The 72,089-nt window shown below is 41.8% G+C and overlaps 3 long non-coding RNA genes across 3 annotated transcripts; all 3 read left to right on the plus strand.

The window, feature by feature from the left end:
* Window positions 1–5,510: 5,510 nt before the first annotated feature.
* Window positions 5,511–26,459, plus strand: LOC117502590. The gene is made up of 4 exons (XR_004558363.1): window positions 5,511–5,740; window positions 6,109–6,113; window positions 18,946–18,953; window positions 26,448–26,459. It is a non-coding gene; the product is annotated as an uncharacterized LOC117502590 (long non-coding RNA).
* Window positions 26,460–29,456: 2,997 nt separating this feature from the next.
* Window positions 29,457–31,121, plus strand: LOC117502593. The gene is made up of 2 exons (XR_004558364.1): window positions 29,457–29,669; window positions 31,005–31,121. It is a non-coding gene; the product is annotated as an uncharacterized LOC117502593 (long non-coding RNA).
* Window positions 31,122–33,754: 2,633 nt separating this feature from the next.
* LOC117502600 lies at window positions 33,755–57,013 on the plus strand. The gene is made up of 4 exons (XR_004558367.1): window positions 33,755–33,767; window positions 46,097–46,100; window positions 54,209–54,215; window positions 56,877–57,013. It is a non-coding gene; the product is annotated as an uncharacterized LOC117502600 (long non-coding RNA).
* The last annotated feature ends 15,076 nt before the right edge of the window (window positions 57,014–72,089 follow it).

Here is a 72,089-nt window from a genome sequence, read left to right on the forward strand (position 1 = left end):
TGTTGTTATATATTGTTATTGTATTTTATTTTTTTCTTAAACGGACTGCTCAAATGAAATTGCCCCTTGTGGGATTAATAAAGTTGTTGCTTGATTGATGATGAGGATCCAAAGGCGAGGATGCAAAGGAGGGAGGGTAGGGGGCACTAGTGATCCCAGGGATTCATCTTGCAGCAACTCCTCAGCTGCAGAATAAGTGACAGCAAGCTACAATTTACAGGTAGCAAGTTAAGAGCTGCAGTCCATTTAGTTTACTTTCAGAATGGAGGATTACCTATCCAAACTGAAACAATTTTCTAAACTGGACGTTCAATTGAAGCAGGAGGTAGTAATTAAAGGAAGACCAATGCTGGAGCTAAAAGGCAGGGGTCACCAACCCTGTTCCTGGAGAGCACCTGCCTTGCATGTTTTCTGACTCTCCCTGTTTCACTCCCAGGCAACTAACTCTATCAGGTGTGCTCAGCCAATCAAGAGCTGAAAACTTTTAAAAAATCAGGTGTGACTTGAGTAGATAGATTTGGAAAACATGCAGGATAGGTGCCCTCCAGGAACAGGGTTGGTGACACCTGCTAAAAGGTTTGCTTCAGACTACATGACAGAAGACCCCCTCTCTTTTCAAATGGAGCGGGACACAGGAAAAAATGGGATATAGTGACCTGAAGAATTTTCTCATCAAACACGAGCGGTCGACCACTCACATTCAAAGCCAGGAAAGGCTCCAAACATACAATCAGAACACGACTGATGAAGGATGACTTTCTTCCCTGGCAGTGATCTCCACTGACACAGAGAGACCTATAAAACTGAAGGAAGATAAGGAAGATTTCTACAAACAAGTCATCGATGCTTTTGTTCAGAATTAGCAGCACATGGACTTCATTTCTAAGTAAAGGTAAGACAGAGAGACCTATAAAACTGAAGGAAGATAAGGAAGATTGCATGGAGCACCAGACCAAGGAAGATTGACAGTCATCTTGTGTTTCTTTCATTTTCTAATAATACACCAACAGTTGTTGCCTTCTCACCAAGCTGCTTGCCAATTATCCTGTTTCTCATCCCAGCCTTATGCAGGTCTACAGTTTTGTCCCTGGTGTCCTTAGACAGCTCTATGGTCTTGGCCATGGTGGATAGGTTGGAGTGTGATTGACTGAGTGTGTGGACAGGTGTCTTTTACACAGGTAGCGAGTTTAAACAGGCACATTTAGTACAGGTAAAGAGTGCAGAATAGGAGCGCTTCTTAAAGAAAAACTAACAGGTCTGTGAGCCCGAATTCTTGCTGGTTGGTAGGTGATAAAATACTTATTTCATGCAATAAAATGCAGATTAATTATTTAAAAAACATACAATGTGTTTGGGTTTTTTTTTAGATCCTGTCTCTCACAGTTGCAGTGTACCACTGCTAAAACTTACAGACCTCTCCATTCTTTGTAGGTGGAAAACCTTGCAAAATGGCTCAAATGCTTAAATGCCTCACTGTAAGATGCAAACTGGACACAGTTACTGAGACCTGTTTGAAAAATTAAAATTAGTTTCTCAAGCAAAATAAATAAATCTAACTTGTGCTTAATTGCCATTATTTACATGACGTGAATTAATCAATGAATAATGGCTCTACTGCATACAAAAGGGTTTGTCCTGCTGACCTGGAGAAATTACGACCACAAATCTCAAGCAGTCCACACACATATTGCATGAGAGCCACTGACATTCCATGTAGTACACACACAAAAGTAGAGCAGCACTGGTGTGACCTTTGCAGGTGGAAGGATTTACATGTGCAAATGCCACGTGGCACGATCGCGGATGTTGCGCATCACTGCCGTGGCTGAAATGACTACATGTTTGTGCACACAGGGCTCAGGATGGATATGGACTCTTACACTCTTATTATGTGAAAGAGGCTGTGAAAATCCCCCCGACTTTAGGCAGAAAAAGCACTGTAAATAATAAAATAAATATTAAATTAAAATAATAATTTATAATAATTTAAGGAAGAAAAGTGTGGACATCCACTCATGGACTTGCAGAATGATGTCCAGGAGCTGCGTCTCTCAACTTCCATTGAAATTCTAACAATGAAACAAAAAAATAAAAATCTGAATCATTTCATTCACATTATCCACACAGGTGTAGCCTGCTGTCCCTGTGTGCATGGGGGGTCATCGCACACCTGGCAGCATGAGACATTTCCACTGCGTACCTCAGAAAAATAAATAAAGAGAGAAAAACACAATAAATATCCGTTTTTTGCAACTCCTTCATGGCCAGACAGGACATATTCAGCAGGCCGGCGCGTGTTACATGTGGGTGCTGCACTTCAACTCAAGTGAGGGGATGGCAAACAACTGTGAACATTGCACAAAATTGCACAGATTCCCTTGTGGATGCCGTTTGCAAGCTGTCACAGCCCACTGAGATACTACCCAAAGCAGATTCTTGGGGAATGCAGTGCATCTGTTTATTTATAGATGATACAATGAAGCCCAGCTAGAAAATAACACAAAAGTTACAGTAAAATATGGCACATTTAGTTGTGCTCAAATGTTCACATTCCCTGGCAGAATTTTTATTTTTTTGGCCATGAATGATAACACAAAAACTTTTTTTTCACTGATGGTTAGTGGTAGGGTGAAGCCATTTATTGTCAAACAACTGTGTTTACTCTTTTTAAATCATAATGACAACAGAAACTACCCAATGACCAAGCTGACCAAATGTAAAACTAAAACTAAAACTAAGGAGTGCCTCACACAGCATTAATAGGATTTGTGGTGAAAGGACTACATGTCGTTTAAGTTTTCAAATCACTGTCATTAAGGAAGGCAAGGTAAAACAAAAAGTTTGTCAAAAATGTTTGACAGAGTAGCTGTACAGTAACAGTTACTGCTGTAGAATAATTATTTGCAGGGAGATGAACAACTGGTTGGTGGAAAAGAATTGGGACAATAGAAGAGATGAAGAAAGTAGACAGGAGTACAAGGAGATGTGGCGTAAGGTGAAAAGAGAAGTGGCAAAAGCTACGGAAAAAGCATATGGCGAGCTGTACATGAACTTGAACAGGACAGAAGGAGAAAGTGACTTGTACCAATTAGCCAGACAAAAGGATATAGTTGGAAAGGACCTACAGCAGGTTAGGGTGATAAAGGATACAGATGGTAAAGTGCTGACAAGTGACGAGAGTGTGTTGAGAAGGTGGAGGGAACATTTTGAGGAGCTGATGAATGAAGAAAATGAATGAAAATAAAGGCTGCATGATGTGGAGAGAGTAAATCAGGAAGTGCAAGAGATTAGTAAGGATGAACTAAGGGCAGCTATGAAGAGGATGAAGAATGGAAAGGCAGGTGGTCCAGATGACATTCAGTGTAAGCATGGAAATGTCTAAGAGAGATGGCAGTGGAGTTTCTAACCAGATTGTTAATAAAATCTTGGAAAGTCAGAGGATGCCTGAGGAATGGAGACGAAGTGTGCTGGTTCCTATTTTTAAGAATAAATAAATAAATCTAACTTGTTCTTAATTGTCATTATTCATATGACCTGAATTAACCAATGAATAATGGCTTTACTGCATACAAAAGGGTTCGTCCTGCTGACCTGGGGAAAATACGGCCATAGATCTCGAGCAGTCCACACACATATTGCATGAGAGCCACTGACATGCCATGCAGCACACACGCAAAAGTAGAACAGCACTGGTGCGACCTTTGCAGGTGCAAGGATTTAAATGTGCAAATACCACGTGGCATGATAACGGATGTTGCGCATCACTGCCGTAGCTGAAATTACTACATGTTTCTGCACACAGTGCTCAGGATGGATGTGGACTATTACACTCTTATTATGTGAAAGAGGCTGTGAAAATTCCCCCGGGATTCAGTGTAAGCATGGAAATGTCTAAGAGAGATGGCAGTGGAGTTTCTAACCAGATTGTTAATAAAATCTTGAAAAGTCAGAGAATGCCTAAGGAATGGAGACGAAGTGTGCTGGTTCAGAGGCATAAAGTTGATCAGCGGCACCCAAGAAACCCATCAAAAAAGTCATATACGACGAATTATTTCCTTGCTTAAAACACACCCATTTTGTTTTACATAACCGCCAAGTTTATATTACAACTAAATTTCTTGAATCAAATAACAGTGAAATTCCACTACATTATTATTGCATCACCATTATATAAGAATAATCATAATAACATATCATGTTATACCGGTCTGAGAAATCTCAGGTACATTTCTCACAAGTATCCCCAATCAAGAATGCATTCGAGACACTGCGCACCTTATCCACTTATTACCCTTTATCCAAGCATGCCAGGCATTCTTTCTACGGTACCTGGGGTGCAGAATCATCTGAGGAACATCTCACCGATCATCGTGTCACCTATGGATGACGAGGGCAGTCGCATCTCTTCCACTCTCCCTTATCTCTCTGCTTTTAACCTTCACGTCCCTACTTCACCAGGCTGTGAATTGTTCAAAAACTATATTGGATTCTGGATCTATTGGACTACTGTTGGATTAACCGTGGAATTGATCAGTTGGTCTCTGAACACTATTGACACCATTTTTTCTACAAGAAGGTCAGGACCGGGGGATCCTGCCTGCCCAGATGTAACGTATCCTGCGGGCTATGTCCTTGACTCCTGGAGTTCCTGGCGTGTGGCATGTTTGGCGCCTTTCTCCGTTGAGGATGTCGAGGATTTATTCATTTTTGGTCTCATGGCAGCAGGGCTGGTACTTTTTGGCTTATGTGCTGCCCTGATCTACTGGAAAATTGGCAAGACGGCGGCATCAAGGACCACAGGCCCTTGCTTGTCCATCATGATTAACGAGGTTGGCAAGGCAGTGCATTCTCAGACTGCGTTGACTCTTGAACTCAGACGCAAATTGGATGACACCTTGGAGCTGATGCGTGCCTTGCAGTTGAAGCTGAATGTTTCGGAGGCCGGTGAATATTCTTAATTCATAATTAGGATTTGGCTGTTCAAGTGGAACTGTTAAAAAGTGTTTTTCACTGCTTAGCTGCAACACTACAGGCTATCTAGCCTCAAGGTCAATTGCCCACTGTTGACCTCCAGAGGAATTTATTCAGTCCTTGGTGTGATTATTCGGCTCCATTGTTATCTCAACCTACAAAGACAATAACTGACTTACACATGGACTGAAGCATGCTCCAGCTTCTGCTTTTACCTCCTTCCTGCCCACCCGCGGCAGGCCCCCGTCCTTCCCAAGCTGTCAGGCGGCGCGACTTGACAGTTGCAGCGGCTACAAACACACATCGCCTCAACTGGAAAACAGACTGTTTCAAGTTTAGTGCACATGAACAATGCCAAATGTATATGTCTTGTCCTAATTCTGATGTGTGCCATTATTATGGTAAACAAGTAATAATTGTAGATTAATTGCTGTTTGTATGTGGAATGTGAGTGCAGAAATCTCATTGTTGTAATGACAATGACAATAAAAGCTGTCTATCTATCTATCTACGAAGTTATGGGAAAGAGTAGTAGAAGCTAGGCTTAGAAAACAGGTGAAGATCTGTGAGCATATGGTTTCATGCAGAGAAAGAGCACAACAGAAGCAATGTTTGCTCTGAGAGAACTGATGGAGATGTATAGAGAAGGCCAAAAGGAGTTACATTGTGTGTTTGTGCATTTAGAGAAAGCTTATGACAGCGTGCCAAGAGAAGAACTGTGTTATTGTATGAAGAAGTCTGAAGTGACAGAGAAGTATGTGAGGGTAGTGTGACAGCGGTGAGATGTGCAGTAGGAATGACAGATTCATTCAAGGTGAAGGTGGGATTACACCAAGGATCAGCTCTGAGTCCTTTCTTGTTTGCAATGGTGATGGACAGGTTGACGGATGAGATCAGACAAGAATCTGCATGGACTATGATGTTTGCAGATGACACTGTGATCTGTAGTGAGAGTAGAGAACAGATTGAGTCTAGCCTGGAAAGGTGGAGATGTGCTCTGGAAAGCAGGGGCATGAAAGTCAATAGGAGCAAGCGCGGTTACAAGAAGCAGACATGAAAGGAGATGAGTTTAAATACCTGAGGTCAACTCTCTAAAGTAATGGAGAGTGTGGTAGAGGGGTAAAGAAGAGAATGCAGGCAGGGTGGAGAAAGGTGGCAGGAGTGAGTTCTGACCGAAGAATATCTGCAAGAGTGAAAGGGAAAGTCTAGGAGACAGTCCTGAGACCAGCTATGTTGTACGACTTAGAGATGGTGGCACTAACAAAAAGGCAGAGCTGGAGGTGTCAGAGCTGAAGATGTTGTGATTCTCTTTGTAAGTGATGAGAATGGACAGGTTTAGGAATGACCATATCAGAGGGACAGCTGAAGTGGGACAGTTCAAAGACAAAGTCAGAGAGGAGGGATTGAAATGGTTTGGACATGTGCAGAGGAGGGATCCAGGGTACAACCCCTGGCAAAAATTATGGAATCACCGGCCTCGGAGGATGTTCATTCACTTGTTTAATTTTGTAGAAAAAAAGCAGATCACAGACATGACACAAAACTAAAGTCATTTCAAATGGCAACTTTCTGGCTTTAAGAAACACTATAAGAAATCAGGAAAAAAAAATTGTGGCAGTCAGTAACGGTTACTTTTTTAGACCAAGCAGAGGGAAAAAAATATGGACTCACTCAATTCTGAGGAAAAAATTATGGAATCACCCTGTAAATTTTCATCCCCAAAACTAACACCTGCATCAAATCAGATCTGCTCGTTAGTCTAGATCTAAAAAGGAGTGATCACACCTTGGAGAGCTGTTGCACCAAGTGGACTGACATGAATCATGGCTCCAACACGAGAGATGTCAATTGAAACAAAGGAGAGGATTATCAAACTCTTAAAAGAGGGTAAATCATCATCCAATGTTGCAAAAGATGTTGGTTGTTCACAGTCAGCTGTGTCTAAACTCTGGACCAAATACAAACAACATGGGAAGGTTGTTAAAGGCAAACATACTGGTAGACCAAGGAAGACATCAAAGCATCAAGACATTAAACTTAAAGCAGTATGTCTCAAAAATCGAAAATGCACAACAAAACAAATGAGGAAAGAATGGGAGCAAACTGGAGTCAACATCTGTGACTGAACTGTAAGAAACCGCCTAAAGGAAATGGGATTGACATCTCTTGTGTTGGAGCCATGATTCATGTCAGTCCACTTGGTGCAACAGCTCTCCAAGGTGTGATCACTCCTTTTTAGATGCAGACTAACGAGCAGATCTGATTTGATGCAGGTGTTAGTTTTGGGGATGAAAATTTACAGGGTGATTCCATAATTTTTTCCTCAGAATTGAGTGAGTCCATATTTTTTTCCCTCTGCTTGGTCTAAAAAAGTAACCGTTACTGACTGCCACAATTTTTTTCCTTATTTCTTATAGTGTTTCTTAAAGTCAGAAAGTTGCCATTTGAAATGACTTTAGTTTTGTGTCATGTCTGTGATCTGCTTTTTTTCTACAAAATTAAACAAGTGAATGAACATCCTCCGAGGCCGGTGATTCCATAATTTTTGCCAGGGGTTGTATATAGGGAAAAGGATGCTGAGTATGAAGCCACCAGGCAGGAGGAGAAGAGGGAGGCCAAACAGAAGGTTTATGGATGTGCTGAGGTGGTTGGTGTGACAGAGGAAGTTACAGAGAACAGGGTGAGATGGAAATGATTGATCTGCTGTGGTGACCCCTAACGGAAGCACCTGAAAGAAAAAGATTCTGACTTACTTGAAATTCAGGAGTGTAAATCATTTTGACCAGGACAATATAAATTTAGCTGTTTTCATAACATTTTCATGCATCATTCTATGTCATGACAGGGTTCTCAGCAGGATTTTTTCTCAGCGTAATGGGATGGAAAAATCACGTTAAGAAGCCGGGGGTTTGAGGACTGCTTAGGCTTTGACCCTGCTGAAGCTTTTGCTTTATGGGCTTATAAAGGGCCTTCTTTGGTGTTTTTTTAAACTTCAAAATGTAGAGTAATCAGAAACTAATCTTGAAGTAACAAAAAAAAAAAACATTTGTAAGGATTTTCTATAGTAAACTGCGGTGTATAAATTAGCTCCTGTGCAGTGACACACATTTCTATGTACACTCTTCCATGTTTTGGTGTGATGCCTCTTTCTTTTGGCTTAAAGTAGTGGTGTCCAAACTATTCCAGAAAGGGCCGAGAGGGTGCAAGTTTTCTTTGCAGCCACTGACTCCACCAGGTGATTTCACTGATGAACTCATCCCACCTGCTCAAAGGGATGTTAATCAGTGAAATCACCTGCTGAAGTCAGTGGCTGCAAAGAAAACTTGCACCCTCTCTGCCCTTTCTGGAATAGTTTGGACACCACTGCCATAGAGAATACTGTTGCACTAGTCTAACCTGGATGTAATACTGGCTTAAAGTAAGGCTGTAACAAAGATAAAAACAAAAACAATGACTTTACTTAACATTTGGCCCTCAAAATACAGGCAACAGCGTTTCAGAGGGATATAAATGTAAAATGTTACTTTGGTCCCTGCCTCCCTATAGTACTTGCACCTGGAGAGCTGCAGCGTGGCTGTGGTCAGACTGGAGTGCTGAGACTCACTGGGATTAGTTCTCACCGGTTGAACAGAGGACGTCTCATTTGGAGGAAAAACAGCTTTTTTCAGATGAGGTTGTAGTTTGTCTGTTTTAGAACATTTGGAAAGAGGTGTCATTTGATTTAAAATGGTGATTCACTTTGACGTTATTTATTGCGGAATAATCCGCCTTTCCACCTTAGCAGCAAACTGCAAGGTGTCTGCTGCAACACACAGACACGGAGCAGAGGATATTATCATTATTATTATTATTGTTTTCATGAGGGACACTAACGTTAGTTTACGAACCAGAGAAACGTGAGATATTAATGTTCCAGTCCACGGCAGAGAACCACATCGTTAGCTGTGCCACAAAAAAAGGCATGTTAATGAAAAATGAATAAAAACTGTCTGTGTGAAGCAGTGGATGACTCTCGCAGAAAAAGAGTCCCGTTTAGAGACTTTAATCAGCAGAAATAGCTTTGATGCAGGTTGATGAATAAATTGTGGACGTGCTGCTTCTACATCAGAACCAGCGGCTCCACAATCAACATAGAGAAATGATTATTTTCCCGTTACACACCCTCAAAAATAACGTAACGGCCCAACTCCAGTGTAATTTTTTTATTATAACAACGTAACGGACCGTTATGCTGTTATAATGCTGGTGAGAACCCTGCCTAATGGAAGATTGTTTTCCTGTAATTTCACTTTTGACCTCAGACATAGTACATCACTTTATTTCCTCAGCGGATACAACAGCAACATTAAATTCTGCACTGTTCCAGTATCACTGGATAATATACGAGGGCTGTCCGTAAAGTATAGGTCCTTTTTATTTTTTTCAAAAACTATATGGATTTCATTCATATGTTTTTACGTCAGACATGCTTGAACCCTCGTGCGCATGCGTGAGTTTTTCCACGCCTGTCGGTGACGTCATTCGCCTGTGAGCACTCCTTGTGGGAGGAGTCGTCCAGCCCCTCGTCGGAATTCCTTTGTCTGAGAAGTTGCTGAGAGACTGGCGCTTTGTTTGATCAAAATTTTTTCTAAACCTGTGAGACACATCGAAGTGGACATGGTTCGAAAAATTAAGCTGGTTTTCAGTGAAAATTTTAACAGCTGATGAGAGATTTTGAGGTGATTCTGTCGCTTTAAGGACTTTTCACGGTGCGAGACGTCGCGCAGCGCTCTCAGGCGGCGTCATCAGCCTGTTTCAAGCTTAAAACCTCCACATTTCAGGCTCTATTGATCCAGGACGTCGTGAGAGAACAGAGACGTTTCAGAAGAAGTCAGTTTCAGCATTTTATCCGGATATTCCACTGTTAAAGGAGATTTTTTGAATGAAAGACGTGTGGACGGGTCCGCGCGTCGGGACGCAGCCGACGCGGCGCGGCGGCACAGGAAAAACACCTCCGTGTTGATAACCATTTGTTAAAATCCAGGTGGCTTTTGATGGCTTTCAGTGGAGTGAGTATATGAGAAATTGTTTATCAGCTGGAGATGTTCCAACTTGTCCTCAAGTCTTCCAACAGAGGTGTTTTTCCTGTGGCGGAGCGTCGCAGCGGCTGCGAGCCGACGCTGCAATCCGCCCGCACGTCTTTCATTAAAAAAATCTCCTTTAACAGTGGAATATCCGGATAAAATGCTGAAACCGACTTCTTCTGAAACTTCTCTGTTCTCTCACGACGTCCTGGATCAATAGAGCCTGAAATGTGGAGGTTTTAAGCTTGAAACAGGCTGATGACGCTGCCTGAGAGCGCTGAGCGACGTCTCGCACCGTGAAAAGTCCTTAAAGCGACAGAATCACCTCAAAATCTCTCATCAGCTGTTAAAATTTTCACTGAAAACCAGCTTAATTTTTCGAACCATGTCCACTTCGATGTGTCTCACAGGTTTAGAAAAAATTTTGATCAAACAAAGCGCCAGTCTCTCAGCAACTTCTCAGACAAAGGAATTCCGACGAGGGGCTGGACGACTCCTCCCACAAGGAGTGCTCACAGGCGAATGACGTCACCGACAGGCGTGGAAAAACTCACGCATGCGCACGAGGGTTCAAGCATGTCTGACGTAAAAACATATGAATGAAATCCATATAGTTTTTGAAAAAAATAAAAAGGACCTATACTTTACGGACAGACCTCGTATTCTGTGAGGACAGTAGGTTTCACAGAAGATTTTCACAGAGGGCACATAAGCTCACTTAAATGAATTGTGGTGCAGCCTTTGTGGCAAAGAATGCATAAAGTTGCAAGGTCCATGTAAACAAGTGTATCGGCCTGAATAAGAATTAGTGCTTCAAACTTATTACCTCCACCAAGGAGGTTATGTTTTCAGTCACATTTGTTTGTTTGTCTGTTTGTCATCAGGATAACTCAAAAAGTTTTGAACGGATTTTGATGAAATTTTGTGGAGTGGTTGGAAATGACAAGAGGAACAAGTGATTAAATTTTAGCGGTGATCCCAATCTGGATCCCGATGCTAACACGTTAGCATGTCTATGGCATTTTCAATGTTAAAAGTTAGCATTAAGCAGTTGCAGCTGTCATCATGTTCGGGTGCATTTGTTTTCAAATTGTAATATTTCTTAAATTTATTTTTGATGAAATTTTGTGGAGTGGTTGGAAATGACAAGAGGAACAAGTGATTAAATTTTAGTGGTGATCCGGATCACGATCCGAATCCCGATGCTAACGCGTTAGCATGTCTATGGCATTGTCAATGTTAAAAGACAAATAGGATTGGTGACAGGGCGCAGCCCTGACGGAGACCAAGCCCCACCGGAAAACAAGTCCGACTTATTGCTGAGCACCTGAACACAGCTCTCACTTTGTGAGTACAGAGATTGGATGGCCCTGAGCAGGGACCCCCTCACTCCATACTCCCGCAGCACCTCCCACAGCATCTTCCGGGGTACCCAATCATATGCCTTCTCCAGGTCCACAAAACACATGTGGACTGGATGGGCATACTCCCAGGCACCCTCCAGGATCCTTGTGAGAGTGAAGAGGTTGTTCCACGACCAGGACGAAACATGCATTGTTCCTCTTCAATCAAAGGTTCAACTATCAGCCAACCCCTTCTTTCCAGCACCCTGGAGTAGACTTTACCAGGGAGGCTGAGTAGCATGATGCCCCTGTAATTGTCACACACTCTCTGGTCACCCTTTTTAAATAGGGGGACCACCACCCCAGTTTGCCACTCCTTAGCCACTGTCCCAGACCTCAATGCAATATTGAAGAGACGTCTCATCCAAGACAGTCCCTCCACACCCAAAGCCTTTAGCATTTCTGGACGGATCCCACTGTAAAGTTGTTTGACTACTTCAGAGACTTCCACCAGGGAAATTGATGATAATCCTCCATCAGCTTCCAGCTCTGCCCCTACTATAGAGGACACTCCGGTTTGCTGTAGGGGAGAAAAGCAGCGGGTGTGGGAAGAATTTGGAGCAACCACAGAGAAGGACGTACTACTAGGGATGCAACGGTATCACTTCTTTCCAGACTGAGTACAAGTAGGAGTACATACATTTGAGTACTCATCGATACAGAGTACCGATACAAATACTTAATGATACTATTACAGTTTTATGATGACTTTTAAAACATGTTTTTGTTCATCAGCTGTTCCTTACTTTTTGAGAGTAACTGCTACCAATATCATTAGCTTTGTTTTTATTTACAAACATTTCACTTAAATCATATAATTTCACTTTTTGACTACAACAAATTGTCCTTTAACATTAACTGTGTGTTTCTTAATCACATGACACTGCCAAACATCTCACTGAAATGTGACCTGTGGACTTCAGCAGTACAAAATATACAACACCAGGAACAGAATTGAAACTGTCCATCACTAACTTTACTTATGTCTGTGAGCACTAAACCTTTTTTTTTTTTGCAAATGTGAGGGCAGATTCTTTTTGATGAATAGAAGCTTCTCTGCGTTATCAACTGTGAGACTGTTTTGGTTTTATCTACAATGTGTAATGTGTGACACTGAGCTAAACAGCCTTTCACTCTCCACATTATTTTCTTTTAACTTTTAATTAAATACATGCAGGTAACATACACAAATACAAACTGTAAATGTTTTTTCCCCCCAAAGGTGGAACATGTAATATTGGAGGAGCACGGCATGCGCGCACACGCACACATGGTGTCGCGCGACATCTCTGCAATACACAGAGGCAAAACAGAGTAATTTTAGCATTTTTTATTTTATTTAACATTTTCTTTGTGGCTCATGGGATAATTTCCTCATGTTCAGACAGAATAACCCGATGTCTGTAGTAAATGAGCCATTAACAAGGTGCAGTGATTCAACTTGTGGCGCAAATTGCGGCCCATGGAGGAAGAGCGGAGGGTCCGAATGCAGCGCCACAGACATTCCGCAAATGGATTACACCTGTAGCAGACCGAGCAGGTCTCCCATCGGCCTGAACACCCACGTCAAGGGCTGAAACTCACCAACCTCATGGACAATCTCCACTGCTGAAACCGTGATCTAAGTTCTGATGGAGGAATTGGTGCAAAGTGCGGTGTCACAGGAACGTTTTTCAGCCATGCCAAGGAATTAAAGTATTTTCAGATGTTGTTTTACAACTCAGGAGGCTTTATGTGGATTATTTTTCTTCAGGATCGTGTGATGATGAATTCCACTGAAACAGGTAAGACTTGATTATTTACTCTGTGTGTGAATTTACTCCACATGATGAAATGCAGCTTCCAGCCAATCAATGGATAGCATTGATGGATGTATTTCGACTTATGAGTAAATTACATGAAAGCCTGTAAAAATCCATAAATTAGCCGCATCATTGTTTAAGCCGCAGAGTTTAAAATGTATGAAAAAAGAAGCGCTTTATAGGCTGGAAATTATGGAGCGTGTGAGTGAAAGTCCCCCATTGAGAGGTTGACATCACGCTGCTGTGAAGGGGTATCGGGTGGCGTATCGGAGACATTTTATGTTTACAAGTACGAGTAAATGAATACAGGATCGGGCCGATACTCGATACTAGTATCGGGATCGATACATCTCTACTTACAGCAATACTGGATTCAGGAAAACAAAGCAATCTTAATATTTAGCAGGACTTGCACATTTGGTGCCATGATTGTAAAGACCGTTATCACTAGAGGACAAAACCCAGGAGTTGCAGAACATCACTCACCAGAAATGCTGTCATTTAGCAATTGTGTTTTGTTGACAGTCTGAAAATATCATTATATTTTGTTCAAATTTGTAATGGAAAGCCATCCATTGTCACCTTTTGATATGTATTCCACAGCTGCCTGGAAATTAGTGGGGTTTTGTTTGTGCTTAGGATGGGGTGGTCTATGAAGCTGACAATGTAAGTCTAACATTGCAGATTTGAATCCTGATTCTCTCGCTGGCTTCCTATCTCTGTAAGGTCAGATTTTAAGGTTCTGCTATTAACATAAAAATGTATTTATGGACTAGTGCCGCCCTACTTATCTGACCTAATCAAACCCTACGTACTGGCCCAGGTTCTGCGTTCTTAGGGCACAGGACTACTTTGTGTCCCTAGGGTGAATAAAAAGTCTGTGGGCCTATGGAGATAACAGATTCTGTAGAGACATTCAAGTCTAGACTTAAGACGCATTTATTCTCCTTTTCATATGGCTAGCATACTGGCATAGCATGGAACTATGCTTCCTGTCCTTTTAAATTCTGTTTGCTATTAATGGAACAGGTCTCTGCCTCAACTTTTATCTAAATTTGGGGTCTGTTAGCAAAGCTTAGGGCTAGCGGCTGGCAATCATCTTAGTACTTTCTCTGCTTTCCTGTTGATTTAATGTTAATGAATTATACCTTAGGTGTGGTTTTTTTCCAGCGGACTGATTCTGGAGGGAAGTACATGAGTGTGGCATCTGTGGACAGCGGGATGCTGGACTGATGCCTGGATCCCATGCCTGAAATTGTTGCAGCTGATGTTTTGTTTTTTGAAACTTTCTAAAACTTTGTTAAACTTTGTAAAAACAGTGTAACAATGAATGGCGAAGCACTGGGTCACCCCTCTGAGTCTGGTCTGCTTGAGGTTTCTTCCTCAGTATCATCAGAGGGAGTTTTTCCTTACCACTGTCACCTGTGTTCTTCCCCTAGGGGTTGGTAAGGTTAGACTTTACTTGTGTGAAGCACCTTGAGGCAGCTTTGTTGTCATTTGGTGTTACATAAATGTAGTAAATATAAATGATTTGCTCTTTGTTAGACGTCATTTGTTAGATGTCAATATCTCTGCGTTTCCCATGTCTCTACTTTAATAAAGGCCAAGTAAAAGGTTGTATGAAAACAAAGTTCCTGCAGAAATCCAGGTCATGTTTCCTCTTGCCAAATTAGCAGCACACTGTGTTCCATACATTCCAGATTAATATCTTAGAAAATAAATGAGTGATTGTTCCTTGCAATGGCAAAGAACATTCCAGCTCTTATCTGTTTGTTGTTTTCTAGAGTCCCTTTTACAGAGAATTATGGCATGACGTGAAAAAATATGGTCACGTGACCCAGGGAGCAATTTTGCGGCCAAATTCTTCTTTTGACTGTTGGGAGGAGCAGAGATAGTCCTACTGTTTTCAGTCATACTAATCATATATAAAGTGACAGATCTTTGTCAACTCATAATTATTAGCAATTGACACTGAAAACATTATATATAGCCCGCTGTGAAAATGCAACTATTGAAATTATTAGTAGTTTAAGTGCACAATGCAGATGGAAATAGTAATTCTGAGATCACGATTATTTTCTGTATTCTCGTGCAAAAAGTTTATTAACATTTTTATTTTCTCATTATTTATTTATTTTTTGTATCTCAAAATACTTTAACAACATGTTGGCTCAACCTATGGAGTTCATTACAATAAAACACTACTGGTTGTTGTGCTGCCTTGGTGTTGGTTCAGACAGTGGACTCATCTCTGTGCTTGTTCTGTTAGACCTCAGTGCTGCTTTTGATACTGTTGACCATAAAATTTTATTACAGAGATTAGAGCATGCCATAGGTATTAAAGGCACTGCGCTGTGGTGGTTTGAATCATATTTATCTAATAGATTACAATTTGTTCATGTAAATGGGGAATCTTCTTCACAGACTAAGGTTAATTATGGAGTTCCACAAGGTTCTGTGCTAGGACCAGTTTTATTCACTTTATACATGCTTCCCTTAGGCAGTATTATTAGACAGCATTGCTTAAATTTTCATTGTTACGCAGATGATACCCAGGTTTATCTATCCATGAAGCCAGAGGACACACACCAATTGGCTAGACTGCAGGATTGTCTTACAGACATAAAGACATGGATGACCTCTAATTTCCTGCTTTTAAACTCAGATAAAACTGAAGTTACTGTACTTGGCCCCACAAATCTTAGAAACATGGTGTCTAACCAGATGGCATTACCCTGACCTCTAGTAATACTGTGAGAAATCTTGGAGTAATTTTTGATCAGGATATGTCATTCAATGCGCATATTAAACAAATATGTAGGACTGCTTTTTTGCATTTGCGCAATACCTCTAAAATTAGAAAGGTCTTGTCTCAGAGTGATGCTGAAAAACTAATTCATGCATTTATTTCCTCTAGGCTGGACTATGTAATTCATTATTATCAGGTTGTCCTAAAAGTTCCCTGAAAAGCCTTCAGTTAATTGAAAATGCTGCAGCTAGAATACTGACAGGGACTAGAAGGAGAGAGCATATCTCACCCATATTGGCCTCTCTTCATTGGCTTCCTGTTAATTCTAGAATAGAATTTAAAATTATTCTTCTTACTTATAAGGTTTTGAATAATCAGGTCCCATCTTATCTTAGGGACCTCATAGTACCATATCACCCCAATAGAGTGCTTCGCTCTCAGACTGCAGGCTTACTTGTAGTTCCTAGGGTTTGTAAGAGTAGAATGGGAGGCAGAGCCTTCAGCTTTCAGACTCCTCTCCTCTGGAACCAGCTCCCAATTCGGATCAGAGAGACAGACACCCTCTCTACTTTTAAGATTAGGCTTAAAACTTTTGTTTTTGCTAAAGCTTATAGTTAGGGCTGGATCAGGTGACCCTGAACCATCCCTTAGTTATGCTGCTATAGACTTAGACTGCTGGGGGGTTCCCATGATGCACTGAGTGTTTCTTTCTCTTTTTGCTCTGTATGCACCACTCTGCATTTAATCATTAGTGATTGATCTCTGCTCCCCTCCACAGCATGTCTTTTTCCTGGTTCTCTCCCTCAGCCCCAACCAGTCCCAGCAGAAGACTGCCCCTCCCTGAGCCTGGTTCTGCTGGAGGTTTCTTCCTGTTAAAAGGGAGTTTTTCCTTCCCACTGTCGCCAAGTGCTTGCTCACAGGGGGTCGTTTTGACCGTTGGGGTTTTTCCTTAATTATTGTATGGCTTTGCCTTACAATATAAAGCGCCTTGGGGCAACTGTTTGTTGTGATTTGGCGCTATATAAATAAAATTGATTTGATTTTGTTCCCTCTCTGCTCTCTCTCTCTCTCTCTCTCTCTCTCTCTTTCTCTCTTTTCACCAGGTTCTGTGCAACAGTTCTGATTACCTGCACCTGCCACTAATCATTCCTATGGACCTGGTGCCCTGTGCCCTTAATAAAGTCTTAAATGAATAAATGAATTAATTTATTTTCTCTTCTAGAGCCACTTGATGAGTTTTAAAAACTTTCTTTTTGTTATCTCACCATTTTTAAATCTCCTGAGATTCAAACATGTGAATCAGGTCATTTTTGGCCATAAAATGTTCTTAAAATGTTGTATTATTTTTTAGAAACTACAGCGCTATATCCCAAGGACCACCACTGGCGCCGTACCCTGCACATGCGCTTGTGCTGCGAATAACTCCCTCTCGAATGCGTCCCATATCGCTTTTGTGATGTCATCAAAAGAGAATGATACACCTAACCGCATGCAACAGTTAATGTAGTATTGCTTTGTGTTTTAAAGACATTTCTACTCAATTATTGTACACTTACTGGTATTCACCTGCTCTGAGAGTGTACTTGTACTGTGAAAAAATAAGAAGAATGAAGGGGGGGGGGGGGGGGGGGCGACAGACAGAGATGAAAATCAGCAAGTCAGCAAAGATTAAAATTTGAAATATCTAACATTTCTATTTCAACAAAAATCAAAATGTGAAACTGTGCTTTCCCTGTCATTAAATCAACTAATTATTTATTAAGGTATTTTCAGACTGACAGCAAATGAGACTCCCCCGGTAAATGACAACACAAATGCGGCTGCCAGTGATCACCCAGTAAATCTTCCATGCCCTAATATCTATCTGTGGTGCAAAGTTGGTAAGAATTTGGTGAGAAATAGTTTTGACGTAATCCTTCAAAGCTTACATAAAGTGAAATCTTGATCCAGAATCTGAATCCGGATCACCTCCATAATTTAATGGAGTCTTCCATGGCCTAATATCTATCTGTGGTGATAATTTTGTCAAAATCTGTCCAGTAGTTTTGATGTAATCCTGCTGACAGACAGACAAATAAATAAACGCAGATGATTTTATTATATTCTTGGTGGACGTAATTATAGCACCACACTTGTAGAGCGCAAAACTCCGATAACAGTAGTTTCTAATTCCACAAATTTTTACCTTGAAAAAAATTTATTTCAAGATCAAAGTCCTGTTAGAAGTGACTTTTCATAGGCTAAAAAAATTGATGTGATCAATTGTCAGGATTATGTATTTAGTTCAGGCACTTGAATCAAAGATTTTTGTGGTGTCAGGTTTTGTTTTTTGTTTGGGTTTTTTTTTTTTTTACTTTTTCAGTTTCTGAATTCTTTTTCAGATAATTTTCACAGAAGCTTGTTTGAACATGTTATCGGACTGAAAGTTATCGGAAATAAATTTATCAGAAGATAATTGGTCCGATGATGGTTTTAAAACTTATCTGAAAGGCTAATCTGCTATCAAAAACATTAGCTTCGATAATTATATAATTATCTGCTATTGGATTAGCTGAACTGTGCCCACCACTGGAAATAACCTGCTAACCTCTATGCCAACTCTGCTTGTTTCTACCTTCAGAAATGGATGCTCTCCAAGAAACCCATCCTGAGGTGTACAGTAAGTTCAAGGAGGGCTTCCATGTTGTCCAATGCAGTGAGCACTAAAAGTCAATGTAGACTGGACCAATTGGTGAAACCATTAACTCCATGGTAAGAAAAAATGCTGGTGACTTCTCATTCAAAAGAAAGCACCAGGCAGTGACACTGGTGTCAAGGACTGCCATCATGGCAGTGATGAAATAATACAAACCTATCCGCTGTTGTTCCAGAGGCTTTGTATACTAGCCAACAATGAATCACCACAAGACCAGGAGACCCTTACCCATCTAGAAACTGGGTCATGTTGCATTTCATAGACATGTAGGTGAAAAATGTCTATAAAATATTTATTCTTATGGGATTCAAATCCAAAGGTTTTTAACAGCAAACATTGGTGCTAAATTGTAAAGAAAAGAGCTTTTATCTAGTCAAAGAATGGAAACGTATGAAAATGATCATTCTCAGATATATTATGTTTCAGTTCAAACATTATATCCTTGAATTAAAAAAATAAAACTTGGTTTCATTGTAATTACTGGCTAACTTATGGTATAAAGGGAGTGTATTTACAAGCTTTGCTTCTGCCTTCAACCTTTTGGCCACATGGGTTCATTGTATGCAGTGGCGGTCCTAGAGTGATTTACTCCCCGGGCAAAACCCCCTGCGTGCGCCCCCCCACAATCCCACAAATTAACTCACAACAGCTATTTTCAAGAACAAATTTCCAGTTTTAATGACTACTGCAATAACAAACACAAAGAAATTGGCACAGTCTAATGTGTCATTATCCATGGACTTTTCTGCAATGATCATCTCAAAAGTTTGCAGGAGGGCATCATAATTGTTTGCCACAGTGCTCACAATCCGTGATGTGAAATTCCATCGAGTAGGAGCATTTCTGGGCAACCTTGAGCAGCCTGCAGACTCAAGAAAAGACATCCTCTTTGTGGATTTTGAGAAAAATGTGACAAACCCAGAGAGTGATGCAAAAAATATTCTGCACTCAGATAAGCATTTAGCCCCCTGAGACAGAACCAGATTCAGTCTGTGTGCATAGCAGTGCACAAACATTGCACTTGAGGCTATTGCTTTAACTTTGGCCTGCAAACCATTGAGAGCTGAAGCCATGACAGCAGCCATGGCTTCTTCGTTAAGGAAGACTATCAAATGGCTTCGCCAAAATCCGGTCCACAACATTCAAATTGTCTGCCATTATGTGCAGCTTGCTACCTAGCTAGCTCGCTAGCTGGGACTGGCGCGAGGCTAGTGTGAAGTTTGTCCACCTGTGAGTGCTTTGTGACGTTGGAGGAGCTCAGCAGCACCCGCTGCTCGGTAGGGACAGAAACTGCGATAGAAGTCAGAAAGAGTGATAGAAGTCAGTCTCCAAACACAAGCAGCTACAAAAAAAAAACACCAGAAATAGAAGCTCGATTTGTTGCTAGTTGTTTTTAACAAAGAAAATGTCGCTAAGAGGATTAGGAAAATCTCCGGTTCAACTCACAAAAAAATTAAAATGCTCCCGCGGATGTTTACACCAAAAGATCGCTGATTCGCTCATTTCACTTTCAATCAAAAAGGGATTCAGCCTCAGACAGATCATCCAATCATCATGCAGAAGCTCAGCGTCCGGGCCAGCCGAGGCCAGCCCACTGCCCCATAGACCCCCAGACACGCTGAGTGTCCGATGGGCGGGACAAAGCCCAGCATTTATCCAATGACTCGTCTCGTTTCGCTGCAGTCTTTGCTTCGCTACTGTTTATAGCACTGAAGCTGCGGGAATGAGTGAGAGGAAAGCCGCCATGGGACGGGAAGGTGGGGGCGCCGCTCTGCCGTAACGTAACGTGACCATGAACCCCCCCGTCAGGACACCCCCCCCCACCCCGTTTTTTTTTTTACCTTTTTTTTTTTTCCGCACGGTCGTGCCGCCCCCCCCCCCCCCCCCCGCGGCATTACAAAGAGATTTGAGTTGGACTCAAATCTCTTTGTAATGCAAATTACAATGACAATAAAGGCGATTCTGATTCTGAAGTGAAAAAAATTCAGTTGCAATTTTTCCCTATGTGAAACCCTAGATTGACTGACCCAAACACAATGGGCGTAGTTTTAAAGCAAAAACATTTAATCTGCGGTTATACATGCGACAGAGTACACTGAATCCTCAGATCATATCTGACCAGTGGCATTACAGCAATGTTGTCTGTCACACAGTGTAGCAATCTTGTGGCTTTACCATAGAAGCTTCTGAAACGATGGCACTTGAGATATTGTGAGGTTTTCTAAAGGTGAGACACAGTTGACCTCTATTCAGACAACAGAGCATTTCATTTTTAAATTACCTTTTTGTCCTCTAACATTCTCTTGGCTGTGGCATCCTGTCAGGCCTGCCCTTCCATTACAACTATGAAAACTCAACATGACAAACTTCTCAAAGCACTTCAAAAGGTATCTTATTTAAAGTAACTTAAAATTAGCAAATACTTTATTGTATTTTTAGAGCAGGTAGCTCAGTGCCATATCAATATACAGACCTGGGTTTGATTCAAGCTCACACTACCTGTATATGTCTTTGGACAAGACTCTGCAATGTCCGAGTCCACTGTGTAAATTGCTTATATATTTTACTTAACTCAGGAAGGATGTACATTGTAAATTGTAATTGTCATTGTAAATATAATCAATATAAACATTCATTTATTCCATTGTCAGTGAAGCTCATAAATCAGCAGATAGCTCAGGGAAGATAGCATAAGGTTATGTATTGCAGAATTTGCACTAAGATGTTAATAATGTTTTTTGTTTTTTTATTAATTGTGTATTTATGTTTCAACTTTGATCTACTATGTTGTTGTTTTTGATGTATGGGTGGTATGTATCAGACATGTTGTGGTGTAGCAGACCCCTCTGTCCAAGGCAAATTTCTCCTTAGGGAGACAAATAAAGACTCTTTGACTTTGATGGAGACATTACCAGGTCCTCAGGTGTTTAGCTGGTAAACTTGAGTGTAATAGAAAGTGTTCACAGTACTTCACATTTTCCACATTTTGTTATGTTACAGCCTTATTTCAAAATGGAGCAAATTCATTTGTTCTTTTAAAATTCTATCACAACACGCCATAATGACAACATGGAAAAAGTTTTTTTTTTTTGAAATTTTAGCAAATTTATTAAAAATAAAAACATAAGAAATCACATGTACATAAGTATTCACATCATTTGCTCAATAGTTTATTGATGCACTTTTGGCAGCAATTACAGCCAATTCCTCTTTCCTGCACCTCTCAAGCTCCATCAGGTTGGATGGGGAGCGTCGATGCACAGCCATTTTCAGATCTCTCCAGACATGTTCACTCCGATTCAGGTCTGGGCTCTAGCTGGGCCACTCAAGGACATTCACAGAATTGTCCTGAGGCCACCCTGTTGATATAATAGCTGTGTGCTTAAGGTCATTGTCCTCATGAAAGATGAACCGTTGCTCCAGTCTGAGGTCAAGAGTGCTTTGGAGCAGGTTTTCATCCAGGATGTCTCTGTACATTGATGCATTCATCTTCCCCTCAATCCTGACTAGTCTCCCAGTTCCTGCTGCTAAAAAACATGCCCACAGCATGATGTTGCCACCATCATGCTTCACTGTAGTGATCGTGCCTGGTTTCCTCCAAACATGACACCTGGCATTCACACCAAGAGTTCAAGCTTTATAATAATAATAATAATAATACATTTTATTTGTATAGCACTTTTAACAATGCTCAAAATCACTTTACAGGTTAAAAACATAGCACTCAACACAAAAACACAAAATAAGAAAAATCACACTTTAAAAGCAGTTCTAAAAAGGTGGGTTTTGACTTGAGCCTTAAAAATTGACAGGTTGGTACAATCACAGATCTGTTTAGGGAGAGAGTTCCAGAGGGAGGGAGCAGCTATGAAGAAGGCTCTATCACCCTAGGTCCGGTGCTTGGTTCTGACTGGCACTGACAGGAGGTTGGCATTAGAGGTGTGGAGGTGGGGGAGGAGTGTGATGTGGAGCATGTCAGTGAGGTAGGAGGGGGAATGATTGTGAAGGGTTTTGTGGGAGAGAAGAAGGATTTTGAAGTGGATCTGCTGTGAGAATGGAAACCAATGGAGGCTCTTGAAGAACAGGGGTGATGTGGTCGCGGGAGCGTGTGTGGGTGAGCAGACAAGCAGTAGAGTTCTGAATGTTCTGGAGTTTATTAAGAATGTTTGAATATGTACCATAGAGCAGTGGTGTCCAAACTATTCCAGAAAGGGCCGAGAGGGTGCAAGTTTTCTTTGCAGCCACTGACTCCAGCAGGTGATTTCACTTATGAACTCATCCCCATCTGCTCAAAGGGATGTTAATCAGTGAAATCACCTGCTGAAGTCACAGTGGCTGCAAAGAAAACTTGCACCCTCTCGGCCCTTTCTGGAATAGTTTGGACACCACTGCCATAGAGAATACTGTTGCACTAGTCTAACCTGGATGTAATAAAGGTGTGGATCAGGGTTTCTACAGCAGGAAAGGAGAGTGACAGATGAAGACGAGCAATGTTCTTGAGGTAAAAAAAAAAAGTGTTTTTTGTAATGTGATTAGCGTGGTGTTCAAAAGACAGGTTGGTATCAAAAATGACTCCTTTGTTTCCACGAGGGATTAGCTGAAGGAGCTCTGACGCAGTAGCCCTAATGGAGAAAGACATGATATCCTTAAAAAATTGCAGAGGAAATACCATGGCTGTAGAGCCGGGAAGAGATGGTGGCAAAGGAAGAGGAAATAGTGGCTGTATCTTTGTTCTATTGTGATGGGGAACATAAAACTGTTGGCCAACAAAATTGATGAATTATCATCACATGTGAGGAGTGACAGTGTGTTTTGTGAGGGCTCAGTCTTGTGCTTCATGGAGATATGGCTGCACAACAACATACCAGACTCTATAGGTAGTTTACTGTCAGTTGGTGCGAAGGGACCGGAGCTGCACGGACAGTGGCAAAAAGAAAGGTGGGGGAGTCCCCGTCAACATGAAGTGGTGTAATCCAGAGCACATTACGGTGAAGGAGTGTGCATATAAACCAGACATTGAACTGTTGCCAGTGAGTCCTCCTCATTATTTGCAGAGGGAGTTCTCCCACGCCATTATCCTTATTGTTTACATCCCACTGGTGGCAAACGCATTGCAGGCCAGTGCCGTCATGACCTCCGTGATGGCGGGGCTGCAGACACTGCACCCAAGTGCCTTCATTGCCATCTCTGGGAATTTTAACCATGTTACCCATTCAACTTCCCTTCTGACTTTCAAGACCTTCAAGGGGTGCATATATGTAAGAGGTCTGCCAGATACATGGGAGCCAAGCCACTCAAAACTTTAAAAGTAAACAATAAAATTTTAAATAAATTCTAAAATACGAGACAGGCAACCAGTGTAGAGAGGCAAGAATAGGGGTAATGTGCTCACATCTACGTGTTTCTGTCAGGAGACGAGCAGCAGCGTTCTGGACCATTTGTAAATGGGATAGTGAAGCCTGATCAATACCAACATAAAGGGCATTACAATAATCCAGGCGAGTGGTTAGAAATGCATACAAGACTCTTTCTAAATCTTGACAAGATTAAAAAAAAGCTTAACTTTAGAGAGTTGCCTCAGCTGAAAAAAGCCATTTCTCACCACTGTATTTATCTGCTTGTCCATTTTAAGAGCTGAATCAATTTTTACTCCAAGGTTGGTTACAACTGGTTTGACACAGGATTTGAGGGGCCCCAGGTTGAATGGTAAACTACCTGGCCCACTTGGCCCAAATATAATGACCTCTGTTTTATTTTCATTAAAATCCAAGAAATTCAGGGCCAGTCATGCGCTGATGTCCTTAAGACATTCTCTAACAGAGGTCTAAAGGAGTTCAGGTTATTACGTTTAAGTGGTAAGTAAATCTGACAGTCATCTGCATAAAAATGAAATGACACATTGTACTTTTCGATAATAGAGCAGAGGGGAAGTAAATAAATACTAAAAAGAAGAAGTGCAAGAATGGATCCTTGATGTACACCACATGGGAGAAAGGCAAATGATGAACAAAAATTACCAACAGCAACAGAAAAACTTCTGTCAGTCAAATATGACTTGAACCACTCCAAGGCAATATCTCTAATGCCAACATTCTGTTCTAAACAAGATATTAAAATATTATGAGCCACTGTGTTAAAAGCTGCTGTTAAAGCCAAAAGTATAAGTAAGACAGAATCCCCAGAGTCAGCAGTTATTAAAATATTGTTAAAAACTCTCAAAAGTGCAGACTCTGTGCTATGAAATGCTTTAAACCCTGACTGAAAAACTTCAAAAATGTTGCGAGTGTTTAGAAAAGATTGTATCTGTGAGGCCACTACTTTTTACAAACAATAGGAATCTTTGAAATCGGTCTAAAATTAGGCAACAAAGAAGCATCCAGGTCAGGGCGTTTCAGTAAAGGCTGCACCACTGTCCGTTTCAAAGATACAGGTACTTCACAGAAAATAAGACTGCTGTTTATAAGCCTTTGGACAAAAGGTCTAATAGTGTCCCAAACTTCATTAACAAACCGAGGGGGTAGAATATCATTAGGAGAGCCTGATGTAATCTGTGTGACAATTTTCCCCAAATAATATAGAGACACGGGTTCAAAATGGCTAAAAACTGCAGGTGGAATAGTAACAATAGAAGGATCATGAGGAGGAGGTGAAATATGTGCTCTGATGGTTAAAATCTTGTCAACAAAGAAGTTTAAAAAGGCGTCACATATCTCAGCAGATGCTTCTACCTGGTTGGATTGATGAGGGCTAAGAACAGAATTTAAAATACTAATAAATAAAACATGAGGCTTGCCACTGTTGTTATCAATTACACTTGCAAGATACGCAAATTTCGGGATCCTAACAGTTTTCTGATATTTACGCCAACTATGCTTGAAAGTGTCATAAGACACTTGAAGCTTGTCTTTTTTCCATTTACGTTCTGCTTTTCTGCATTCTCTTCGAGCAGCACAAGTGGTCTTATTTAGCCATGGCTCAGACTTGAATTTAGGCCGCCTGACCTTCAGGGGAGCGACAGTGTCCAGAATGCTTCGACAAATGGAAGAAAATTCCTTGGTCAGTTCCTCAGTGCTAGTACAAAGAGAGCGCTCTGAGTCAACCTCAACAACATTGTTAAAGGCAACAGAAAAGTGAGCAGCAGTTGAAGGTTTAAACATACGAGACACCATAGGAGGCCCATGCATAGCAATGGGACAAGGAAAAAAGGTTTCAAATAAAACAGGCATATGATCAGAAAAGACAGCATCATAAACTTTCACGTTAAAAACAGGCAAACCATATGACACAACCAGATTGAGAGTGTGTCCATGCTCCTGTGTGGGACCTATAACAGACTGTAAAAGGTTAAAAGCATCCAAAAGGTTTAAAAACTCCCTTACTAGTGGTTTAGAGGGACAACACATGTGAATGTTCATATCACCAAGAATTAAGATCTTGTCATATTTTGGCATTATTTCAGCCAAAAACTCAGAAAAGTCATTAATAAAGTTCTTGTGATATTTAGGTGGATGATAGATCACTGCACATAGGACAGGATGATTGCTCCCAATCTCAAACATGTTGAGTTCAAAAATATGATAGGAGACAGATGACAACTGAGGAGAGTGGAAAGTGTTTTTAAAGACTGTAGCCACCCCTCCACCGTGACCAATAGTCCTTGTTGAATTAAAATAAGAACTGTCAAATGGCAAAGATCTGAAAAGGAGCATGACTCACCAACACTTAGCCAGGTTTCTGTCAAACAAAGGAAATCAAGTTTATGAGAGGTGAAAGTCATTCAAAATGAATGTTTTATTTGCTATTTGGTAGGTGTGGAGTGAGATGAGAACCATCATTGATCATTACTGGACCCCTGCAGTTTGCCAACAAGCCCAAAAGGGGAGTGAACGATGCCATCATCTTCATGCTGCACAGAGCTTATTTTCACCTGGAGGAGGCAGGCAGCACTGTGAGAGTCAAGGCCCCCTGACACTTGCACGACTTTGATCCTCGCACTTGCACGCACTCTGCCATGCATGAGCGTAAACTCGTGTCAAACTGGTTGTAAACTGTTGTAAACTGTGTGCATCTTCGTGCAAGTGTGCAAAAAATTTTTTTGAAGTGTTCAAATTCTCCATCACGCATTAATTACGTGAACTTCATGTGAACATTATGCAAACAATTCAAAACCACTGCGTGTGAGTGCGAGAGATTGAGTCAGCGCACTGCATCAGAGCGCAGCCAGTCTGAACAATTATAACAAGATGTTAAGTCTATCATAAATATGCTTTTACAGCTGCTCACAAGAAGCAAAGAATATGCAACTGTTTTACCAAGCTATTACAATATAAACATGACAAATAATTACCTTTTTAGACGGTTCCAAATGCTTTCTCCACCTCGCTCAGAGAAATGTTGCAGCTGGAGCTGCCGTCTGTGATTCCAGAAGCAATTTGAAGCATTTTCAACAGCCAACTCGAAGAGAAAATGATTAATGCACTACGAAATAATTATTTTATATACGCAGCATCCAGTCCACAATGCGTGGCAGCTAGTGGAACAAAGCACGGCATGCAGCTGGGAACAAAGTGCGGCGTGCAGCTGGGAACACTGCGGGTGGGATCGTCACAGATATGTATAAGGGTAGATGGTTCGGGGTGGAGTCTCCGGTGTCGTTCACTGGCGGCCATCTTGCCACAGGACTTGTTTCGGCGCATTCCGTGGTAGCTATATTAAGGTAAGTGATCTGTGCACTAAAATACGCTTAACTTAATTTACAAATGGTTTGGTGTACAATGGTCCCTCGCTATAACGCGGTTTAGTTCAATTTTGCATGCTTTTTTTTTTTTACAGTGCATTGTGTTCTGTGTCCTCATCAAGCAGGCCAGTTGCGGCACAGCGAAGGGAGAGTACGTGTCTGTTTATAAGAATCTTCTCGCCCAGAAGAAAAAGGAGCATCAACAACTACCCATAACTGTGTTTTTGACTCGGAAAAAGACACCTGCACCGAGGTTTGACTCTGGAAAAAGGCGCGACAGCGGAGCAGCGCCAGGACAAAGAGGCGCGATCAGAGGAACTGTGAAATACTGGTCAGTCACTATTAATAGTTTCTTACGTATCCAACCTCGTAGGTTGATCGTTAAAATTAAATTTGTTAGTTCTAAAAGACATCACATTTATTTATAGGAAAATGTTCTATTTTTATTTCTCAAACAAATGTTTGGGCCTGAAAACAGGTTGGTCTTAGTTTTCTACTAAGGTTTGAACTTTTGTACACACAAGAGAAAAGGGAGAAAATGTTAATGCCTGTTTGAGAAAAGTGTATAAAGTGTGTAGAGAGGGGTTTTACAGCCTTAAAACGTGCAAGTTTCATGCGAGTTTTATAAGTCCTCGGATTTATCCTCGGATTTCACAATTTTCATTTCACAGCCCTGTTAACGTGGCTACAATTCAGGGTATTTGTAAAAGTTAAAATCCAGATTCTCTTTACTAAAAATCTATTTAATCGCATAGCTGTATACGCTGCTGGTTTATGCAAATTAGCCATGTGGAGTTAGCTAGTTTCGATTTGTGCAAAACAAAGTGCATAAGAACACCAACTATGACTAAACTCTGACCTCTGGAAAGGACACTGTGATATTTAGTCCTAGTTCAGGTATGGTTTAGTCCTGATTCAGGTCTGGTTTGGTCCTCAGTCCTAGTTCAGTCCTGGTTTAGTCCTGGTTCAGTTTTGGTTAGTTGACTAATAAGAAGAGCCTTTGAGTGGAACCTAATATGTAAAAGTTAACCCAGCAATTGGTACATGAGTCACACATGATTTGCAAGTGGGTTGGTTTGTTAAAAACATCTTGTATTATGATACAGTAAATTGCTCTCTTTGTGTCTATAGCAGTACACCTCAAGGACATGCCTGATTTTTGTGCAGCACACGGCTGCTCTAATGAGCGCTGCATCAAAACGAGATCCCAGGGGATCATCTTTCACCTGTAAGATATACGTATGACAGTACATGACATAATAGGATTGCTAGATTTTTGTTGACACGAGGCTATTTAAAATATGTTGCTATAATTTATTTACTCATTCTGTATTTTTTGGATGTTTTTATTATTCTTGTAGTGTGATGTTCTATTCCCAGAGTAAAAGCACACACACGCACATCTACGCACACACACACATATACACACACCATGATAATTTAGGTGTGTAATTTTGTCCTTATTCTTAATGTTAATGGAAAGAAAGGTGGAAAATTTTATATTTATTTATTTATTTATTTGACTGTGTTTACGATTTCCCAAAAACAGAGAAGGAGGCAGTGGAAAGTTGCGGTAAGAAGGGCCAGTTTTGTTGCCAATGACAGGACACTACTGTGCAGTGAGCACTTCAGGAGTGAGGACTTCGATAGAACGGGGCAGACTGTCCGGCTTCGAGATAATGTTGTGCCAACTATTTTCAAATTTCCATCTCATCTTGACCAACAATGATGTGTGTGTGCGTGTGTATATGTGTGTGTATATATGTATGTATATAACTCATACCAATATTTCAACATTTTCTAATGTATTTACTTGTATTTACTTTAGCTGGTAACAACAAGAAACACAAACACTTCTAGCAGAGTGGAAGACAACCTGCCAATCGACTTGTCTCAGGATGAACCTCAGCCTGATGTTGTGAGTATAATTTCAATTAAAAAGTAACTTATATATGTTTTATATTACCATTATTTATATACTTTGTGGCAACAGGCAGCCATTGGAGAGAGGCACAAGTGCCGTAAGCGACAGGCCACTGACCACACATACTCGCTGCCTGCTTGTCCCAAGGCTATACGTGCAAAACTCCAAGAAGCCTCAGCAAGAGTGAGGAAACTGCAGAGGGAGAAGTCAAATGCCTTGGCAAGAGAAAGGAGGGCTAAGAAAAACATGCTGTCTCTTCTGGAGGAACTTAAGGAGAAAAATCTAATCAATGAAGAGCTAAAAGACAAGCTTAATTGCTACTCGGGTGAAATAAAAAATATTTCATGGAATATTTTTTGTCTTTTATCTTCTTCGGTAGCGTTCCACATTAAAAGGATCTAACAGCTGCGTTTGATACTGTGGACCACTCAATCCTCCTCACACGTCTGTCCCAGCAGGTTGGCCTCCGGGGGACTGTCTTGGAGTGGTTTCAGTCTTATTTGACCAACAGGACTTTCAGGGTGATGGTTAATGACTTCTCCTCCTCCACAGTTTCTCTGACCACTGGTGTGCCCCAGGGCAGTATCCTCGGACCGCTGTTGTTCTCTTTGTACATGCTTCCACTGAGTTCAGTCATCACCAAACACAATCTTCAGTTTCATTTTTATGCCGATGACCTCCAGATTTATATGCCAGTTGTGCCTAATAATACAAGTGCTTTTGACTCCATACATAGCTTTTTTAAGGATATTAAGGACTGGCTGGCTCAGAATTTTCTGCACCTTAATGAAGTCAAAACAGAGTGTATTCTGTTTGGAGCTAAAACTAACTCTGATCCAGATCTTGGCTCCCTGGTTCCTTATCATAGGGCTGTGGTAAGGAACCTTGGTGTGCTGTTTGACGACTGTTTAAAATTTGAGAAACAAACTGACAGTGTGGTAAGAGCCAGTTTTTTCCAGCTGAAAAGGCACCTTGAAAAGGTTATGCATGCTTTTATCAGCTCCCGGATTGACTATTGCAATGCACTTTATGTTGGTATCACTCAAGGCTCTCTAAACCGACTCCAAGTGGTCCAGAATGCTGCTGCTCGCCTGTTGACCAACACCAGGAAGCACAGCCACATCACTCCTGTACTTTACTCCCTGCACTGGCTTCCAGTCTGTTTTAGAGTTGATTTTAAACTGTTAATATTTGCTTTTAAAGCTGTAAATGGCATTGCACCTTCTTATTTATGTGACCTGTTAAAAACACACAACCCTGTCAGAGCACTTCGGCCTGCTGACCAAAACTTTCTGGAGGTTTCCAGGTCCAAACAATGGGGTGACCGTTCTTTTGTAGTAGCAGGTCCTAAGTTGTGGAATGCATTACCTCCTGAACTGAGGTCCATTAATAGCTTGGCTCTGTTTAAAGCTAAGTTAAAAACATACTTGTTCAGGGCAGCTTTTTGCACATAATTGCTTTGACACTTTTTTGTCTATTTTTATTCTATTTTGGATGCTCTTATTGTGTTTTTCGTACTGTTCTTTTTATTTTATCTCTAGCTGGTGCTATTGGAAAGCACTTTGGTTCAGTGAAAACTGTTGTAAAGTGCTATAGAAATAAAACTTGATTGATTGATAAAATTAAACCTACAAAATCACTTTTGCTAACTGAATTTCAGATCTTCCAGTTCACCTCTTTTCAAGGCAGGGTGTGGAGTACACTAAGGCCCAGAGAGATTTTGCCCTTACGCTCCACCTCCATGGCCCAAAAGCCTATCATTATCTGAGAGAGACTCTGCATATTCACCTTCCACATCCCAGTTCATTGCAAAGGTATGCTTCATGATTTCTAATTTTAAAATAAATTACATGCATAGATTAACCTGAATATGTAGTACTAGATATTTTCTAATCATTATCTAGGTTAGTGGTTAAATGGGTACTTTTAATTTTACAAAGGTGGTCCTACTGAGAGGCAGACTGCTATAGGCTAGTGACTAAACAATAGCTCTAATTAGCAACTATTGTGCTGTAGTTAGCACACCTAATGGCAGGACAGCTGTTCCTCTAATGATGGGATGGATGCCTTTCTGATGGCTCCCTTGATAATGTGAATGACTCATTACCATGAACAAAAGACTGAAACTCCTTTGACCTGAGTACCCCATTGTAAACAGGGGATAAAGTGTGTCTCAGACCCCCTCCCCGGTTAAGGCTGGGTTTCAAACGTTTCACAAAGAATGCCTCCTTGACCCCTCTCTCAAACCATTTCTTCTCTCTGGCTAATATTTTAACTTCCTTGTCCTCAAACGTGTGGTTAGTGTCTTTGAGGTGGAGGTGAATTGCAGACTGAGGTCCACTGGCGCCCTCTCTGCGGTGCTGGTATAGCCTTTTGTGTAAAGGTTGCTTCGTTTCACCTATGTAGTGTTCGTTACAGTTTTCCTGACATCTGATAGAATACACTACATTGCTCTGTAACTAGGGATCATGTCCTTAGGGTGAACTAATTTCTGTCTCAAGGTGTTAACGGGTTTAAAGTAAACTGGGATTTTGTGCTGTCTGAAGATCCTCTGTAGTTTTTCCCCTACTCCTGCTAAATAAGGGAGAGACACTCCTCTTCTTCTTGTCTCCGTCTCCTGTCTATCTGGTCTCTTTGTGCTCTGGGACTTCTGCACTTTGTCCAGGGACCATCGTGGGTACCCACATACTGTGAGGGCTTTCCGGACACGTTGTTCTTTAGCCCTTCCCTCTGCAGGGCTTCTTATCATGAAGATGGATAACTGGTGATACCAAATGGAAAACCTTTGACAGAAAACAGCTGAATAACACAGAAGGGAGGGAAGACTTAAAAACTGACAGGACATGTGGTGGATGACAGGATGAGTGAAATCGACTGGTGTCGCAGACCAAACGGTCCGCCCCTAAGAATCAGTCTGCCTTTTTGCATCTGCGAATGCGTCATTTTGGACAACAGCAGTAAGTCTGAGATGGAGTCTCTTCACCCAAAGTAATCAAATGGATTAACCACAACCTCATCCTACTCCTTCCCCTCACCCTAACCATAACCACCTCTGACCCCCAAACTTCACTTTTAATTTCGTGCAGCCATCACGGAATGAATTAGAATGAATTTGTGCTGCCGTGATGAAAATGAGGTGCTTTTCGTCACGATATCATGAACCAATAGATTAATGTATATTTCGTGCTGCTGAATCATGACTTGCCATGAGACTGGGTTGAGACTGCACAAGTATCAATTACACAACATGAGCAGTCCTGGAAATCAGATTTCACACGTGTGTTTATCCAGTGCACTTACAGCTTGCAGCCACGTTGCACTGATGTGTTTCTGTATTTTCAGTGTAAAAGGACCTACTGATTTTGAGAAAAGCTTAAATGAATATTAGCAGTGGTGTGTTATCACTCTGTGTGATTAACATAGAGACTTTATGGAGCCTGTTTACAACCAACCCAAACATCAGGCATGATCATAAATTAGTCAGGTGACTTAAAGATACCGAACATGTTTAACAGGTGAGGCACGGACATTTGTGTTTTCACAAGAAGTCAGGTGATTTACACTGAAGTTAACTACTTTTGACTATCGTAACCTCAGACAGCATGTGAGAGCTGCATCACCGTCTTCACTGTGATCATTTCATTACATGGGATCACTGTACTGGCTCATAAAAGCTTGTTTTAACACCTCACATTTGTGTGATATTAGACATCAGTTCATGAGGCCATTTGTGTGCTGACCTTTAAACTGTCATGTGAAATTTGGACTTTTACTTTCAGGTTGGTTCATGTGCCAGCTCAAGAGGCTGGTTTCTTTTTTTTTTCACTCAAGGGCAAAATACAGCCATCGGGTATTGTGAATACTTTGCATCGTCCATCCGTCTGTCTGTGCTCAGTCCTATTACTGCCAGGGTCTTCAAATTCACAGGGAACATTGTTGGGACACAGACCTTGGACAAGTTCAAAGACGGCTAACCTTAACCTATTGTGAGAAGTCAAAAGGTCACATTTTTTCTACAGACTCTTTCATTGACTACATGCTCATACGGCCATTGGTATTTCAGCATTGCATTATATTTTGAGGTTAGGTGAGGGTACAATTATTTATCAATCAATCAATCAATTTTTTTATATAGCGCCAAATCAATCAATCAATCAATCAATCAATCAATTTTTTTATATAGCGCCAAATCACAACAAACAGTTGCCCCAAGGCGCTTTATATTGTAAGGCAAGGCCATACAATAATTATGTAAAACCCCAACGGTCAAAACGACCCCCTGTGAGCAAGCACTTGGCTACAGTGGGAAGGAAAAACTCCCTTTTAACAGGAAGAAACCTCCAGCAGAACCAGGCTCAGGGAGGGGCAGTCTTCTGCTGGGACTGGTTGGGGCTGAGGGAGAGAACCAGGAAAAAGACATGCTGTGGAGGGGAGCAGAGATCGATCACTAATGATTAAATGCAGAGTGGTGCATACAGAGCAAAAAGAGAAAGAAACAGTGCATCATGGGAACCCCCCAGCAGTCTACGTCTATAGCAGCATAACTAAGGGATGGTTCAGGGTCACCTGATCCAGCCCTAACTATAAGCTTTAGCAAAAAGGAAAGTTTTAAGCCTAATCTTAAAAGTAGAGAGGGTGTCTGTCTCCCTGATCTGAATTGGGAGCTGGTTCCACAGGAGAGGAGCCTGAAAGCTGAAGGCTCTGCCTCCCATTCTACTCTTACAAACCCTAGGAACTACAAGTAAGCCTGCAGTCTGAGAGCGAAGCGCTCTATTGGGGTGATATGGTACTATGAGGTCCCTAAGATAAGATGGGACCTGATTATTCAAAACCTTATAAGTAAGAAGAAGAATTTTAAATTCTATTCTAGAATTAAGAGGAAGCCAATGAAGAGAGGCCAATATGGGTGAGATATGCTCTCTCCTTCTAGTCCCCGTCAGTACTCTAGCTGCAGCATTTTGAATTAACTGAAGGCTTTTTAGGGAACTTTTAGGACAACCTGATAATAATGAATTACAATAGTCCAGCCTAGAGGAAATAAATGCATGAATTAGTTTTTCAGCATCACTCTGAGACAAGACCTTTCTGATTTTAGAGATATTGCGTAAATGCAAAAAAGCAGTCCTACATATTTGTTTAATATGCCCTTTGAATGACATATCCTGATCAAAAATGACTCCACGATTTCTCACAGTATTACTAGAGGTCAGGGCAATGCCATCCAGAGTAAGGATCTGGTTAGACACCATGTTTCTAAGATTTGTGGGGCCAAGTACAATAACTTCAGTTTTATCTGAGTTTAAAAGCAGGAAATTAGAGGTCATCCATGTCTTTATGTCTGTAAGACAATCCTGCAGTTTAGCTAATTGGTGTGTGTCCTCTGGCTTCATGGATAGATAAAGCTGGGTATCATCTGCGTAACAATGAAAATTTAAGCAATACCGTCTAATAATACTACCTAAGGGAAGCATGTATAAAGTGAATAAAATTGGTCCTAGCACAGAACCTTGTGGAACTCCATAATTAACTTTAGTCTGTGAAGAAGATTCCCCATTTACATGAACAAATTGTAATCTATTAGACAAATATGATTCAAACCACCGCAGTGCAGTGCCTTTAATACCTATGGCATGCTCTAATCTCTGTAATAAAATTTTATGGTCAACAGTATCAAAAGCAGCACTGAGGTCTAACAGAACAAGCACAGAGATGAGTCCACTGTCCGAGGCCATCATTTGTAACCTTCACTAATGCTGTTTCTGTACTATGATGAATTCTAAAACCTGACTGAAACTCTTCAAATAGACCATTCCTCTGCAGATGATCAGTTAGCTGTTTTACAACTACCCTTTCAAGAATTTTTGAGAGAAAAGGAAGGTTGGAGATTGGCCTATAATTAGCTAAGATAGCTGGGTCAAGTGATGGCTTTTTAAGTAATGGTTTAATTACTGCCACCTTAAAAGCCTGTGGTACATAGCCAACTAACAAAGATAGATTGATCATATTTAAGATCGAAGCATTAAATAATGGTAGGGCTTCCTTGAGCAGCCTGTTAGGAATGGGGTCTAATAAACATGTTGATGGTTTGGATGAAGTAACTAATGAAAATAACTCAGACAGAACAATCGGAGAGAAAGAGTCTAACCAAATACCGGCATCACTGAAAGCAGCCAAAGATAACAATACGTCTTTGGAATGGTTATGAGTAATTTTTTCTCTAATAGTTAAAATTTTGTTAGCAAAGAAAGTCATGAAGTCATTACTAGTTAAAGTTAATGGAATACTCAGCTCAATAGAGCTCTGACTCTTTGTCAGCCTGGCTACAGTGCTGAAAAGAAACCTGGGGTTGTTCTTATTTTCTTCAATTAGTGATGAGTAGAAAGATGTCCTAGCTTTACGGAGGGCTTTTTTATAGAGCAACAGACTCTTTTTCCAGGCTAAGTGAAGATCTTCTAAATTAGTGAGACGCCATTTCCTCTCCAACTTACGGGTTATCTGCTTTAAGCTACGAGTTTGTGAGTTATACCACGGAGTCAGGCACTTCTGATTTAAAGCTCTCTTTTTTAGAGGAGCTACAGCATCCAAAGTTGTCTTCAATGAGGATGTAAAACTATTGACGAGATACTCTATCTCACTTACAGAGTTTAGGTAGCTACTCTGCACTGTGTTGGTATATGGCATTAGAGAGCATAAAGAAGGAATCATATCCTTAAACCTAGTTACAGTGCTTTCTGAAAGACTTCTAGTGTAATGAAACTTATTCCCCACTGCTGGGTAGTCCATCAGAGTAAATGTAAATGTTAAGAAATGATCGACAGAAGGGAGTTTTCAGGGAATACTGTTAAGTCTTCTATTTCCATACCATAAGTCAGAACAAGATCTAAGATATGATTAAAGTGGTGGGTGGACTCATTTACTTTTTGAGCAAAGCCAATAGAGTCTAATAATAGATTAAATGCAGTGTTGAGGCTGTCATTCTCAGCATCTGTGTGGATGTTAAAATCGCCCACTATAATTATCTTATCTGAGCTAAGCACTAAGTCAGACAAAAGGTCTGAAAATTCACAGAGAAACTCACAGTAACGACCAGGTGGATGATAGATAATAACAAATAAAACTGGTTTTTGGGACTTTTGGGACTTATGCTTAAATAGATTTTTGCTGGTTATTGGTAGTCTGGGAGCAGGCACCGTCTCTACGGGGATGGGGTAATGAGGGGATGGCAGGGGGAGAGAAGCTGCAGAGAGGTGTGTAAGACTACAACTCTGCTTCCTGGTCCCAACCCTGGATAGTCACGGTTTGGAGGATTTAAGAAAATTGGCCAGATTTCTAGAAATGAGAGCTGCTCCATCCAAAGTGGGATGGATGCCGTCTCTCCTAACAAGACCAGGTTTTCCCCAGAAGCTTTGCCAATTATCTATGAAGCCCACCTCATTTTTTGGACACCACTCAGACAGCCAGCAATTCAAGGAGAACATGCGGCTAAACATGTCACTCCCGGTCTGATTGGGGAGGGGCCCAGAGAAAACTACAGAGTCCGACATTGTTTTTGCAAAGTTACACACCGATTTAATGTTAATTTTAGTGACCTCCGATTGGCGTAACCGGGTGTCATTACTGCCGACGTGAATTACAATCTTACCAAATTTACGCTTAGCCTTAGCCAGCAGTTTCAAATTTCCTTCAATGTCACCTGCTCTGGCCCCCGGAAGACAATTGACTATGGTTGCTGGTGTCGCTAACTTCACATTTCGCAAAACAGAGTTGCCAATAACCAGAGTTTGATCCTCGGCGGGTGTGTCGTCGAGTGGGGAAAAACGGTTAGAGATGTGAACGGGTTGGCGGTGTACACGGGGCTTCTGTTTAGGGCTACGCTTCCTCCTCACAGTCACCCAGTCAGCCTGCTTTCCCGACTGCCCGGGATCTGCCAGGGGGTAACTAACGGCGGCTAAGCTACCTTGGTCCGCACCGACTACAGGGGCCTGGCTAGCTGTAGAATTTTCCACGGTGCGGAGCCGAGTCTCCAATTCGCCCAGCCTGGCCTCCAAAGCTACGAATAAGCTGCAGTTATTACAAGAACCCTTACTGCTAAAGGAGGCCGAGGAATAACTAAACATTTCACACCCAGAGCAGAAAAGTGCGGGAGAGACAGGAGAAGCCGCCATGCTAAATCAGCTAAGAGCTAGTAGCTACGCTAAGCTAGCGGATTCCTAAAAAACACGCAAAGTGAATAATGTGTAAATAATTTAGAGGTGATTCAGCAGAAGGAGTGCTTTAGTTAAGGCACGTGAAGATTACACTGGGAAACAAATCGTAATCTAGATAACTAGATCAATCTAACTGCGCAGATTAAACAGCTAACAGATACAGAAAAACACCGCTGTGCTCCGGAACAGGAAGTGATACAATACCGCAGTTAGAGCCAACCACCAGTAGAGGTGCAACAATTTATGGGGCAACAAAATCTGTAGTAAATGTGCCTATAGGGTTTTTAAAGTATATACATGCTCTTAATCCATCCATTCATTTTCTATACCTGCTTACCCCTTTTAAGAGTCACATGGGGCTGGAGCCTATCCGAGCAGTAACAGGGCATGAGGCGTGATACATCCTGGACAGTACATCAGTCTGTCATGGGGCACATGGTCTTAATTTACACTTAACATCTATAACATGTACAGCTAATAACACTAATTGTTTAACTATTATAACAATTACCCTTCTGACAGTAAGTCAATGCAAATTTGAGAACTTACAGACAGAACTACTTATTGAACAACAACACTTTAAGGATGGAGACGGCTCTCCTTTTGGTGGGACTATTCTTCACTCTTTCTTTAATGCTGGACTGTCATCCCCTCGTTTCAACAGGTTCTGGTTTCTGGAGGAAGTTGTTTGACAAGGAAGCTTTTTTTAGCCATGCAAACATACCAGAGCAATGACAAAAATACTCATTAGCTCAAAAGAGCTCAGAGGTTAACAGCGAGGCCTCACCCAGATTTCATAATGTCAGACATGTAGAGATGCCACTGGGTTTTTGAATACTATGGTTGTCCAGCAGTGAATACTTTAATCCATTTCCAAACAATTACGCATTTTCATAATATGCATATGTCACGGACATGAATGAGCGAAGCTCATCAGCATCTCACCATGTCATTTAGGTTCTTCAGACTTTATTTTGAGTAAATGCTTCAGGGGAGCAATAGCATGGCAAAAACCTTTCAGCTTCTGGGCCCCCCCATGCTTTTAAGCATTTTTCTTTATTTGCCTGTCACATACTTGGAAAAGCTCCTCACCATGTCCTTTAGGTGCTTCAGACTTTTTTCAGTAAAATGGTTCTTGGGAGCATGAGCATGACTAAAATCTTTTAGCTTCTGGGGGAGCTCCACCCCCCAGATCCCCCGCCTTTTTAGGCATTTTCCTTATTTTGCCTTTCAGCTTCTGGAGGGGCTCTGCCCCCCCATACTCTCCACCTTTTTAAGCATTTTTCTTTTTTTGCTTTTCAGCTGAGCCCCCAGTTACAGCCCTCTTAACCCCCTGCCACTTTAAGCATTTTTTAGATGTAGATATAAATTAATACTCAAAGTTTTCAGCTAGTTGACAGTAGGGCTGTACAATATGACCAAATTATCGTATCTCAATATTGTCATGTAAATGTCACTTATATACATGCTGTCCATATTCTTGAGCTGCTTAGGTGGGTAGGGAGAGTTCCCATGGGATAAAAAACCTTTTCAACCTACCATCCCTGGTTCTCAAGACCAGGCATCTAAGTGGCTCTACTCTTTCTTTTTTGAAAGATATTTAGGTGTACCTTAGTAAACACTAGTAGAGTTCCACTTTAGATTTGGAATGTATAATAGAAGATATACCTTACAGAATTTTCATATCAATATGATATACGATATGACTATGATTTGACACAAAGTGCAGCAACAGTGAAAATTAAACATTCTTAAGCAAAACAGTAATAATCCTAGTACACTCATTTTACACTCATCATAAGGTTAGGATACAGTGCCCTCCAAAAGTATTGGAACACTTGGAATTCACACATTTTAATTTGTTTATGCCATTTTAAATACAAGAAATACAAAAAAAATAAAGAATTCAAATTTATAAAATTATCTCTAAAACTTGATAAAATCTGTAAATAACAATCAGTTTTATTGCCAGTTTTCTTTAGCAGCCGATCTGCTCTGTGTAAGCCTGATCCTGTCAGATCTCAGAAGCTAAGCAGAGCGGGATCTGGTTAGTACTTGGATGGGAGACCTCTTTGGAGCACCAGCGGCTGTGTGTGTTTCTTCAGGTAAAACTGGAGTTGCATCAGGAACGGCATAAACCGGCGTAAAGCTTGTGCCAATTACCCATGCGGCTCTATCTGCTGTGGCAACCCTGAACAAAACCGGGAGCAGCCCAATGAACAACAACATTGCCAGTTTTCTTTAGACAAGTCAGGGGATGGAAACATGAACATTTCCAAGTCAATGAATATGTCTTGGACTTTATTTACATCAATTATGATGAAATACAAAAGTTTCTTTCACCAAAACATCAAATCTGGGCTTTCATCTCAAATGTATTTTCTAACAAACTGTAGCTGAACTTTCAGGTCTTCTTTTTAAGAAAATCCTCCTCTACACCACTTCATCAGGAAGCTGGATTTTATATTTTTAATTAACTTATATCAAGTTGTAGAGATTTGCTGCCAGTTTGAGTTAAGGAAGATAATTTTAGAAAAAGAAAATATATTTGAAATGGAATAAACTAATTAAAATGTGTGAAATACCAAGTGTTCCAATACTTTTGAGGGCAATTGAGAACCACTGAGGAGCAGTATCTTACATGTCATATATACTGCAGCAGATAAGAGAATATTTAGAGTGGAATCCTGCAAATGGTGATACAAGCATCAAATTTGGCACAAATAATCCATAGACATGAACTGATTGGCGCCTCTTCACTGGCTTCCTGTTTCTGTGAAATCAGATTTTAAGGTTCTGCTACCTATAAAATTATTCATGGGCAAGCACCTCCCTACTTAGCTGACCTAATTAAATCCTATGTACCGTTCCAGGCTCTGCGTTCTGAGAGCACAGGACTACATTGTGTCCCTATGGTGCACCTGTTTTGTGGAATGATCTTCGTACAGAGACAGTCAGATTCTGTAGAGACTTTCAAGTCCAGACTTAAGACACCTTAATTCACCCTCTTGTATGGCTAGCATACTGGCATAGTACGGAATTGTGCTTCCTATCCTTTTAAAGTCATTTTATTAGTAATAGAACAGCTCTACTCTAGATAACAACTGGGTCTGAATTATACCTTAGGCCTGGTTTTTCCCGCCAAATAATTCTGCTCTTTTTCTCTCTGTCCAAGGTGCGGAGGGCATGGCACGGGATTGGCAGCTATGTTCCACAGGATGCTGGACTTACCATGAGATGTCATGCCTGAAGCTAATGCAGCAGATGTTGTTTTGATTTCATGTTTTCTTTTTCTTTAGCGCTGAGAAACTTTGGAAAAATAAACTTTTAACAAGACATTACTGCTCTATATAATATATTCACATTCTGTGTACAGTTGGTTAAAGCTGTACAGCCTTTCACATATTTAAGATTTAAGTCATAAAAAGAACTTACTTTGTCACCACTATAAACAAATACATAAATAAGGGATTTATAATATGACATTGCCAATATGATCAAAATTTGCATTGCCTAGAAAAAAATAATAAATAGTTCCCCTGAAGGGGAAAAATTCAAATGAAACTGAGGCTGGATACAGGATTTTTGAGTGGCAAAGCTCAGGTTGCTGGTGTGGGGAGTGAAATTGTTGTGGGGCTCCTTCTTACCTCACTCTGAAGCAGCCTGTGGTTTGTTTGACACTGATGCTTCAGATGCTCCAAATAGATAATAATTTAGCTTAATGATTATAAAATGATTCTTCTGGCTGATGAATCTTTTCTACTGTGTTTTCATTGCCTGTCAGATTAATGTCAAGTCACTAGAGACGTACACTGAATAATGAAAGAGGTGCTGTCTAACATAGAGAGCATGATGACTGGTTTATTCAAAATCAGTTATAGCAGGACATCGCTGGCTGCAGGCTGCAATTACACACAAAAACAGTGTGTGTGTGTGTGTGTGTGTGTGTGTGTTCAGAGAAAGATCTCTATGACCACATGACAGTACACACCCACACAACCACCATGCCAGTGTTCTTCACTGTCACGCAACTGTCACCTGCCTTTATTAACAAAAGCGCAACAGCCTGTGTGAAATAGACCCGGCCCTGCAGCCTGCTAAGATGAAGCCACAGGTTGACAGAACAGTGATTTGTATGACTGACTGTTTATGAGCATTGGCTTGTCTTCAATAGCTGAGAGACTGCACACATGGCAATAAAAAAAATCATAGATATAAGAGTTTTGGTCGTACAGTCTGTGGTGTGCAGCAACATGGTAAAGACAACACACCACACACAAACAGATTTCACATACAAAAATATTCCCAGGTGAGATTTTTGCAAATCTCTTGAGATTAAACGTGATTTTGGAGTAAACAAACATGGTGGACGAGGAAGAAGCAATGGAGATAGTTTGTGGACTATTTCTAATGGGGGAAAAAACGCTAGAAAAAGAAAAAGAAAAGGTGTTTAAAGGAGTGGAGACAGCAAGATCACCGGACTTTCTGGTGCGCCATGACAGCTGTTTTGATTTTTGATTCCCCTCCGTGCATCTGTCACCTCGCTTTCTGATTGGCTACACATCACACTCAACAGGCTGCGTGCTCTTTTGTGCCTGGGGGACCCCACACACACTGCAGTATCAGGCCAAGACAATCCAACATGTTGAACATCCATGATTTGCAGTCTGAGTGGTTATGACATCCTTCAGAGACTAGAGCGCTCTTAGCACACCACACACAGCAGGAATATCTGATAAGATTATCTTCAGACACATCACGATAGTCGGGGCGTCCTTAAGATTGTCGGAGGGGAAGATCAGGTCCAAAATCGGCTTAATTATCTTGCTGTGTGAACCAGGCCTTAGAGCCAGGCATGTCTCAGCTGAGTCTCAGAACAAGAGCATGTTGGTGTGTGTGTGTGTTCATAATGGCTGAATGAACCGCTACACAGTAAAATCTCCAGTGTTAAATTAACACTGGCAGTGTAGATATGGCCCACTCTATACACTGTTAATATTAATTTACACTGTCAGTGTTAATTTTACACTGGTGATTTTACTGTAGACGCATGCACATGTGGGGCATGCATGCACACGTGTGCGCAAGCCCAGGTGCTGTCCCTCCAGAGTGCACAGACAAAAAGGCCAACAACTGGACAAAAGATACATACTTTCTCCCCCTTTGGCATTTTGGATAATGGCCAGAAGACAAAAGAGGAATAAGTAGTCACACTACACTGTTTACTGGTTGCTAGTGCGGAATAACAAATTGAGAATTCTCATTTTTTGTGAAATGGATGATCATACATATTACTTATCACAAGAAAAGGCAAGGAAGCATGAATCCCTGTCACCAGCAAGTATAAAGTGCCTTCCACATCAAATGCATTAAAGGTGTTAAACGCGTCGCTCATTGCTCCAAACCCCATTATTTTCAATGAGAAGTGTTGGGGTTTTTTTTGGGGGGGGTTGGCACGTCAGAAACTGAGGTAGTGCAACGCTCTGGTGGGAGCACACATTGCCGCTTGTCATCAGTCACCACGATCAAAGTTTAACCCAATCCAGGTTTCACCACGGCGCGCTGTGACATAGCTTTGCGTGTCCAATAGAAATGAGGCATCAGGCCAAATACAAAAGATGACAGAGTGCAGAAATGTGTGCCAGAGTTAACATCAGAAGTGGTAATTTATACACAGCAGTTTTCTGAAGAAAATACTTACAGTTTCTTTTTACCTCAGTACTAATTTCTTATTACTGTACATTTGGAAGTAAAAAAAAACTTTTCTTACATTACATTTTAAGTAAAAAAAGATTCCTTAGAAAACTTTGATGTTTATCTGTAAATAAAAACCATAACTTATCTGCTGTTGTTGCTTCAATTAAGATGATTTTTTTGATTAACATTATAAGGAACCTTGGACATTCATTTTAGACAAATAAAAAACCATGTAAAGTATCATGCATTTTTAAGTCTGATGATTCATACTTGGGTTCCATGCAGGAAATAGACACCGTAAATAAGTATACATATTTATATGAACACACAGTTAAAAAAAATTATAAATATTTAATATGTCTATGTTGCGGACATGAACAAGCGAAGCACTTCAGCATCTTACCATGTCATTTAAGTCCTTCAGACGTTTTTGAGTAAATGCTTCAGGGGAGCATTAGCATGGCTAAAAATTTCAGCTTCTGGGGAGAGCCCCCGCCTTTTAAAACATTTTTCTTTTTTTGCCTTTCAGCTTCTGTAGGGGCTCCACCTCCCCCCCAGACCCCCCCAACTGTTGAAGCATTTTTCTTTTTTGCCTTTTAGCTTCTCTGGGGGCTCCGCCCCCCAGACCCCTCCAAAACCAACTTTTTAAGCATTTTTCTTTTTTGCCTTTCAGCTTCTGGGAGTTCCACCCCACAGACCTCCCAAATTACAATCCTCTTAACCCCCTGCCACTTTAAGCATTTTAAAATGTAGATGCAAATTAATATTCAAAGTTTTCAGCTAGTTGACAGTAGGGCTGTACAATATGGCCAGATTGTTGTATCTCAATATTGTCATATCAACATGATATGACTATGATTTCACACAAAGTGCAGCAACAGTGAAAATTAAACATTCTTGAACAGGTGACCTGCTGGGATAGGCTGCAGTTCCCCATGACCCTTAATTGGACTAAGCAGTTGAAGATGAGTGAGTGACTGTTTGATTGCTTTTAAAGTGGTAATAAAAAAGAGTAATTACTAAAATATGAATTTGACTATTCTAGTGATTGTGAATGCTTTGAAATTGTACACAATATGGATGGGGCTTCTTCCACCTGTGCAAAAGTCTTTTTGACTGGACTTTGACTTCATGGACATTTTTAATGATTCATTCATTCATTTAATGTTAAAATATAAAAGGAAACAGCTTTTTCACATAATAAAATAGTTCCTCTTTAAAGAGCCTTTGTTTTATTTAGAAGCATTGCAGCAGGTGTTGGGTTTCAGAGACGACAGGTGACCTGGACCCTCAGGAATTCAATCAGATGAAGGTCTCCTCTGCAGCTTCAGCCTCTGGTAGAGGTTTTGGAGACACTTTCCTCACATTTTGAAGAGCAGAGATGTTCTCTTCTTCTGTCTGGACTTCAGATTTTGGTGTTCAGCTCCAACACTGGACATTTTTTAAGTTGCTGACCCCCAAAATGTGAATCTTCAGCAAATCGTGAATTATCCGCATACCATTGATGAAAATTTACGCAAACCGTGAATATCTGTAAACCGTTAATGATTTTGCTGCAAACCATAAATAAATTATCTCACAAAATTTGAACAGGGTCTTGCAAGACATAGGTCGCAAAACGTGAATATCATTCATGTATAGGGTTGAGCCGGATACTCATTTCAGACGAGTATCCAGTACAGATAAAGCATTTTTGACAAGCACGAGCATGATACGACCAGATAAAGCATTTTGAGCGAGTAAAAACTCGTCAATATCTGTGCTTGTGCTAAGGAAAATTCTGATTGGGAAGCTGTCTGTCTTCACGCTTCACTCTCTGTGATTGGCCAGTCACACACACAGCGCTTGCCCCTCCCTACACAGACACATATCTGCAACCGGACCTCACTCTCGCACACACAGACAGGAACTGATCTCCTTCTCTGTGCTTGGCTTGACTCTACCTCACGTTGCTCTCACAGTACTCCTTAGGTTTTCTTCAATTCACCTCTATATTGGTTTGTATGGTATTTAAAGGTACTTGGTGAACTTGTTTCATAGCGTACACAGTGCATTAGACAAGACAGAGCTGAAAAAGGTTCGTGTTGTGTTGGTCACCGCCTCCACTCTGGTCATTTTTTTTTTACTGTTTGTTTGCTCTTAGTTTGGCTGATATAAAGTCAGTTGGAAAACTTTGCTCATACTAAACATGGTACTTTTGAGAAGAATACAGTGAACAAGGCTGACATATTATTTCCCTGTTTGCCTTCACTGGATGTTTGCATGAATCACCAAGTTCACACCGATCATTAAAGAAGAAACAGTCCTAGAACAACCTCTCTCACACAGAAAGGTCACAGGTGGGAATTGAACCCATGATCTTCTCGCTGTGAGGCAATAGTGCTAACCACTAAGCCACTGTGCTGCCCTGATCAAAAACAATGAATCTCAATTCTGAGCCTTAAAGTGAAATGAAACAATCAACCCCATGAATCTCTTTATTAATAGCCTAAATGACGTGTTTTCTCTCATGGATGGGAGGAGACACAAAATCAATGCATCTGTATTACTGTGGGGGCATAAACTGTCAGAGTTTTGTGGGTGCAGGCGGAACATACACATGCGGAAAGGGGCAGGAGTGTATACACACATTGCAGGTCGCAGGTGGTAATGGTCCGAATTTCAGCGGGAGTGGGATGAAGAACATTAGTCCAGCCGCAGGTCTCTAATGTCCCTCACTCGGTCTTTCTACTTTTTTCTGTTAATATTGTGATTTAACTGGCCAGACTGAATGTTTCATTTTTTTTCTCTTGTGAATCCATGATGCAGATTGTCCAGGTTATTCACCAAGCCTCAAAAAGTCAGAAAGTGATGTAAACCCCCCCTTCCATGTGCATTAAGATAAGACTTTATTGATCTCACAGTGGAGAAATTCACGTTATGTCAGCTCTTAATAAACATACAAGATGAGTGCGAGTAGAAGGAAAATGTGCATCACGTAGCGCGTGCAAAGATAAGCAATAATAATACTTGTAACAATACAATAAAATAAGAAAATGAGGGTAGGAAATTATATATATATATATATATATATAATATATATATATATATATATATAAACACATGACTGGAATTAAAAAATAGGAGCATCTTACGAGGTCTGTGAGAAAACTATCCGACCTTTTTATTTTTTCAAAAACTATATGGATTTGAATCATGTGCGCTTGCATCAGACAAGCTTGAAACCTTCGAGCGCATGCGTGAGTTTTTTTCACGCCTGTCGGTTTGCATCATTCGCCTGTGGGCAGGCTTTGAGTGAGCACTGGTCCACCCTGTTATGTGGGCCGCCCGAAGAGGAGGTACTGCTGGCCTACGCCAGAGGGCGCCCTGCCTGTAGTCGGGTTTCAGGCACCAGAGGGCGCAGTCACCACCCAGGAGCCAGGACTACCAGCTGTCGAAATCATCTCATCACCATCCCATCCCATATAAGGACTGGAGGAGACACCACATCTCTGCCGAGATATCAGTTTACCACTCAGGTAAAACTCTCAGCCGTGTGTCTGTGCTGAACACACGTATCATGTCTTTTGAAAACCTTTGCAGGAGTACCAGTTATCTTCAGTCAGCTGGGAGTTGGGTTTTGGATGTGGAAGAGTGACGGACTTCACTCCTCTTTCCAAACCAGAGAAGTAACAGTTGGTCTCTGCACGTTTCTGTGTTTTGTTTGTGTCGGAGTGGAGATTCTCCCACAAAAGGAACAGAACTGAATGGCTGATTGTTCTGCTGGGTGTGTACACACCCACCATTAAGCTGTCTTCTGTTCCTGCCAGCAGTACCGGATCTGACAGCTGAAGTAGAGGCCACCTGCGGACTCGGGACTTGGCAGCTTCGGTTTGCTGCAGGTCTTCGTTGGCGGCGGAACCTTGTGGGCCCCGGCTCTTCTCTGGATAGGTGTCTCCTACCCTCGGACCTGCCCACACGTCACCTGTTGACTTTTGTAATTGACTGTCTAAAAATAGTATTTCGACCTGTTGTGCACATTTGCCACAATAAATTGTATTTATTGGACTACCCATTGACCGTTCATTTGCGCCCCCTGTTGTGGGTCTGTGCATTACACTTCCCCAACACACCCCCCTCGTCGGATTTTATTGTCAGTGAAATGGCTGAGAGGCTGACGCTTTGCTCCAAGAATTTTTTTTTCAGAAACTGTTAGAGGACAGCCAGTTGGAAACTGGCAGCAGATCACTTCCAAATTTAAGGCTCTGATGCAGGACGTCGTGTGACTAGCAGAGAAGTTTCAGAAGAGGTCGGGATCAGCACTTTATCGGCACATTCCACTGTAATGAAAGCGTGCGGAGGATTTCGCGCGTCGGCACAGAGCCACTCATTGCGCGCAACAAAAAAAAAAACACCTCCATGTTGGAACCATTCAGAAGATTCAGACGGCTTTTGATGGCTTTTCAGTCGCGTGAGTATCCGAGAAAATTGTTTTAACAGCTGGACATGTTCCAACTTGTCCTGTGAGACTTCCAACATGGAGGTGTTGTTTGTCCAGCGGCTGTGAAGCGGCTCCGTGCCAACGCGCAAAATCCTCCGCACGTCTTTCATTACAAATCTCCTTTAACAGTGGTCTGATTTAACAGTGATCTGATTGTTTCAACCTGTTGATGGCCCGCTCGGGGCGCCGTGCACCCTTCGCCGCCGTGGGCCATTTCTAATCCAGTTTTAATGTCCGTAATCCGTGTGATACCGACAGAATCTTCACCGAAATCCATCTTAATCTTTCGAATGGTTTCCAACTGGCTGTCTCTAACAGTTTCTGAAAAAAAAATCATGGAGCAAAGCGGCAGCCTCTCAGCCATTTCACTGACAATAAAAATCCGATGAGGGGGGTGGACCAGTGCTCACTCAAAGCATGCCCATAGGCGAATGACGCAACCGACAGGCATGAAAAAACTCACGCATGCGCACGAAGGTTCAAGCTTGTCTGATGCAAGCGCACATGATTCAAATCCACATAGTTTTTGAAAAAATAAAAAGGTTGGATACTTTTCTAACAGATCTCGTATTTACAATATGTGGAGATTAGATGTGATAAGGTGACACTAGGGCTGGAATTTGTAAACAAGTTGTTATTGCACATGATTTGTAGACAGATTAATATTGATTTGTGGACATATTATTGCATATGCTTATTTCACAGTGTTATTGTACACTGAAAAAGTGAAACAGTGCACTTCATTCAAAGTACTTATTTACATTGGTCTAATGGAAAATTGTGGTTTCAGTTTAAATGTGCTGGAATCACTTTACAAATCATAAATATACATTGTGAGAAACTAAAAAATTAGCTGTAACAAATTACATCAATTTTTTTAAGTTGATCCAAAGTATCATTTTTTTCAGTGTACAGTCTGACAGCAGCAGGGAGGAATGAGCTGCAGTATCGTTCCATTCTTGCACTGAGGGTGCCTCAGTTCAAGAAGGAATTATTTTAATAAATAATCATAACAGTTGTTGTCTTCTACCAAGCTGCTTGCCTGTTGTCCTGTAGTCCATCCCAGCCTTGTGCGGTCTACAGTTTGTCCCTGGTGTCCTTAGACAGGTCTTTGGTCTTGGCTATGGTGGACAGGTTGGAGTGTGATTGATTGAGTGTGTGAGCAGGTGTCTTTTATACAGGTAACAAGTTCAAACTGGTGCAATTATACAGGTAAAGAGTGCAGAATAAGAGGGCTTCTTAAGACCTGACCTGTTAAAAATTAACAGGTCTGTGAGAGCCAGAACTCTTGCTGGTTAGTAGGGGATCAAATACTTATTTCATGCAATAAAATGCAAATGAATTATTTAAAAATCATACAATGTGATTTTCTGGATTTTATTTTATTTTTTTTAGATTCTGTCTCTCACAATTGAAGTGTACCTACCGATAAAAATGACAGACATCTCCATTCTTTGTAAGTGGGAAAACCTGCAAAACTGACAGGGGATCAAATACTTATTTTCCCCACTGTATCTCATCCGTCTGCCTGCAGGAGTGCTGACAGACGGATTAGATACATGCATCACTAAGAAAAGACAAAGTCTTTTGCTTCTACAGTTACAATCGTGGCATCTCTACAAAAACAAACATGTTAAACGGCATTCCATCTGCTTTCAGAAAGATACACTGAAGTACAACATGGCCAACAGATGGTTTAAAAATTATTTCACAAAAATATGTGCAAATAGAGTACAAGCACATCTAAAAATAAAAAAGATTACTGTGAAAAAGATATATATATTTTATCAATCATTTCAAAAAATGAAAAATTTATATACTCTCAACTCATTACAGACAAGTAAAATGTTTCAAGCATTTTTTTTATGTGTGGCGGTATGGAAAATACAAATTAAAAACAATAACTATAATTCTTACATTTGCTTTCATTTGAATTTCATTGCTGATGGTATGAACCCAACATACTTCATGCTTAGTGTGGTAAACCTCATTTCATTAGTAATAATATCCATTCTTGTATTTAAGGCGTGCAGCCATTTCCAAAAAGGTTTTGGATGTTGACAATTTAGGGCTTGTAATGAGATAAACATCCATCCATTTTCTTCCGCTTTATCCGGAGTCGGGTCGCGGGGGCAGCAGCTCAAGCAAAGCCGCACAGACCTCCCAATCCCACACACCCCCCAGCTCCTCCGGGGGAACCCCAAGGCGTTCCCAAGCCAGCCAAAGATGTAGTCCCTCCAGCGTGTCCTGGGTCTTCCCCGGGCCTCCTCCCAATGGGACGTGCCCAGAACACCTTTCCAGCGAGGCGCCCAGGGGGCATCCAGAAAAGATGCCCGAGCCACCTCAACTGACTCCTTTCGACATGGAGGAGCAGCGGCTCGACTCCGAGCTCCTCCCGAGTGACCGAGCTCCTCACCCTATCTCTAAGGGAGCACCCAACCACCCTGCGGAGGAAACTCATCTCGGCCGCTTGTATTCGCGATCTCGTTCTTTCGGTCATGAGCCAAATCTCATGACCATAGGTGAGGATCAGAACGTAGATCGATCGGTAAATCGAGAGCTTTGCCCCCCTACTCAGCTCTCTCTTCACCACGACGGTCCGATACAGCGACCGCATCACTGCAGACGCTGCACCGATCCGTCTATCGATCTCACGCTCCATCCGTCCCTCACTCGTGAACAAGATCCTGAGATACTTAAACTCCTCCACTTGAGGCAAGGACACTCCACCGACCTGAAGAGGGCAAAGCACCTTTTTCTGGTCGAGAACCATGGCCTCAGATTTGGAGGTGCTGATTTTCATCCCGGACGCTTCACACTCCGCTGCAAACCACCCCACTGCACGCTGAAGGTCCTGATTTGACGAAGCCAACAGAACCACATCGTCCGCAAACAGCAGAGATGAGATTCTGTGGTTCCCAAACCAGACCCCCTCTACCCTGGCTGCGCCTAGAAATTCTGTCCATAAAAATAATGAACAGAACCGGTGACAAAGGGCAGCCCTGGCGGAGGCCAACGTGCACTGGAAACAGGTTTGACTTACTACCGGCAATGCAAACCAAGCTCCTGCTGCGGTCGTACAAGGACCGGATAGCCCTTAGCAAAGGACCCTGGACCCCGTACTCCCGGAGCACCCCCCACAGGGTGCCCAGAGGGACACGGTTGAACGCCTTCTCCAGATCCACAAAACACATGTGGACTGGTTGGGCGAACTCCCATGAACCCTCGAGCACCCAATGGAGCGTGTAGAGCTGGTCCAGTGTGCCGCGACCAGGACGAAAACCACACTGCTCCTCCTGAATCCGAGGTTCAACCATCGGTTGAATTCTCCTTCCAGTACTCTGGAATAGATCTTACTGGGGAGGCTGAGGAGTGTGATCCCCCTATAGTTGGAACACACCCTCCGGCCCCCCTTCTTAAACAGAGGGACCACCACCACCCGGTCTGCCAATCCAGAGGCACTGTCCCCGATCGCCACACGATGCTGCAGAGGCGTGTCAGCCAAGACAGTCCCACAACATCCAGAGACTTAAGGTACTCAGGACGGATTTCATCCACCCCAGGAGCCTTGCCACCGAGGAGCTTTCTAACCACCTCGGTGACTTCGGCCTGGATAATGGATGAGTCCGCCTCTAAGTCCCCAGTCTCTGCTTCCTCTTCAGAAGACGTGACGATGGGATTGAGGAGATCCTCCAAGTATTCCTTCCACCACCCGACAACATCCCCAGTCAGGGTCAACAGCTCCCCACCCACACGTAAATAGTGCTGGTGGAGAGCTGCTTCCGCCTCCTGAGGCGTCGGACGGTTTGCCAGAATCTCTTCGAGGCCGACCGATAGTCCTCCTCCATAGCCTCCCCGAACTCCTCCCAGACCCGAGTTTTTGCCTCTGCGACCACACGGGCTGCAGCACGCTTGGCCTGCCAGTACCTGTCAGCTGCCTCTGGGGTCTCACCTACCAACAAAGATAAGTAGGACTCCTTCTTCAGCTTGATGGCATCCCTTACTTCCGGTGTCCACCACCGGGTTCGGGGATTGCCGCTGCGACAGGCACCAGAGTCCTTGCGACCACAGCTATGAGCAGCCGCATCGACAATGGAGGTGGAGAACATGGTCCACTCGGACTCCATGTCTCCAACCTCCCCCGGGATCTGGGAGAAGCTCTCCCGGAGGTGGGAGTTGAAGACCTCGCTGACAGAGGGTTCCGCCAGTCGTTCCCAGCAGACCCTCACGATACGTTTAGGCCTGCCAGGTCTTACCGGCTTCCTACCCTCCCAGCGGATCCAACTCACCACCAGGTGGTGATCAGTCGACAGCTCTGCCCCTCTCTTCACTCGAGTGTCCGACACACGTGGCCGAAGGTCAGATGATACGACTACAAAGTCGATCATCGACCTCCGGCTCAGGGTGTCCTGGTGCCACGTGCACTTATGGAAACCCTTGTGCTCGAACATGGTGTTCGTGATGGACAAACTGTGACTAGCACAGAAGTCCAACAACTGAACACCACTGGGGTTCAGATCGGGGAGGCCGTGCTTCCCGATCACCCCCCTCCAGGTCTCACTGTCGCTGCCCACGTGGGCGTTGAAATCCCCCAGGAGAACAATGGAGTCCCCAGTCAGAGCGCTATCTAGTACCCCTCCCAGGGACTCCAGGAAGGTCGGGTACTCTGCACTGCTGCTCGGCCCATAGGCCGAGACAACGGTGAGAGACCTGTCCCCGACCCGAAGGTGTAGGGACGTGACCCTCTCGTTCACCGGAGTGAACTCCAACACTTGGCGACTGAGCTGGGAGCAATCAGCAATGCGACCCCAGCTCTGCCTCTCCCCGTGGGCAACGCCAGAAAAATGAAGCGTCCAGCCCCTCTCCAGGAGTTGGGTACCAGAGCCCAAGCTGTGCGTGGAGGTGAGCCCGACTATCTCTAGTCGGTATCTCTCAACCTCCCACACAAGCTCAGGCTCCTTCCCCCCAGTGAGGTGACATTCTACGTCCCAACAGCCAGGGGCTGTGAGCGTGGACCGGGCCGCCGGGCCACCCGCCATCGACCGCCACCCAATCCTCTCTGCACCCGACCCCCATGGCCCCCTCTGCAGGTGGTGAACCCACAGGAGGGCGGGCCCACGTCACTCTTTCGGGCTGAGCCCGGCTGGGCCCCATGGGCTAAGGCCCAACCACCAGGCACTCGCGCGCGAGCCCCAACCCCAGGCCTGGCTCCAGGGTGGGATCCCGGCTCCGCCATACCGGGCGACGTCACGGTCCTTGATCTTTTACTGGTCATGGAGGTTACGCAGATGATACCCAGCTTTATCTATCAATGAAGCCAGAGGACACACACCAATTAGTTAAATTGGAGGAATGTCTTTCAGACATAAAGACATGGATGACTTCTAATTTCCTGCTTTTAAATTCAGATAAAACTGAAGTTATTGTACTTGGCCCCACAAATCTTAGAAACATGGTGTCTAACCAGATCCTTACTCTGGATGTCCTAAAAGTTCCCTGAAAAGCCTTCAGTTAATAAAAAATGCTGCAGCAGTACTGACAGGGACTAGAAGGAGAGAGCATATTTCACCATATTGGCTTCTCTTCATTGGCTCCCTGTTAATTCCAGAATAGAATTTAAAATTCTTCTTCTTACTTATAAGATTTTGAATAATCAGGTCCCATCTTATCTTAGGGACCTCATTGTTGTGTGGGCCGCTGAAGAGGAGGTACTGCTGGCCCACCACCACCAGAGGGCGCCCTGCCTGGAGTGCGGGCTCCAGGCACTAGAGGGCGCCGCCGCCTTGCAGGAGCAGCCAGAGTGACAGCTGTCACCCATCACCTGCGACAGCTGTCATCAATCATCGGATCTGCAGGGGTATATCAGCAGGACGGCATCTCCACCTCATCGCCGAGATATCGTTTCTACTGAGAACGTGCTCAGCTGACTGTTTAACAGTGATCTTTGTGACTTTTGTGTTTTGCTCGGAGTATTTTCCAACGAGAGGTGGAGGTAACTTACCTGCCGTTCGGATTCCTGGGTGCGAACGCGCCCTCCTTTAATTGTCCTTTGTTCCTCGCCAGCAGTACCAGGTCCGACACGCGGAGGCAGTGGCCACCTGGGAGTTCGGGACTTGGCGGCTCCAGTATTCCCGGGGTCTGGTGGCGGAGGAAACCGTGTGGTTCCTGTTCTACTTTGGAGAGGCGTCTCCTATCTTCGAGCCTGCCCACACGACACCTGTGTGAATTCGACCTTGTCTATTATTGTAATCTGTTGTACTTGTTGTGCATATTCACAACAGTAAAGTGTGTTATTTGACCTATTCCATTGTCCGTTCATTTGCGCCCCCTGTTGTGGGTCCGTGTACTTACACTTTCACAACACTCATAGTGCCATATCATCTCAATAGAGCGCTTCGCTCTCAGACTGCAGGCTTACTTGTAGTTCCTAGGGTTTGTAAATATGTGTTGTCCTAATTCTGATGTGTGCCATTATTACAGTAAACAAGTAATAATTGTGGATTAATTAATAGAATGGGTTTTTAAGAGTAGAATGACAGGCAGAGCCTTCAGCTTTCAGGCTCCTCTCCTCTGGAACCAGCTCCCAATTTGGATCAGGGAGACAGACACCCTCTCTACTTTTACGATTAAGCTTAAAACTTTCCTTTTTGTTAAAGCTTATAGTTAGGGTTGGATCAGGTGATCCTGAACCATCCCTTAGTTATGACTATAGACTTAGACTGCTGGGGGGTTCCCATGAAGTGTTTCTTTTATTCAGCTCTTTTTGCTCTGTATGCACCACTCTGCATTTAATCATTGGTGATTGATCTCTGCTCTCGTCCACAGCATGTCTTTTTCCTGATTCTTTCCCTCAGCCCAACCAGTCCCAGCAGAAGACTGCCCCTCCCTGAGCCTGGCTCTGCTGGAGGTTTCTTCCTGTTAAAAAGGAGTTTTTCCTTCCCACTGTTGCCAAGTGCTTGCTCATAGGGGGTCGTTTTGACCGTTGGGGTTTTTCTGTAATTATTGTATGGCTTTTGCCTTACAATATAAAGCGCCTTGGGGCAACTGTTTGTTGTGATTTGGCACTATATAAATAAAATTTATTTAATTTGATTTTGATTTTTGTTTGTTTTTTTAAGACGGTCTAAACTATCCAATTTTATTTGTGTACCATTACATTTATAGTGCTAAACATATTGTTAGTGTTCACCTCGTATCTACATCCCTGTATTTGTTGAAAATAATCAGTCTGAGCTTTTTCTTGAACAGACTCATGCTTGGACACTGTTTCAGCTCATCACTAAGTTTATTCCAAACCTTCACACTACTAACTGAAATACACACTCTCTTCATAGATGTTTGAACAATTCTGTTTTTGAAGTTAAGGTTTCCCTGTAATTATAACCCCCTTCTCTATCAGTAAAAAGTTTCTGTAAGTTATCTGATAGTTGTTTGTGTCTAGCTTTACACATTAACAGAGCTGTCTGAAATTCTACCAGCTCAAACAAATACAAAGAAAACTAGAGACATTCAACACAAAATGCCCTGCGCAGTATTATTTTCCATGCAAAGTGCAGTAATATGTACTTGTATGGGGTGGGTGTTTGGTTGAACCTTAAGTGTTTGATGTAAACTGGGATATACAATGAAAAAATTGGAGATTGGCATAATATTTATTTAGAGGATGTGACAAACAGTGACCATAAAAAGTTGGTCACAGTCGCCAGCCTTCAAAACAAATGCAACCACTGGTGACCTGGAAACGGAGGTCAAGGTCACCGGCCTTCGAACCCATGCGAAGTACTCCTCCAAGGCATGTACCTACCAAATATGAAGTTTCTGCGAGTAGTAGGTGCCAGGCTACTTTGTGGCAAAGGATTTGACAGTTGTGACCATTGGTGACCTTGAAAAGTTGGTCAACATCACCGGCCTTCAAACACATGTGAAGTACTCCTCCAAAGCATGTACCCAACAAATATGAAGTTTCTGCAAGCAATAGGTGCCAAGCTACGTTGTGGCGAAGGATTTAACAGTTGTGACCATTGGTGACCTTCTCCACAGTTTCTCTGACCACTGGTGTGCCCCAGGGCAGTATCCTCGGACCGCTGTTGTTCTCTTTGTACATGCTTCCACTGAGTTCAGTCATCACCAAACACAATCTTCAGTTTCATTTTTATGCCGATGACCTCCAGATTTATATGCCAGTTGTGCCTAATAATACAAGTGCTTTGACTCCATACATAGCTTTTTTAAGGATATTAAGGACTGGCTGGCTCAGAATTTTCTGCACCTTAATGAAGTCAAAACAGAGTGTATTCTGTTTGGAGCTAAAACTAACTCTGATCCAGATCTTGGCTCCCTGGTTCCTTATCATAGGGCTGTGGTAAGGAACCTTGGTGTGCTGTTTGACGACTGTTTAAAATTTGAGAAACAAACTGACAGTGTGGTAAGAGCCAGTTTTTTCCAGCTGAAAAGGCACCTTGCAAAAGGTGAAAGGCTATGCATGCTTTTATCAGCTCCCGGATTGACTATTGCAATGCACTTTATGTTGGTATCACTCAAGGCTCTCTAAACCGACTCCAACTGGTCCAGAATGCTGCTGCTCGCCTGTTGACCAACACCAGGAAGCACAGCCACATCACTCCTGTACTTTACTCCCTGCACTGGCTTCCAGTCGTTTTAGAGTTGATTTTAAACTGTTAATTTGTTTTTAAAGCTGTAAATGGCATTGCACCTTCTTATTTATGTGACCTGTTAAAAACACACAACCCTGTCAGAGCACTTCGGTCTGCTGACCAAAACTTTCTGGAGGTTTCCAGGTCCAAACAATGGGGTGACCGTTCTTTTGCAGTAGCAGGTCCTAAGTTGTGGAATGCATTACCTCCTGAACTGAGGTCCATTAATAGCTTGCTCTGTTTAAAGCTAAGTTAAAAACATAGTTCAGGGCAGCTTTTTGCACATAATTGCTTTGACACTTTTTTGTCTATTTTTATTCTATTTTGGATGCTCTTATTGTGTTTTTCGTACTGTTCTTTTTATTTTATCTCTAGCTGGTGCTATTGGAAAGCACTTTGGTTCAGTGAAAACTGTTGTAAAGTGCTATAGAAATAAAACTTGATTGATTGATAAAATTAAACCTACAAAATCACTTTTGCTAACTGAATTTCAGATCTTCCAGTTCACCTCTTTTCAAGGCAGGGTGTGGAGTACACTAAGGCCCAGAGAGATTTTGCCCTTACGCTCCACCTCCATGGCCCAAAAGCCTATCATTATCTGAGAGAGACTCTGCATATTCACCTTCCACATCCCAGTTCATTGAAAAGGTATGCTTCATGATTTCTAATTTTAAAATAAATTACATGCATAGATTAACCTGAATATGTAGTACTAGATATTTTCTAATCATTATCTAGGTTAGTGGTTAAATGGGTACTTTTAATTTTACAAAGGTGGTCCTACTGAGAGGCAGACTGCTATAGGCTAGTGACTAAACAATAGCTCTAATTAGCAACTATTGTGCTGTAGTTAGCACACCTAATGGCAGGACAGCTGTTCCTCTAATGATGGGATGGATGCCTTTCTGATGGCTCCCTTGATAATGTGAATGACTCATTACCATGAACAAAAGACTGAAACTCCTTTGACCTGAGTACCCCATTGTAAACAGGGATAAAGTGTGTCTCAGACCCCCTCCCCGGTTAAGGGGGTTTCAAACGTTTCACAAAGAATGCCTCCTTGACCCCTCTCTCAAACCATTTCTTCTCTCTGGCTAATATTTTAACTTCCTTGTCCTCAAACGTGTGGTTAGTGTCTTTGAGGTGGAGGTGAATTGCAGACTGAGGTCCACTGGCGCCCTCTCTGCGGTGCTGGTATAGCCTTTTGTGTAAAGGTTGCTTCGTTTCACCTATGTAGTGTTCGTTACAGTTTTCCTGACATCTGATAGAATACACTACATTGCTCTGTAACTAGGGATCATGTCCTTAGGGTGAACTAATTTCTGTCTCAAGGTGTTAACGGGTTTAAAGTAAACTGGGATTTTGTGCTGTCTGAAGATCCTCTGTAGTTTTTCCCCTACTCCTGCTAAATAAGGGAGAGACACTCTCTTCTTCTTGTCTCCGTCTCCTGTCTATCTGGTCTCTTTGTGCTCTGGGACTTCTGCACTTTGTCCAGGGACCATCGTGGGTACCCACATACTGTGAGGGCTTTCCGGACACGTTGTTCTTTAGCCCTTCCCTCTGCAGGGCTTCTTATCATGAAGATGGATAACTGGTGATACCAAATGGAAAACCTTTGACAGAAAACAGCTGAATAACACAGAAGGGAGGGAAGACTTAAAAACTGACAGGACATGTGGTGGATGACAGGATGAGTGAAATCGACTGGTGTCGCAGACCAAACGGTCCGCCCCTAAGAATCAGTCTGCCTTTTTGCATCTGCGAATGCGTCATTTTGGACAACAGCAGTAAGTCTGAGATGGAGTCTCTTCACCCAAAGTAATCAAATGGATTAACCACAACCTCATCCTACTCCTTCCCCTCACCCTAACCATAACCACCTCTGACCCCCAAACTTCACTTTTAATTTCGTGCAGCCATCACGGAATGAATTAGAATGAATTTGTGCTGCCGTGATGAAAATGAGGTGCTTTTCGTCACGATATCATGAACCAATAGATTAATGTATATTTCGTGCTGCTGAATCATGACTTGCCATGAGACTGGGTTGAGACTGCACAAGTATCAATTACACAACATGAGCAGTCCTGGAAATCAGATTTCACACGTGTGTTTATCCAGTGCACTTACAGCTTGCAGCCACGTTGCACTGATGTGTTTCTGTATTTTCAGTGTAAAAGGACCTACTGATTTTGAGAAAAGCTTAAATGAATATTAGCAGTGGTGTGTTATCACTCTGTGTGATTAACATAGAGACTTTATGGAGCCTGTTTACAACCAACCCAAACATCAGGCATGATCATAAATTAGTCAGGTGACTTAAAGATACCGAACATGTTTAACAGGTGAGGCACGGACATTTGTGTTTTCACAAGAAGTCAGGTGATTTACACTGAAGTTAACTACTTTTGACTATCGTAACCTCAGACAGCATGTGAGAGCTGCATCACCGTCTTCACTGTGATCATTTCATTACATGGGATCACTGTACTGGCTCATAAAAGCTTGTTTTAACACCTCACATTTGTGTGATTAGACATCAGTTCATGAGGCCATTTGTGTGCTGACCTTTAAACTGTCATGTGAAATTTGGACTTTTACTTTCAGGTTGGTTCATGTGCCAGCTCAAGAGGCTGGTTTCTTTTTTTTTTCACTCAAGGGCAAAATACAGCCATCGGGTATTGTGAATACTTTGCATCGTCCATCCGTCTGTCTGTGCTCAGTCCTATTACTGCCAGGGTCTTCAAATTCACAGGGAACATTGTTGGGACACAGACCTTGGACAAGTTCAAAGACGGCTAACCTTAACCTATTGTGAGAAGTCAAAAGGTCACATTTTTTCTACAGACTCTTTCATTGACTACATGCTCATACGGCCATTGGTATTTCAGCATTGCATTATATTTTGAGGTTAGGTGAGGGTACAATTATTTATCAATCAATCAATCAATTTTTTATATAGCGCCAAATCAATCAATCAATCAATCAATCAATCATTTTTTTATATAGCGCCAAATCACAACAAACAGTTGCCCCAAGGCGCTTTATATTGTAAGGCAAGGCCATACAATAATTATGTAAAACCCCAACGGTCAAAACGACCCCCTGTGAGCAAGCACTTGGCTACAGTGGGAAGGAAAAACTCCCTTTTAACAGGAAGAAACCTCCAGCAGAACCAGGCTCAGGGAGGGGCAGTCTTCTGCTGGGACTGGTTGGGGCTGAGGGAGAGAACCAGGAAAAAGACATGCTGTGGAGGGGAGCAGAGATCGATCACTAATGATTAAATGCAGAGTGGTGCATACAGAGCAAAAAGAGAAAGAAACAGTGCATCATGGGAACCCCCCAGCAGTCTACGTCTATAGCAGCATAACTAAGGGATGGTTTCAGGGTTCACCTGATCCATGCCCTAAACTATAACGCTTTAGCAAAAAGGAAAGTTTTAAGCCTAATCTTAAAAGTAGAGAGGGTGTCTGTCTCCCTGATCTGAATTGGGAGCTGGTTCCACAGGAGAGGAGCCTGAAAGCTGAAGGCTCTGCCTCCCATTCTACTCTTACAAACCCTAGGAACTACAAGTAAGGCCTGCAGTCTGAGAGCGAAGCGCTCTATTGGGGTGATATGGTACTATGAGGTCCCTAAGATAAGATGGGACCTGATTATTCAAAACCTTATAAGTAAGAAGAAGAATTTTAAATTCTATTCTAGAATTAAGAGGAAGCCAATGAAGAGAGGCCAATATGGGTGAGATATGCTCTCTCTCCTTCTAGTCCCCGTCAGTACTCTAGCTGCAGCATTTTGAATTAACTGAAGGCTTTTTAGGGAACTTTTAGGACAACCTGATAATAATGAATTACAATAGTCCAGCCTAGAGGAAATAAATGCATGAATTAGTTTTCAGCATCACTCCTGAGACAAGACCTTTCTGATTTAGAGATATTGCGTAAATGCAAAAAAGCAGTCCTACATATTTGTTTAATATGCCCTTTGAATGACATATCCTGATCAAAAATGACTCCACGATTTCTCACAGTATTACTAGAGGTCAGGGCAATGCCATCCAGAGTAAGGATCTGGTTAGACACCATGTTTCTAAGATTTGTGGGGCCAAGTACAATAACTTCAGTTTTATCTGAGTTTAAAAGCAGGAAATTAGAGGTCATCCATGTCTTTATGTCTGTAAGACAATCCTGCAGTTTAGCTAATTGGTGTGTGTCCTCTGGCTTCATGGATAGATAAAGCTGGGTATCATCTGCGTAACAATGAAAATTTAAGCAATACCGTCTAATAATACTACCTAAGGGAAGCATGTATAAAGTGAATAAAATTGGTCCTAGCACAGACCTTGTGGAACTCCATAATTAACTTTAGTCTGTGAAGAAGATTCCCCATTTACATGAACAAATTGTAATCTATTAGACAAATATGATTCAAACCACCGCAGTGCAGTGCCTTTAATACCTATGGCATGCTCTAATCTCTGTAATAAAATTTTATGGTCAACAGTATCAAAAGCAGCACTGAGGTCTAACAGAACAAGCACAGAGATGAGTCCACTGTCCGAGGCCATCATTTGTAACCTTCACTAATGCTGTTCTGTACTATGATGAATTCTAAAACCTGACTGAAACTCTTCAAATAGACCATTCCTCTGCAGATGATCAGTTAGCTGTTTTACAACTACCCTTTCAAGAATTTTTGAGAGAAAAGGAAGGTTGGAGATTGGCCTATAATTAGCTAAGATAGCTGGGTCAAGTGATGGCTTTTTAAGTAATGGTTTAATTACTGCCACCTTAAAAGCCTGTGGTACATAGCCAACTAACAAAGATAGATTGATCATATTTAAGATCGAAGCATTAATAATGGTAGGGCTTCCTTGAGCAGCCTGTAGGAATGGGGTCTAATAAACATGTTGATGGTTTGGATGAAGTAACTAATGAAATAACTCAGACAAGAACAATCGGAGAGAAAGAGTCTAACCAAATACCGGCATCACTGAAAGCAGCCAAAGATAACAATACGTCTTTGGAATGGTTATGAGTAATTTTTTCTCTAATAGTTAAAATTTTGTTAGCAAAGAAAGGTCATGAAGTCATTACTAGTTAAAGTTAATGGAAACTCAGCTCATAGAGCTCTGACTCTTTGTCAGCGTGCTACAGTGCTGAAAAGAAACCTGGGGTGTTCTTATTTTCTTCAATTATGATGAGTAGAAAGATGTCCTAGCTTTACTGAGGGCTTTTTATAGAGCAACAGACTCTTTTCCAGGCTAAGTGAAGATCTTCTAAATTAGTGAGACGCCATTTCCTCTCCAACTTACGGGTTATCTGCTTTAAGCTACGAGTTTGTGAGTATACCACGGAGTCAGGCACTTCTGATTTAAAGCTCTCTTTTTTAGAGGAGCTACAGCATCCAAAGTTGTCTCAATGAGGATGTAAAACTATTGACGAGATACTCTATTCTCACTTACAGAGTTTAGGTAGCTACTCTGCACTGTGTTGGTATAGGCAATTATAGAGAGCATAAAGAAGGAATCATATCCTTAAACCTAGTTACAGTGCTTTCTGAAAGACTTCTAGTGTAATGAAACTTATTCCCCACTGCTGGGTAGCCATCAGAGTAAATGTAAATGTTAAGAAATGATCGACAGAAGGGAGTTTTTCAGGGAAATACTGTTTAAGTCTTCTATTTCCATACCATAAGTCCGAACAAGATCTAAGATATGATTAAAGTGGGTGGGTGGACTCATTTACTTTTTGAGCAAAGCCAATAGAGTCTAATAATAGATTAAATGCAGTGTTGAGGCTGTCATTCTCAGCATCTGGTGGATGTTAAAATCGCCCACTATAATTATCTTATCTGAGCTAAGCACTAAGTCAGACAAAAGGTCTGAAAATTCACAGAGAAACTCACAGTAACGACCAGGTGGATGATAGATAATAACAAATAAAACTGGTTTTTGGGACTTTTGGGACTTATGCTTAAATGATTTTTGCTGGTTATTGGTAGTCTGGGAGCAGGCACCGTCTCTACGGGGATGGGGTAATGAGGGGATGGCAGGGGAGAGAAGCTGCAGAGAGGTGTGTAAGACTACAACTCTGCTTCCTGGTCCCAACCCTGGATAGTCACGGTTTGGAGGATTTAAGAAAATTGGCCAGATTTCTAGAATGAGAGCTGCTCCATCCAAAGTGGGATGGATGCCGTCTCTCCTAACAAGACCAGGTTTTCCCCAGAAGCTTTGCCAATTATCTATGAAGCCCACCTCATTTTTTGGACACCACTCAGACAGCCAGCAATTCAAGGAGAACATGCGGCTAAACATGTCACTCCCGGTCTGATTGGGGAGGGGCCCAGAGAAAACTACAGAGTCCGACATTGTTTTTTTGCAAAGTTACACACCGATTTAATGTTAATTTTAGTGACCTCCGATTGGCGTAACCGGGTGTCATTACTGCCGACGTGAATTACAATCTTACCAATTTACGCTTAGCCTTAGCCAGCAGTTTCAAATTTCCTTCAATGTCACCTGCTCTGGCCCCCGGAAGACAATTGACTATGGTTGCTGGTGTCGCTAACTTCACATTTCGCAAAACAGAGTTGCCAATAACCAGAGTTTGATCCTCGGCGGGTGTGTCGTCGAGTGGGGAAAAACGGTTAGAGATGTGAACGGGTTGGCGGTGTACACGGGGCTTCTGTTTAGGGCTACGCTTCCTCCTCACAGTCACCCAGTCAGCCTGCTTTCCCGACTGCCCGGATCTGCCAGGGGGTAACTAACGGCGGCTAAGCTACCTTGGTCCGCACCGACTACAGGGGCCTGGCTAGCTGTAGAATTTTCCACGGTGCGGAGCCGAGTCTCCAATTCGCCCAGCCTGGCCTCCAAAGCTACGAATAAGCTGCAGTTATTACAAGAACCCTTACTGCTAAAGGAGGCCGAGGAATAACTAAACATTTCACACCCAGAGCAGAAAAGTGCGGGAGAGACAGGAGAAGCCGCCATGCTAAATCAGCTAAGAGCTAGTAGCTACGCTAAGCTAGCGGATTCCTAAAAACACGCAAAGTGAATAATGTGTAAATAATTTAGAGGTGATTCAGCAGAAGGAGTGCTTTAGTTAAGGCACGTGAAGATTACACTGGGAAACAAATCGTAATCTAGATAACTAGATCAATCTAACTGCGCAGATTAAACAGCTAACAGATACAGAAAAACACCGCTGTGCTCCGGAACAGGAAGTGATACTATACCGCAGTTAGAGCCAACCACCAGTAGAGGTGCAACAATTTATGGGGCAACAAAATCTGTAGTAAATGTGCCTATAGGGTTTTTAAAGTATATACATGCTCTTAATCCATCCATTCATTTTCTATACCTGCTTACCCCTTTTAAGAGTCACATGGGGCTGGAGCCTATCCGAGCAGTAACAGGGCATGAGGCGTGATACATCCTGGACAGTACATCAGTCTGTCATGGGGCACATGGTCTTAATTTACACTTAACATCTATAACATGTACAGCTAATAACACTAATTGTTTAACTATTATAACAATTACCCTTCTGACAGTAAGTCAATGCAAATTTGAGAACTTACAGACAGAACTACTTATTGAACAACAACACTTTAAGGATGGAGACGGCTCTCCTTTTGGTGGGACTATTCTTCACTCTTTCTTTAATGCTGGACTGTCATCCCCTCGTTTCAACAGGTTCTGGTTTCTGGAGGAAGTTGTTTGACAAGGAAGCTTTTTTTAGCCATGCAAACATACCAGAGCAATGACAAAAATACTCATTAGCTCAAAAGAGCTCAGAGGTTAACAGCGAGGCCTCACCCAGATTTCATAATGTCAGACATGTAGAGATGCCACTGGGTTTTTGAATACTATGGTTGTCCAGCAGTGAATACTTTAATCCATTTCCAAACAATTACGCATTTTCATAATATGCATATGTCACGGACATGAATGAGCGAAGCTCATCAGCATCTCACCATGTCATTTAGGTTCTTCAGACTTTATTTGAGTAAATGCTTCAGGGGAGCAATAGCATGGCAAAAACCTTTCAGCTTCTGGGCCCCCCCATGCTTTTAAGCATTTTTCTTTATTTGCCTGTCACATACTTGGAAAAGCTCCTCACCATGTCCTTTAGGTGCTTCAGACTTTTTTCAGTAAAATGGTTCTTGGGAGCATGAGCATGACTAAAATCTTTTAGCTTCTGGGGAGCTCCACCCCCCAGATCCCCCGCCTTTTAGGCATTTCCTTATTTTGCCTTTCAGCTTCTGGAGGGGCTCTGCCCCCCCATACTCTCCACCTTTTAAGCATTTTTCTTTTTTTGCTTTTCAGCTGAGCCCCCAGTTACAGCCCTCTTAACCCCCTGCCACTTTAAGCATTTTTTAGATGTAGATATAAATTAATACTCAAAGTTTTCAGCTAGTTGACAGTAGGGCTGTACAATATGACCAAATTATCGTATCTCAATATTGTCATGTAAATGTCACTTATATACATGCTGTCCATATTCTTGAGCTGCTTAGGTGGGTAGGGAGAGTTCCCATGGGATAAAAACCTTTTCAACCTACCATCCCTGGTTCTCAAGACCAGGCATCTAAGTGGCTCTACTCTTTCTTTTTTGAAAGATATTTAGGTGTACCTTAGTAAACACTAGTAGAGTTCCACTTTAGATTTGGAATGTATAATAGAAGATATACCTTACAGAATTTTCATATCAATATGATATACGATATGACTATGATTTGACACAAAGTGCAGCAACAGTGAAAATTAAACATTCTTAAGCAAACAGTAATAATCCTAGTACACTCATTTTACACTCATCATAAGGTTAGGATACAGTGCCCTCCAAAAGTATTGGAACACTTGGAATTCACACATTTTAATTTGTTTATGCCATTTTAAATACAAGAAATACAAAAAAAATAAAGAATTCAAATTTATAAAATTATCTCTAAAACTTGATAAAATCTGTAAATAACAATCAGTTTTATTGCCAGTTTCTTTAGCAGCCGATCTGCTCTGTGTAAGCCTGATCCTGTCAGATCTCAGAAGCTAAGCAGAGCGGGATCTGGTTAGTACTTGGATGGGAGACCTCTTTGGGAGCACCAGCGGCTGTGTGTGTTTCTTCAGGTAAAACTGGAGTTGCATCAGGAACGGCATAAACCGGCGTAAAGCTTGTGCCAATTACCCATGCGGCTCTATCTGCTGTGGCAACCCTGAACAAAACCGGGAGCAGCCCAATGAACAACAACATTGCCAGTTTTCTTTAGACAAGTCAGGGGATGGAAACATGAACATTTCCAAGTCAATGAATATGTCTTGGACTTTATTTACATCAATTATGATGAAATACAAAAGTTTCTTTCACCAAAACATCAAATCTGGGCTTTCATCTCAAATGTATTTTCTAACAAACTGTAGCTGAACTTTCAGGTCTTCTTTTAAGAAAATCCTCCTCTACAACCACTTCATCAGGAAGCTGGATTTTATATTTTAATTAACTTATATCAAGTTGTAGAGATTTGCTGCCAGTTTGAGTTAAGGAAGATAATTTTAGAAAAAGAAAATATATTTGAAATGGAATAAACTAATTAAAATGTGTGAAATACCAAGTGTTCCAATACTTTTGAGGGCAATTGAGAACCACTGAGGAGCAGTATCTTACATGTCATATATACTGCAGCAGATAAGAGAATATTTAGAGTGGAATCCTGCAAATGGTGATACAAGCATCAAATTTGGCACAAATAATCCATAGACATGAACTGATTGGCGCCTCTTCACTGGCTTCCTGTTTCTGTGAAATCAGATTTTAAGGTTCTGCTACCTATAAAATTATTCATGGGCAAGCACCTCCCTACTTAGCTGACCTAATTAAATCCTATGTACCGTTCCAGGCTCTGCGTTCTGAGAGCACAGGACTACATTGTGTCCCTATGGTGCACCTGTTTTGTGGAATGATCTTCGTACAGAGACAGTCAGATTCTGTAGAGACTTTCAAGTCCAGACTTAAGACACCTTAATTCACCCTCTTGTATGGCTAGCATACTGGCATAGTACGGAATTGTGCTTCCTATCCTTTTAAAGTCATTTATTAGTAATAGAACAGCTCTACTCTAGATAACAACTGGGTCTGAATTATACCTTAGGCCTGGTTTTTTCCCGCCAAATAATTCTGCTCTTTTTCTCTCTGTCCAAGGTGCGGAGGGCATGGCACGGGATTGGCAGCTATGTTCCACAGGATGCTGGACTTACCATGAGATGTCATGCCTGAAGCTAATGCAGCAGATGTTGTTTTGATTTCATGTTTTCTTTTTCTTTAGCGTTGAGAAACTTTGGAAAAATAAACTTTTAACAAGACATTACTGCTCTATATAATATATTCACATTCTGTGTACAGTTGGTTAAAGCTGTACAGCCTTTCACATATTTAAGATTTAAGTCATAAAAAGAACTTACTTTGTCACCACTATAAACAAATACATAAATAAGGGATTTATAATATGACATTGCCAATATGATCAAAATTTGCATTGCCTAGAAAAAAATAATAAATAGTTCCCCTGAAGGGGAAAAATTCAAATGAAACTGAGGCTGGATACAGGATTTTTGAGTGGCAAAGCTCAGGTTGCTGGTGTGGGGAGTGAAATTGTTGTGGGGCTCCTTCTTACCTCACTCTGAAGCAGCCTGTGGTTTGTTTGACACTGATGCTTCAGATGCTCCAAATAGATAATAATTTAGCTTAATGATTATAAAATGATTCTTCTGGCTGATGAATCTTTTCTACTGTGTTTTCATTGCCTGTCAGATTAATGTCAAGTCACTAGAGACGTACACTGAATAATGAAAGAGGTGCTGTCTAACATAGAGAGCATGATGACTGGTTTATTCAAAATCAGTTATAGCAGGACATCGCTGGCTGCAGGCTGCAATTACACACAAAAACAGTGTGTGTGTGTGTGTGTGTGTGTGTGTGTTCAGAGAAAGATCTCTATGACCACATGACAGTACACACCCACACAACCACCATGCCAGTGTTCTTCACTGTCACGCAACTGTCACCTGCCTTTATTAACAAAAGCGCAACAGCCTGTGTGAAATAGACCCGGCCCTGCAGCCTGCTAAGATGAAGCCACAGGTTGACAGAACAGTGATTTGTATGACTGACTGTTTATGAGCATTGGCTTGTCTTCAATAGCTGAGAGACTGCACACATGGCAATAAAAAAAATCATAGATATAAGAGTTTTGGTCGTACAGTCTGTGGTGTGCAGCAACATGGTAAAGACAACACACCACACACAAACAGATTTCACATACAAAAATATTCCCAGGTGAGATTTTTGCAAAATCTCTTGAGATTAAACGTGATTTTGGAGTAAACAAACATGGTGGACGAGGAAGAAGCAATGGAGATAGTTTGTGGACTATTTCTAATGGGGGAAAAAACGCTAGAAAAAGAAAAAGAAAAGGTGTTTAAAGGAGTGGAGACAGCAAGATCACCGGACTTTCTGGTGCGCCATGACAGCTGTTTTGATTTTTGATTCCCCTCCGTGCATCTGTCACCTCGCTTTCTGATTGGCTACACATCACACTCAACAGGCTGCGTGCTCTTTTGTGCCTGGGGGACCCCACACACACTGCAGTATCAGGCCAAGACAATCCAACATGTTGAACATCCATGATTTGCAGTCTGAGTGGTTATGACATCCTTCAGAGACTAGAGCGCTCTTAGCACACCACACACAGCAGGAATATCTGATAAGATTATCTTCAGACACATCACGATAGTCGGGGCGTCCTTAAGATTGTCGGAGGGGAAGATCAGGTCCAAAATCGGCTTAATTATCTTGCTGTGTGAACCAGGCCTTAGAGCCAGGCATGTCTCAGCTGAGTCTCAGAACAAGAGCATGTTGGTGTGTGTGTGTGTTCATAATGGCTGAATGAACCGCTACACAGTAAAATCTCCAGTGTTAAATTAACACTGGCAGTGTAGATATGGCCCACTCTATACACTGTTAATATTAATTTAACACTGTCAGTGTTAATTTTACACTGGTGATTTTACTGTAGACGCATGCACATGTGGGGCATGCATGCACACGTGTGCGCAAGCCCAGGTGCTGTCCATCCAGAGTGCACAGACAAAAAGGCCAACAACTGGACAAAAGATACATACTTTCTCCCCCTTTGGCATTTTGGATAATGGCCAGAAGACAAAAGAGGAATAAGTAGTCACACTACACTGTTTACTGGTTGCTAGTGCGGAATAACAAATTTGAGAATTCTCATTTTTTGTGAAATGGATGATCATACATATTACTTATCACAAGAAAAGGCAAGGAAGCATGAATCCCTGTCACCAGCAAAGTATAAAGTGCCTTCCACATCAAATGCATTAAAGGTGTTAAACGCGTCGCTCATTGCTCCAAACCCCATTATTTTCAATGAGAAGTGTTGGGGTTTTTTTTGGGGGGGGTTGGCACGTCAGAAACTGAGGTAGTGCAACGCTCTGGTGGGAGCACACATTGCCGCTTGTCATCAGTCACCACGATCAAAGTTTAACCCAATCCAGGTTTCACCACGGCGCGCTGTGACATAGCTTTGCGTGTCCAATAGAAATGAGGCATCAGGCCAAATACAAAAGATGACAGAGTGCAGAAATGTGTGCCAGAGTTAACATCAGAAGTGGTAATTTATACACAGCAGTTTTCTGAAGAAAATACTTACAGTTTCTTTTTACCTCAGTACTAATTTCTTATTACTGTACATTTGGAAGTAAAAAAAAAACTTTTCTTACATTACATTTTAAGTAAAAAAAGATTCCTTAGAAAACTTTGATGTTTATCTGTAAATAAAAACCATAACTTATCTGCTGTTGTTGCTTCAATTAAGATGATTTTTTTGATTAACATTATAAGGAACCTTGGACATTCATTTTAGACAAATAAAAAACCATGTAAAGTATCATGCATTTTTAAGTCTGATGATTCATACTTGGGTTCCATGCAGGAAAATAGACACCGTAAATAAGTATACATATTTATTATGAACACAACAGTTAAAAAAAAATTATAAATATTTAATATGTCTATGTTGCGGACATGAACAAGCGAAGCACTTCAGCATCTTACCATGTCATTTAAGTCCTTCAGACGTTTTTGAGTAAATGCTTCAGGGGAGCATTAGCATGGCTAAAAATTTCAGCTTCTGGGGAGAGCCCCCGCCTTTTAAAACATTTTTCTTTTTTTGCCTTTCAGCTTCTGTAGGGGCTCCACCTCCCCCCCAGACCCCCCCAACTGTTGAAGCATTTTTCTTTTTTGCCTTTTAGCTTCTCTGGGGGCTCCGCCCCCCAGACCCCTCCAAAACCAACTTTTTAAGCATTTTTCTTTTTTGCCTTTCAGCTTCTGGGAGTTCCACCCCACAGACCTCCCAAATTACAATCCTCTTAACCCCCTGCCACTTTAAGCATTTTTAAAATGTAGATGCAAATTAATATTCAAAGTTTTCAGCTAGTTGACAGTAGGGCTGTACAATATGGCCAGATTGTTGTATCTCAATATTGTCATATCAACATGATATGACTATGATTTCACACAAAGTGCAGCAACAGTGAAAATTAAACATTCTTGAACAGGTGACCTGCTGGGATAGGCTGCAGTTCCCCATGACCCTTAATTGGACTAAGCAGTTGAAGATGAGTGAGTGACTGTTTGATTGCTTTTAAAGTGGTAATAAAAAAGAGTAATTACTAAAATATGAATTTGACTATTCTAGTGATTGTGAATGCTTTGAAATTGTACACAATATGGATGGGGCTTCTTCCACCTGTGCAAAAGTCTTTTTGACTGGACTTTGACTTCATGGACATTTTTAATGATTCATTCATTCATTTAATGTTAAAATATAAAGGAAACAGCTTTTTCACATAATAAAATAGTTCCTCTTTAAAGAGCCTTTGTTTTATTTAGAAGCATTGCAGCAGGTGTTGGGTTTCAGAGACGACAGGTGACCTGGACCCTCAGGAATTCAATCAGATGAAGGTCTCCTCTGCAGCTTCAGCCTCTGGTAGAGGTTTTGGAGACACTTTCCTCACATTTTGAAGAGCAGAGATGTTCTCTTCTTCTGTCTGGACTTCAGATTTTGGTGTTCAGCTCCAACACTGGACATTTTTTAAGTTGCTGACCCCCAAAATGTGAATCTTCAGCAAATCGTGAATTATCCGCATACCATTGATGAAAATTTACGCAAACCGTGAATATCTGTAAACCGTTAATGATTTTGCTGCAAACCATAAATAAATTATCTCACAAAATTTGAACATGGGTCTTGCAAGACATAGGTCGCAAAACGTGAATATCATTCATGTATAGGGTTGAGCCGGATACTCATTTCAGACGAGTATCCAGTACAGATAAAGCATTTTTGACAAGCACGAGCATGATACGACCAGATAAAGCATTTTTGACGAGTAAAACTCGTCAATATCTGTGCTTGTGCTAAAGGAAAATTCTGATTGGGAAGCTGTCTGTCTTCACGCTTCACTCTCTGTGATTGGCCAGTCACACACACAGCGCTTGCCCCTCCCTACACAGACACATATCTGCACCCGGACCTCACTCTCGCACACACAGACAGGAACTGATCTCCTTCTCTGTGCTTGGCTTGACTCTACCTCACGTTGCTCTCACAGTACTCCTTAGGTTTTCTTCAATTCACCTCTATATTGGTTTGTATGGTATTTAAAGGTACTTGGTGAACTTGTTTCATAGCGTACACAGTGCATTAGACAAGACAGAGCTGAAAAAGGTTCGTGTTGTGTTGGTCACCGCCTCCACTCTGGTCATTTTTTTTTTACTGTTTGTTTGCTCTTAGTTTGGCTGATATAAAGTCAGTTGGAAAACTTTGCTCATACTAAACATGGTACTTTTGAGAAGAATACAGTGAACAAGGCTGACATATTATTTCCCTGTTTGCCTTCACTGGATGTTTGCATGAATCACCAAGTTCACACAGATCATTAAAGAAGAAACAGTCCTAGAACAACCTCTCTCACACAGAAAGGTCACAGGTGGGAATTGAACCCATGATCTTCTCGCTGTGAGGCAATAGTGCTAACCACTAAGCCACTGTGCTGCCCTGATCAAAAACAATGAATCTCAATTCTGAGCCTTAAAGTGAAATGAAACAATCAACCCCATGAATCTCTTTATTAATAGCCTAAATGACGTGTTTTCTCTCATGGATGGGAGGAGACACAAAATCAATGCATCTGTATTACTGTGGGGGCATAAACTGTCAGAGTTTTGTGGGTGCAGGCGGAACATACACATTGCGGAAAGGGGCAGGAGTGTAATACACACATTGCAGGTGCAGGTGGTAATGGTCCGAATTTCAGCGGGAGTGGGATGAAGAAATTAGTCCAGCCGCAGGTCTCTAATGTCCCTCACTCGGTCTTCTACTTTTTTCTGTTAATATTGTGATTTAACTGGCAGACTGAATGTTTCATTTTTTTTCTCTTGTGAATCCATGATGCAGATTGTCCAGGTTATTCACCAAGCCCTCAAAAAGTCAGAAAGTGATGTAAACCCCCCCTTCCATGTGCATTAAGATAAGACTTTATTGATCTCACAGTGGAGAAATTCACGTTATGTCAGCTCTTAATAAACATACAAGATGAGTGCGAGTAGAAGAAAATGTGCATCAAGTAG

The sequence above is a fragment of the Thalassophryne amazonica genome, chromosome 2 (assembly GCF_902500255.1).
Source record: "Thalassophryne amazonica chromosome 2, fThaAma1.1, whole genome shotgun sequence".
Lineage (NCBI taxonomy): Eukaryota > Metazoa > Chordata > Actinopteri > Batrachoidiformes > Batrachoididae > Thalassophryne > Thalassophryne amazonica.